Raw genomic sequence first — 72089 nt, forward strand, 5'->3', positions numbered from 1 at the left:
AACCAAACATGATATAGGGAGGTGTATTAATTATTGAGTATTGTAACCTTATAACCTGACTTATAAAAATACAAATTTAAAAATACAAACTTATAAAAATATTTGCTGAATGCTCTATAGTCTTAGTGACTTCCCATATGTGACCTGTAAAAAGCTACTAGGAAAATATTAAAAATACCTATTTTCCCTTTTGCATAGAATGTGGATGCCTAAACCATAAGGGATCAATTTGGAAGCATTCCAAGTCCTTATTCTCCAAAGAAAGTACTGCCTGTTCCTACAACTTGATGGCTGAGATTCCTAGCAAATTTATCATGATTTAAATTTCCGCTACCTTGGATACCAATAGGACCTAGATAAAAAACAAAACATTTTTACTGTGGAAAGAGATGAAGAACTAACCGGGCTCAAGGACAGATTTTCCTCTTCAGGAAATCATCTTCCTCCATAAATGACAGAAACAATGTGGTCTGGTCCCAGTCTTTTTTTTTTTTTTTTAATATATCTTTATTGATTTTCAGAGAGAGGAAGGGAGAGGGAGAAAGAGAGATAGAAACATCAATGATGAGAGAGTCACTGATTGGCTGCATCCCTGCTGGGATGGAGCCCGCAACCCGGGCATGTGCCCTGACCAGGAATCAAACAGCGATCTTCTGGATCCTAGGCCAACGCTCAACCACTGAACCACTCCAGCTGGGCAGGTCCCAGTCCTTATGTTCCACTTAGTGTAGTGCAGAATATCAGGGGAAGGTTAGCTTAGTATATTCTTGGCTAGTAAATTATGGTGTTAAAATAAGTAAAAATGTTGGAATGAGCTGTTTGTCCTTAGGTGGCATACTGATACCAAAGCTAAGCCTCCACTAATACTTTTTTTTAAGTCTGTTCACTATAAAACATCATCTATGGCCTCTTTGGCTTTCAGAGTCAGAAGACAGTGCAGAAGTGGGAAATTATTGTAGAAAATTTTGTTTAATACTTATACAAATCAAAAGTTTCAAAATCTCAAAAATATACAAAATTCTCTTACTCTGGATAAATTGTCCAATATATAAGTTATAATGAATTTCATATGTTATTGATAATAATGTGACATTTAGAAAAATATAAAATGTCAACAGAGACATTTTGAGTAAACATGTCACAGAAACCTGTGTTCATAGCAATAAAAGATAAATAGATTTGGGGAAATAATAGAATTTCAGAGGTTGAAAGAACTTTAAAGGTTATCCAGCTTACTCACCCCAAGATTTAATATACTCTCTAGTATCTTCTCCCAAATCTAGGAGGTTTTATAAGGGTGACTGCAGAATATCACCCAGTAGTTTAGCCTATGTTTCCACTTCTCAGTTTTATCATGAAATTTCTCACATTTATTATGTGTTGATTGTCCTGTCTTCATACTCTCACCTACCAGTAAGTAACTCTTTAAAATATGTTGATATATATACCCAGCCATAAAAACTTAATTTTCAAGGTTCCTAAGAAGAGACATAGAGAAGTAAAGAGAGATACAACATGTAATTTAATGCTGTGGGGACCAAGCATTTTAATTTTTTATGCATTAACTGCACTAAATGTCACTATTGCCAGCCCTTCTGGCATTTGGGACATGTTAATTGAATCTAATTAAAGAGTGACTGAAGCTGACAATACTGTGTGAGAAAGCCTTATTTAAAAACAGTCCTGAATTCTGGTAAAATGTATACTTTTGAAAAATCAATGGATGCCAATTCCCATAAAAAGAGATGGAGGCACCACAATTTACTCACACATGGGCTTGATTTTCTTATGGCATATCTCGTTTCCAAAAACAGAAAATCTCTCTGATTTGGAAGTCATCCATCAGATTGCCCTTCCCTGTGACTGAGGACCTAATAGAAAGAGCAGAGCTTCTCAGATGTGGTAAGAACTCCAAAAATCTCTGCAACATCTTGAGGAACAGTGCTCTGGAATTTGGACTGTCTGGAAAGTTGCTGCAGCCCTAGTAAATTTTTACATATTTAACTATAATCTATTCCATCTGTTTCACTGAGGATTAACTCAACATTTGATAATTATTGAGGAGAGCATTTTGAACTTTTGGTGCATATGTGGCAGAATAATTTTTGAGATATTAATTTTGGGGGCGTTTTCTACAAGAGTTCCATCTTTATTCCAAGCAGTTGGCCATAATTTGGATTTCTATAACTCAGGAAGGGGGAGAGGGACTGTATTGCTTAGCAGGAACCAGGGTGATGGCCATGGGAAGGGAAGGTAGAATGGATGGCCTGGGTCAATTTTTGTCTATGGTTCTTGTCTTTTTACCTTGTTTTCTCAAAGCTTGTTTTAGGAATACATTCTTTCTTTTGGCATACTTTTCCCTTGGGTTCATTCTTCTGTGGCTTTTTAAAGAAATAGAGGACAAATATTAAATTGGGTGCACATAGAAACAGGTCTAAAGAAATATACTGAGTTGTCTTACATTAAAGGTTGTGAAACAAAGTGTTAAAGAAATACACTGTAATTTTGTGCATCCTATGTTTGTGTACATGGCTCCCCAGGCATTTTTGGAAGTGGCTGTAAATACAACTGACTCCTGAACAATGTTGGGGATAGGAACACTGACTCCTGTGCAGTAGTAGAAAATCCAGGTAAAACTTTTGACTCCTCCAAAACTTAATTTCAGTCCTCCCTTGGTACCCATGAGGATTTGGTTCCAGGATGCCTCCCAGATCCCCAAATTCACAAATGCTCAAGTTCCTTTATAAAATGGTATAGAACTGCATACAGTCAGTTCTCCTCCTCTGAAGCATCTCAACCCCTGCAGCCCAGGGATATGGAGGGCCAACTGTATTTTTAATGAAAAAAAAATCCACATATAAGTGGACCCATGTACCCTCTTCTCCCCTCCCCACCAGTGACAACCAAGATGCTGGACAAACAAAACACTGCAAATAAACAAAGACCAAAGAACAACAGGGCCACAGGTATACAGATTAGACATTGCTTCTAGGTGTGTCTGAGAGGATGTTTCTGGATGAGATTAGCAAGAATCAGTGGATTCAGTATGCCTCCTTCCCCAGGGATAGTGGGAATCATCCAATTGATTGAGGGCCTGAATAGAATAAAAGGCAGAGGAGGGAAGAATTCATTCTTTTTCTTGTCTGTCTAAGTGATTGAGATGAGTCAACTCATCTTCTCATGCCTTCAAACCAGGATTTACACCATTGGCTCCACTGGTCCTCAAGCCTTTGGACTTGGACTAAATTGTACCACTGACTTACCTAGGTCTCCACCTTGAAGATGGCAGATCTTGGCCCTTCTCAGCCTCCTTAATCACATGAGCCAATTCCTAATAATATCTACCTCTACTTCTATCTCCCCACCAACCAGAACCCTGACTAATATACCAGTCAAGTCCTTATTGGGCTTCTAGGCCCTCACTTTTCAGACTTTTGCCTAGAAACACCCAAATCTGTCTTTTCCTTGACATGTTTATTCATTAATTTAATTCACAGGGGGTAACTTAATTTTAGATTTGGGGCAGGCATTATCTAATTCTATAAGTTACATTCATAAATTAATATAACATAAACATATTTACACACATTTCATATCAAATATCCCCAAAGAATACTTTTTTCCTAAAAATATCTGTTCTTTTCTCCAAAGAAGAGATTTTAAAAAGGTCATTCCTTTGAAACATAAATTGTGTTTGTATCAATGGCAGGCTTTCTTTAATGAAGCCTTGAAATAAAGACAAGAAACACTTATTGGAGAGGACCAGCATATTTCCTGTCAACAGGTAATAAGTGAAGAATAACTGGACTGGGTTTGATCTTTGGAGGACTGTGTAAAACAGTGCAGAAAGGCTTGGTTTGGTTGCAGCAGTGACACTGTCTAGGAGGAACCAGATTAAGATTGTCCCCAGATGTCCCTAGATAGGGTTAAGAGCCTCTGGCTTCCTTAATGGCATAGTGGCTCAAGGTGAACTCATCCTTCTGCAAATATCAACTATAAGTTCTGGCGAAAATATTAACAACAACAAAATTTGAAGGTAATGAATAGTCCACCAAAGGCAGGAAGAAACCAAAAGGGATTTGACCTTTGATGAAAGAGAACTACCCTGGGTGAGATCTATGATTACATAGCTTTTCCACTGAAGGCAGTCACTGGTCCATACTACACGGTGTGGTGGAATTAAAGCAGAAAGCCACACAGGCTTATGATATCAGAGAAAAAAAGGTCTGGAGTTGCCAAAGAAATTAAAAATTAAGGGAGAAATCCCAGGAGGATTCCTCCAATTCCTTACATAACTGACCCTCAAATCTTTGGCTGCCAAAGAGAGAAACAAAAAGAAACAGCTGGAATGTCAGCTCCTGCCCACCACAGATAAAACAACTTTGGATTTGTGTTCCTCCAAATTAGAGGGGTTTTATAAATACCTCAGGTTTTCTCTTAAAATCAAAGCAGGGCCATACCTCAGAATAATTTCTGTGTCTCAGGCCTAAGAGTCTAGCCATAACACTAGACTAAGTGCAAAGCCAACCTATTCATACTTGCAAAGTGAAAAGGCCATAGAAGTTCACGGTAAAGAGCTGGTAGCTTAACTGCCCACTGCATCAATATGTAACACTCTTCAGAGGAAGACTCCACAACTAGTGCACAATGCCCAATACACTCTTAAGGAAACAAAGCCTAGACACATGAACAAAAGAAAAATGTGACCCATAGTCAAAACAGTAATGAGATCTAGAAACAGATATAAAAATGTAACATTTTGCCTCAAAAAACAGACAAATTCCGCACCCTTTGCCCCTACCCCCAATCATCCAGAAACCGAGAAGTCGAGATACATAACATAAAGCTAAGAATCTCAACATGTAGTATCTAAGGTAAGGCAAAGAAGATTCTAGATTCTGTTGTAGCAGGGCTCTTAAATCTGTCCCCCAAACACCATCCATTCACCCATAATGTAGAGGCTTTATCATAAAATTGATCACTGATATTCCAAAATATGGAACCAAGCAAGCTGAAATGATATCCTTATATATTTTTATTTTCATTTATGTATTTTTTAATCAGGAGAAAGGGGTGAGTGAGGGTGTAAACTGCTTGGAGCTGTGTCATTGTGCATATTGTAGAATACATACTAAATTAGAAAACGACCCAAATTTCAAGGATAGAATACACCTACTCCTTTAGGTGGAATAAATTCTAGCAAGGATATATAGAAAAACCTAAAAAGAAAACAGAACCCAGATATTTTAACATACATCTTTAGCCAAGTTCTGTGCATTGTGTATGACGAATTTTAACAGAATACAATACTGATTCTAAAACTATCTCTCAGAGAATTAAAGAAAATTATGCCAGATAAAGTATCAAAAGCTAAATGAAAAAAAATCATCAAAATTGTGTAAGAAGAAATATGTTATGGTCCTGAAGATTCATACTCAAACATGAGTAACATAAGAAGAAACTGCATATTAAATATACAATGTGAGAGGGTTGTACAGAGGAAGAAAGATGGAAGGGAAGGGAAGGGAAGGGAAGGGAAGGGAAGGGAAGGGAAGGGAAGGGAAGGGAAGGGAAGGGAAGGGAAGGGAAGGGAAGGGAAGGGAAGGGAAGGGAAGGGAAGGGAAGGGAAGGGAAGGGAAGGGAAGGGAAGGGAAGGGAAGGGAAGGGAAGGGAAGGGAAGGGAAGGGAAGGGAAGGGAAGGGAAGGGAAGGGAAGGGAAGGGAAGGGAAGGAACAATGTATGCAAGACATAATAAAGAACCTACTCTGGAAGGAAACCTAACTCAAGAAACAGAAAGAAATTGCTCGTGAGTAGTTTCCATTATGGAATAACTAAAAATGAATTCAATAAAATGAATGCCAAAAACACAGAATTGGATGAAAATAGACATTGCAGAATTAAGTAAACAATTTGGGGACAAAAATATATCATTTCCATGTAAAAATAATAACAATTTGGAAATGACAAAGAATCAAACAGATAAACAACTTGAGATAATCACCATAAATGAAAAAGAAGGGGAGGTGGAATATTTTTAAATTAGAGTAGATAACAGAAATGGACTGCCAACATAGTTAATCCAAATTAAATAGTTTTTCTTTAAATGTAAAAGTTAAAATATGAAACAAAGAAAGTGTTCAGAGATAAAATATAAGAAAACTTTCTTGATCAAAAAAGGAATATTTGAATCTAAATATACAGTGTTCTAAGATATGTTGATGCAGTATAACCAACAGAGATGTTATGATTAGATTTCTGAACTTCAAAGGCAAAGAATAAATTCTTCAAGTATTCAGGCAGGAAAAAAACTTACTGTTTATAAGGAGGAAAAAAATAAGCCAGTCTCAGACTTCTCCACAGTAACATTCAATGCCAGTAGACAATACAGTAATGTCCATAAAGGGCTGAGGAAATAATGTGAAGCAAAAAGACTTTCCCTAGCGAAGCTGTTATTCCAATAGAAAGGCAATAAGATATACATTCTCAAGCAGGAAGAGGGAATGCAAACATCATGAGCCCTCTTAGATGAAACTAATCGATGAAATAGACACAATTAAAAAGAAAATCAAAATTTAAAAAAAAAAAAAAAACATTAAAGGAAAAAACAAAAAAAGAGAAGTCATATATGGCGGATTAAAACTGGCCACATTTTTTGTCATTTTCCCCAATGAAAAATAGACTTTGGTTTGGTTTGGTTTTCTCCTACTGGAATCTGCAGCAGAAATGGCACTGTACTCATTCCAGACCTAGACTTTAAGGGGACTAGAAACCTTGGGGATGCCCTTTCTAAGTGTCATGCTGTGTGAAGCCCTAGCCCATGGAGAGATAATGTATAGTTGCTCCAGTTGGTAGCCCCAGCTGAGCTTCCAGCCAAGGGTCAGCATCAACAGCCAGCATGTGAGTGCGCCATTATTAGATGCTCTAGACAACCCACAGAATCACAGGAGATCATGTCATGGTTATTGTATTAAATCACTAAGCTTTGGGGTATTTTGTTACACAGCATTAGAAAACTAAAACACTAACATGGAATGATTGATAGTAAGCACTAAATCCATTTTAAAAAACTAAACATCTGTGAAAATTATAGTTATGAAGCAGACTGTGAATAGTGTAATGATTGCACTGAGATAAAGAATATTGTAACTCATAATGGCTCCCATTTCACTTTGAGTATAAGCCAAAGTCCCTACAATGGCCTACAGGACTCTACTTGATCAGCTCTGCCATTCCGTAAACTGTCCTCTCCTATTACTTTCCTCTTCACTCGCTCCATTCCAGCAGCCCTGTCCTCCTCACTGGTCCTGGAACTGCCAGACATGCCCTAAGGGAATTAATCTAGCTTTTCAGTGCCTAGAATGGTTATCCCAGACATCTCACCCCACTCACCACTTTTCTTTAATCTTGCCTTCACAATGAATTATTTAAGAATACAACCTTTTTCTCTCACTTCCACACTTGGCACTCCTGCTCTTCCTTACGCTTTGTTTTTCTATTTTTATTTATTTATTTATTTATTAAATTATTATCATGTTTCCCTTCATTATTTATTTTCTATCTCGCCCTGAAAATACAATAAACTCTACAATGGCAAAAATCCAGTTTAGCAGTCCATTTTACTCACTGAGGTATCTCTAACATCTAGAACCATTCCTGGCTCATAGTTGGTGCTCAGCATGTAGAAATCAATACAGTTATGAAGCTGGAAGTCAGGCAGGGGGGAGATGTGAGAATGCTGGTTTTACTATCTTTTATGCTGGGGCATTGCATAAAACTCAAGGTATTTTAAAATGCATGCAACATCTAATGCTTTCCATAATACCCTCTCAATATTTATCAGAAGTTCTATAATTCCTTTATTTGATATTTTTCTGTTAAACTCACATGAAATAGTTTTAACACATCTAATTTTTACAACAGTAGGCATACCTAATCCCATTTTTGTAAGCTTATCTCTTTCTATGCAAACAGAAAGACCTTATCCTTCCCTCTGTTTATCTGCACAGAAACACATCTAGAGTGTCACTCAGAATTAACAGAGGTTATTTCTGGAGTCTGGGATTTCGACATATTTTTACTTCCTTCTTTGAACTTGTTTGCATTCATTAAATCCTTTATAATAAATATGTATCAGTTAAAAATTAAAAAGTCAAATTTCAAATATAAATTACTTACCCCTTAATGAGATATCTCTACCTAAATGTCCCAAATGTCTCATATTCAACAAGTACCCTCCAAAAGAGAAGAAAAAAAATGACTGGCTTTGTTCTATTCCCTCCAAGCTTGCTTTCTTGTGTTTCATCAAGAATGAGGCAGGCTTATCAAACTGCAACTTGAAATTTAAACCTATCTTTGACTCGTTCTGTCTTAACAAGGCAACTATTTCTCAATCATTCTTTGTTTCTAATTTTAATTAGTACCTCAAATCCATTTCTGCTCCTCAGGTCCATTGTCGTGATAGAAGTCCAAATTCTTTCACACACCACTCAAATATCTGAGAATCTGTTCTCACCCTCATTTCCTACCTCAGTCACTAACTGTCCCCAGTCTCGGCACCCCTGTTACATCCTTAAAAGCCTTTTCCTTTGCTGCCAGGACATGGGAATTTTGTCTGGAGACGTGTGAGGAAAATGGAGGTGCACACAATTGTCAAGACAGTGTGATATGAATCACTTAGTGTTGGTTTAAATACCAACTCTGTCCCCAAATTTGATCCAAGGCTCTGAGGAAAATTTGCCCCCTACCCCTGCAAAAAAAAATAAAAATTAAAAAAAAATGGAGATGATACTCCCAGGTCTTTCACATACTGCTTGTGTGATCTTGGACAAATGACTCAATCCCTCCTAGCTTCAATTCCTTCATCTGTAAAATAGGTGTGCTAATACCTTCCTCACCATATCACAGACTATTCTTCCATCTTTTACTGGCTGTGGCAGCTGTTTCTCTGTTCCATGTGTCTTCTCATTCCAGAAACAGATGAAGGATCAGCTCTTACCTAGGACTAGCCATTCCCATGGCAAAAAGAAAAGGGGGGAGGGGGAATGGAGCACAAACATACAATGGCCCTTAAGAGTGTCTGCCCAGAACCATACCCATCGCTGTCACTAACAGTTACTTGGCCAAAGCAATTCTCATGGCCCTGACACCCATGCTTAAGGAATGATCCTTCCACAGGGAAGCACTGCAAGCCAATTTCAACAGGTGTGGTTTTATAGTCCCATCACAGGGGTAGGAAGCCGCTAAGTTGAGAGCAATACTACAGTCTACCACAAGGTATGTCAGGGATTCCTAGAGCTCTAGTACTCATCAAGGTTCTAAATGTAAACTCAAAAATGTAAGTAACTAACGTTTTATCAAGTTCACAACAGACCGCAGGGGATGCTAACAAAACATATAAATCAATTTTCCACTTTAAGTTCATGAGTTACTAATGAGCCAAAAAGGACACAAACATTGGCTTCTTTAAGGATTCACTTGAATGTTTACCTAAAAATGATTAACCAAAATGTGCCTTATTAAAGATTTACAGGGATTAATGCTTTTAGACATTTACAAATGTTTGATTTTCAACAAAATTACTAAGCTACAGGGTGAGTAATAGAGCCAATCTTTGTTAAAATGATGGTGTCAAAACATCCACCTCCCACATCCCTCTGGTTCTTCTCCCCCGATAACTCCCACTTCTACCTCCTGCTATTTCTTCCAGGACATCTCCTCAAGTCTAATGTTATCTCTCTGTCTCTTGCCTTTCCTAGGCCAGGATATATATCTTTGCTCTTTCTGTTCTTACCAGAACAGAAGTGGGTTTTTTAAAAAGAACTTTATATTGAAATATGGCATACTTGTGACCCTTTCAGTCTCTGCTCTCCTATACTCCAAGAATAAAGACCATCCCGACTTCCAATGCCATAGATTAACTTTGCCTGTTTTTGTATGTGCTCTTGTGTGTCTGGCTTCTTTCACTCAACATTAACTTTGTCGTCATAGATCATTCATCCTAACTGATGTATAGAATTACACTGTGTGACTAGTTCACAATATATTTATCCATTCTATTCTTGATGGACATTTGGATAGTTTCCAGTTTAGCCCTATTATTAATGGGGTTACTATTGATATAGTAGGCAATTAGACAGACATAAGTAGAACAGAAAGGATAAGCCAGGTACAGAAGGTCAACAGGGTGGAAAGCCCCAGGTTCCTAGGAATGGGCAGAACTGGGAGAACAAGTATTGTAGGGTGGGATCTCACTTCCAGGGACCTTTCCTCCCCTAGCATATCACTGGTCACTCGGTTTAGAGCCCCTGACTTTTCATATCTCTGGTCATGTGGTTCACACCCTCCTCAAACCTTTCTTCCCCTGGGATGTCACTAGTCATTCAGTAGAGGAGGAACAAGGGGCCAGGGAAAAGCCGTATATTACTCCCATACAAGCCCTTGCACAACCACTCCCTTATGCATTAAGCCCTCAAGACAACGAGGCTCTGACCCACATTAAATAATTTTAGGAACAAAGCCTTGGGTCTGTTGACCACAAAAACAGAGTTTTTGTCAAACAAGAGATAACATCTAGGCCTCAATTTTGTTTCAGCTACAGGCCCAGAATTGCAGCAAGGCCAGGCCAGGCAACACCTTGGCTGACAACAGGACCAGCTACATGACTAATGACCCCCTGCCCTGGTGTCAACCAGTCAGTGGAGACCATGACTGAGGAGGCACATCTAGAAGCTGATGAATGTTCTATTGAGATCCTCCCCAGAGACCTCCAGAGAAAAGCCCTTAAGACAAAGGACCCCATGCACACTCACTCTTTCTCTAGAGCAAGGGTGGAGAACATCTGGGCCACAGGCTGAAATCATTTGGTCTGGCCCTGTCGAGGCCTCAATAAAGAGAAACAGTTCCAGCCATCACATTAGGGGTGAGTTAATTAAATGTTTGACCAAATATAGCAGGCTAATTTTTAAGTAGATAATTTTATATGGCCTTCGAATGTTATAAATACCTAAATGGCCCTTGGAAGATAAGAGGTTCCCCACCCCTGCTCTAGAGGCTGCCTGCGCCTTTCCCCAGGCTAATACCTGGTCCCGTTCCCACTGCCTACAACAAATGGACAGCTAGTTAGTTATTCATGGGCTCTTCTCCCCAGGTATTTTTGTCTCAAAGAGGGTCAGTGGAGACTTCAAATAACTCTAATTGTGGTACTTTCAGGTTCCATAAAACTTCAGTCCATAGAAAGGAATGGGAAAGAAGAGGAGATCATTTTAGTCACAGGGAACTGTTCAGCAGAATCACACAAATCCCAAATGACTACTGATTTGAATATAATGATCCCCAGTGACACACACTAGGAAATAGAAAGCTCTTCTTTTATCCTGTGAGCTTCAGGGCAAACACTTTGGAAAGCTATTAAACCCTTACTTCCCCAAAGCCATACACAAAAGCCAAATGGAAGCCTGAGAGGTCAAATTGACCCACAACCTGCTGTGTCTCCACCCAGGAGACCAGGAGCAGGAATTTGCCGCGGGCTCCTTGAAGATAGCCTGTACCTGAGTCCAGTGTGTGACAAAACTGAGCAGAAAAGATTGAGAAAGATGACAATGGAAATCAAGCCCCAACCTTCTGCCCACTCAGGTGTGCATCTGTTCCCCGATTCTGTGTTGTAATTAAAGAGGATGGTTTTAACATTCAGATATTTTCCATTTATCCTGGTCTGATGCCTGAATTTTCATGTAGTTGAAGTTAAGGGTACTAGTTAATTGTGAATCACTCCAATACTTGAATATAAGGCCTCTCGTGCCTAATGTGCAAATTTATGTAAAAACAATGTGAAAATTAGAAATGCATTGGCACCTTTTTTAAGCAGAACTATAGCGCTCTGTCTAGTCAAACAGACTGCTCATTTACAAGTTGTCTATATGCAAAGCATTCTGCTCCTGGGAGCCCCAAATCTCCTTAGCAAGTCTTCTGAAATCTGAGAAGAGCTTTGTTCTGAACCCTATCTGCTCTCTTCACTTTCTCCTCTCTGCCTCCAGCCTTGTGGACAAATGGCTAAGTATGGATTTCACCTGGAAACCCCAAGCATGGCCAGAACCTGAAGCCCACCCTGGGGAAAATTCAAATTGTTCCCTGTAACCTACAAGACTCAAATTTCCCTTTGCAGACTGGACCTGGCCTGTTTGTGGGTAGGTCCTGGGTCAGCTTTTGGACTCTCAGTTATGTCTGAGGTTAGAGCAGGGCAGCTGCTTTGAAAGCTGATCAATACTACAGATGTGTAGGGCTCCGGGTTCTGCAGTTCTGCACTTGTCCTCACCCAGGCTTTGGGGAGAAAAGCCAGCACTGGTCCAGATGTCCAGGTGCAGCAGCAGGGGGCGCTTTTGGCTTGTTGACCCAAGGCCCGCTGGCACTTGAGCCAAGAAGTGGGTCAGAGGTCAGTCCCAGGAGATACTGGGAGGGGGCCAGCAAGACAGGGCCAAGCCATTCCACACCCCAAAGTGGGAGGGGAGGCCTTCTGGGAATTACCTACCTAATCATATAGCTGTGGGAGTGGAAAAGAGTGATGGGAGAGACAGGAGGATCTCCCAGGAACTGGCAGCCAGCCAGGCAGAGCTAATGGCCGCCCACCCAGGCAAGATAAAGCAGGAGGTAGAGCCTGACAGCTGAGAAAGAACACTCCTGGGGCAGGAACTGCACCAGCAATGAGTGTGAATCACTGTTACCTCTAAGAGGATGGATGGCTCAGGGTTTTCGCAGCAGCTCAATTCCAGATTGGAGGGACATCATCCCTAGGCGCCCAGCAGCTCGGGCATTTGACTCCATCCATGCCTCTGCTTGGTGGCCCACTTCACTGCTAACAGCTCATGTCTACTCAAGTTATGCAAAAGGTTAATTTTCCATATGGAGTTGTTCTATAAATGCTGCTTTCACTGTGAGCAGTAAATACAATTGTCACCAGTCTGGATAGCTGTCTTCACCCTCACATTGGTATTCTAAAGCCTGGATACTCAAAGTGTGGCCCCTGAATTAGCACTCTCACCCTCAACTCTGTACTTGTCAGAAATGCAGACATCTGGGGCCCAACCCAGACTTCCAGGATCAAAATCTGCATTTTAACAAGACCCCCAGGGGATTCATGAGCACACTGAGTTTCGAGAAACTCTATTCTAAGCTATTTCCCTAAATCTCCACCAAGCCACAGAGTTTCAGTATTTCCAGTCATCAGCTGGATAACCTTGAATAAAATACTGCATTTCTTCAACCCTCAAGTCCTCGGGTTTACAAGTCCACTTGTAAAATGAAGATGCTAAATCCACTTAATTTAAGATGATTAAATTGGGTAATAAATTAGAATTTGTCCTATAAGTTGTGAATCATGATCAAAATATTCAATTTTATTCTTATGTTGCATCCTCACTAACTGGTTATATCAAAAACTCCTGAGAACAGGAGCAATTCCTCCCCTACCTCTTTTTTATCTTTCCTATACACCAAATGCAGTGTTCTGCCCATAGTGAGGTTGACTATTTGACATTTACAAAAATCAACTTCCCCTGAAACCTCCAACTGTCTCCCTCTTAAAAAAAAAAAAATGTAATTTCAATTCCTGACTCCAAAGAGCTACTGTCACTTTGACCTAATCCTCTGAGGTTCATCCCTCTAAATAATTGCGTTGTCACGATCTCTAAAGCACTTTGTTACTATGGCAACGCATACATAATTGGACGTGTGAGTAATTGAGGGTGGCTCTCCTGGTCCGCTGTCCTCCCATCAGACAATACAGAAAACATTCTCTCCTCCCACAGGTTACCCTCCCATAGGTTTGCATCAAGGCCCTATAAGTTTCTTGAACTTACATGCTCTTTATAAACATTTCCGACCAATAGGAACAGACAGATTGATACAGTGAGAAAACTATTGGGGGAGGAAATTGGAGGTCTCTGTTTCAGTTCCATTTCAGACACTATTTTATAATTTAACTTGGCACAGGGTACTCAACTTCTTAGGACCCACCCCCATCCCCCTTTACTAAAAGGAGATGAGTAAATAACATGCTTTCCTATGGCTTAAGCCTTCCAATGTTCTGTAATATCTGAGTGTCACTTAACTGAAATTATTTAACAAACCTTCCCAGCATTAAACATTAACACAGCTCTCTTTATATAGCACGGTTCATTACCATGCCAATAAATGATTAATTACAATTCTCTGTCTGGACCAATAATTTGGCAGGACTTTTATGATTCATAGTATGTCCTGTGTTGTAATGTTACCTCTCGAAACTGACATACTGGCATTTATTGTTTTTTATTGCCTCTCTGAGGCGGCTTTTGAAAGAGACACCAAATGACACGTTTAGAAAGGGTTTAAAAGTTTGGCGTGATTGCAGCAGGCATTACTTACCCAGCGAGGAGCGGAGGATTGGTGTTTCTGTGGATGTCTGTGACCATCCGAGCCAGGCCCCAGCAATGAATAATTCGACAAGCTGTTTGGCCACCGCAACAGTTTGCAACGGTTCATCCTGCGTGGTACCTGTCAGCAATTTCAATGCCGTTCTAAGTGTGGTCCTGAGCACCGTCCTGACCATTCTATTGGCTTTGGTGATGTTCTCCATGGGATGCAATGTGGAAATCAAGAAATTCCTGGGGCACATAAAGCGGCCGTGGGGCATATGTATTGGCTTCCTCTGTCAGTTTGGAATCATGCCCCTCGTGGGATTCATCTTGTCAGTGGCCTTTGACATCCTCCCCATCCAGGCGGTCGTGGTGCTGATCATGGGATGCTGTCCCGGAGGAACTGCCTCCAATATTTTGGCCTATTGGGTCGATGGCGACATGGACCTGAGGTAAGATATCTAAACTTCTGTATACTGCAATCACTTTGAATCAATCTTCCAGAAGCTTATGGCAGTGGGAATATCCATCTGTTCTGTCACTAAACTCGGGTACAACTGGGGAATTAAACAGAAGAGAATAAATGCATTTACTCACCTTCCTGCACAGCTGAGATTACAGAGTGGAATTTGTAGGTTATATTTGTGTTTGTGCTTTTTTAATCTAACTCAGTTAACAGGGCATTGGATAATTGATATTTATCTTTGGGAAAAGAGTCAAAGTTTTTCAAAAAAAAAGAAATCTTTTCCAAGCCCCACAAGCTGCAGCTGAGAAAGTTTTCCTTGTCGGTATCAGAAAGAAAAGAAAAAAGAAAAAACGTTCTTTGGGGTGATGAGGAGCTCTGAGTGCCATTATGAAATCAAATTGTTCATTAAACATTACAACCTATGATGAGACAATAGTTAACTTCACCAAATACACCTAGTTCTTTGGACACACTTTTTCTTGGCATAAAGACTAAGAAATAATTTGTACATTTGTTTTACTTCTGCTGGTATTAAAAGAAAAAAAAAAACCCTACAGCAGCTTCTTTTTTAAAAAAATTATGCTTACCTTACTATAAAATAAACAGAAAAAGGTTTCTCTGTTTCCCAGAGAGTAATCTACATTGTAATGTTTTCCCAGTTCATCCTGCGCCAGTCTGAACTAGCAGTAGGAAAGAAAAAAAAGCTAATAGAAATAAGACGAAACATTAATGTGATGAGACTGAGAATTTTAATGCTGCAAGTCGAATAGACAAATGTCTTTTTCCTTACCTCACAATCCCTTATTTCCTGTGAAAGGTATGCATTTCTGAAAAACAGCCAGGTGTTAATGTAATGTGTGCTTATTAAACACCATACAACAGGCAATCAGCTCTGTTCATCACCAGATACTATACTCAGAAGAAAGAAGCTCAACGTGTAGAAATATAACTGTTGCAAAATGTAAAACTATCCCAGGTTGATCCAGTGCCTAGTGAGCAACTGGGAGCCAGGCCACATCTCAGCTGGTGTCCATTTCACCATGAGCTTTAGAAAAACCATACAAACTATATACCTTCACAGTATATACTTTTCACATAAGGAAATACTGTATCTTCCTTGCAAAAGATTTGTTTTTAAAAGAAAAGTCCTGTAAAAAACAAAAGATGGCAAGTGCTGCTTGGATTTAGTTAATTTACGAACCACCGAATAGCAATAAGGTCTTTTTAGACTTCAACTTGGTTTGACGTGGACATAGGCACTCAGAGGAGAGAATTTTAAAAGCTGGTTGAAGAGAGTGAACTAAATTGAATATGGGGCTTTAACTTCCACTAAACAGCTTTGACATAACACTTGTTGACCCTTGAATAACTTGCACTTGAACTGTGAGGCTACTTACATGTGGATTTTTTTCAGTAAGTACTATAAATATATTTTCTCTTCTTTATGATTTTCTTAATAACATTTTTCTTTAGCTTACTTTATTGTAATAATACAGTATGTAATACATATAACATACAAAATAGGTGTTAATCAACTGTTTGTGCTATCGGTGAGGCTTCCAGTCAACAGTAGTTAGCTTCTGGCCATTAGAAGTTAAGTTTTTGGGGAGTCAAAAGCTATAGGTGGATTTTCTACTGTACAGTTGTTCAAGGGTCAGCTATATTTGTAACTTTTTAACAAAAGAGAAGAGTCTTGTACCTCAACACAATGCCACACAGGCAATCATTTTTGTAAGATAGAAAGGTAATCATTTTGTAAGATAGAGAGGATATGTGACGCTGGGTTTGTTTGGCTGTTGAAACAGATTCTCTTCTACTGGCTAAAAGAGTAAAACCCTAAACTAAAAGCTCTAAGTTACACTTTTCTTTGCTTTTAAGGAAATCTTCTTTCTATTGATAGAGGAGATGATTTATAATCTAGTCTACACTGTATAACAATTCCTGTAAGAAACAATAATATTAAGAAAAAAGAACCAAAAAAAAAAAAAAAAGCAGAATTTGAAAACTTATCCTTCAGCAAGTCAGAATAATCCCTATATTGGGAGGGATGGCATTGAAAATTTTAATTTTCATTCTAGAAAGTGTGCACTCCATAGATCCCCTTTGTTTTCAAAACAACGCCAACATCTCTCCAGTCCCGTAACCTCTCCAGCAATTTCACCTCAAACAAGACCCAGGAAAAGACTTTGCACGCCCAAAATAAATCCTACTTAATCTCATAAACATTCCTCACATAGGACCTACTTACTGTCAAAATTCTAACGCTCCAGTGTGCCATTTCCCAGCCCAAGGGAGGAGAAACGAGAAGTGGGGAGGCAGGGTAGAGAGGCAGGACTGAGTCTCACAGCAGCAAGTGGCCCCGAAAGTTTGACCTCAAGAGAAAAAAACGATCATGCCTCCAAAGTAAAGGCGATAACTCACCAAGCACAGCAGCCTCTGCTTTGCTTATTTTAGGGACAAACACAATCACCCACAAGACATGTATTTCAGAGTAGCAAATAATGTTTATCACAGTGACCCATAATGACTGCAGGAGGTTAAGTTATGTTGCTGTGTAAGGTGGTGACATTACACATTGCATACGTTAGGGGAAGTCTCTTCAGATATTTCTTTAAGGCCAATTAAGAGAGCGATACGTCAGCTATCGGGGAACAGTTTTCCAACACTTTTCATTCTTCTGAAGTGAGCCCTGGATCACTAAAGTCTCCTGGTAATTTATTTAGATACATTCCTATCTGCCATGTACATGTCTGATTCTGTCCTCTGGGAACTTCACCTTCCCCACGCCCACCTGAACCCTGGCAGCGGCAGTCCTGTGAAGGTTGACGCCAACAGGTCTCTGCACTGGTCGGACAAGTACCACACGGGGCCAGCCAGACTTTCCTGGCTGTGGTTCCTGGGAGAAGAAACCAGGTCGTCTTTCCCTCACCCTATCATCTCTTCCAAACCTGGGAAACCATCGCGTTTTGAAATCTCCAGTGACGAAAAGAAAGAAAAACCACACACACAGTAACAACAAAATATGCACACACACAAACTAACCAAAATAACAGACCTTCCTCATTAAATCCTTGGCAGCTCAGCTCCTCCTCTCACTCCTTCACCTCCGCTCCAGCCGAGAAAGTGCGGGAACCTGACCAGTGCGCAGGTATTTTCACCTGTTCTACCCGGGCAGTGGGTGTATTAGGCACAAATTGTTTCAGGGAGAACCAAGGTGACGTTTTCAGGTGTATCTGCCGAGCCCCAGGGCCACAGTTCAGGGCCCACCGAGACATCCCACCTTCTGTGTCTGTTCTAGCCCCCGAGATGCCCTGTTTTCGAATCTCCCCTTTCTTAGCAACGGCCTCAGCTGTATCATGCGAGGCCTTTTCCTTCTCGCTTTCCTTTTACATCCTTTCTTCAGTTTCCCCCATTTTTTCCCACTACTGTGTACTTTCTACACTCCCTTATATTATTTTCTAGGTTTAAAAGTTTCTAGACTTTCCTACCACATCCTTTGTTCTGTGGCCAAAACACTGTCACACTGTTCATCTTCCTGTTGTTGTAGTTGTTCAAGATCCCTGTCCCTTCAGTTTATCATAAATTTAACGCAATCCCCCCCATTTCAACCACATAAACATCCAGCCTTTCTCTAAGAACCAACCCAACACTATTCCTTTTGTCTTTTCTTTTTCCTCAAAGTAACCAAGCTTTGTTTCTCTCATGCAGCATCTATTTTTACTTTACTAGCTAATATTTGTTAGGCACACACAGTTCAGGTACTCTAAATGCATTGGTGTATTTAATCCTCAAAATAATCTTCCAAGGTCAGTACTATATTATCCTCTGCATCTGATAGATGATAAAGTTAAGGCTCATAACCTTGACCAAGGTCAGGAAGACACTATATGTCAGAGTCAGAATTCGAATCCAGATCCATCCACTTATCCCTGTCCAGACTCTAATCCTTTGCTGAACATTATTTATAAAACTTATCATGTCTCCACTCTCTAGCATCATTTATACATACTCCTTTTGATCTTTAAAACTTGGTGTTTCACTTCTAATATAACTACAATCTTTTGCATTTCTTATCACCTACTTCACCAATTCCTCAACATTCACTGAATTTTCATTTATTGCTTTTATTTTCATAAAGAAAAATAATTCTCCCTGGTGGTGAATAGAGCTAAAGCCAAGAATTAAAGACTAGAGACTTTTTTTTTTTCTTACATTTTCTCTCATTCCAATATAAATTCATGGCAGTATTTCTACTGTTGACAACTATGCTCTTTATAGGACTTCATTTTCTTTCTTGTAAAGTATTTTTCTTTTACTAATGAATTTCCCTACATTGCCTCTTAAAATTATCTGTGAATTGTTTTTCACCTCATTTTGAGTGGTTTGATGGTGTTCTCATATTAGTTCCTATGGCATCAACTTCCAGCCACCTCTCTCTCCTCTTGTCTCCTGGCAGCACCTCCCTGTCTAGATGCCCCACTAAAGCTAAATCATTTCCTTCCCCAGCTCCCATCTTATCCCCCCTGTGGCCTTTAAGAAACTGCTCTTGCCAAATTCAAAACCATCATACAACTTCATAAATTGTCTTAGCAATAACTCAGCATTAAAGCTTTCACAAGGAAATTTAAAAGAAAAACAAGGAGAGAAACAGACTTCCTTCTAAAAGCTGTTCTCATAGTTTAAAACAAACACTTCTCGGGCTTCTCTCCTGTGATCCAGGTAACGAACACCGCCTTCCTCCACCACCGCCTGCCGCCTCTCGTCCTCTCTGCTCGAGAAAGCACATGGGATGCACTGGAATCGAAGCAATTTAATTATGGGATAACCTTAAATCCATTCTAATTTAGTTTTTAAAAAGAAGATAAAAAAAGAGAATGGCATAGAAAGTGAGAAGGGTAGGGAGTGAGGGGAAAAATCTTTAACAAACCCCATAACTTCAACTTTAAGTAGAAAAAGTACAGTTTATAACGAACTAATTTATTGTTCTTTAGGACACTGCCTTAGCAACCTGTTTTGTATCTAAATTAACATGTCACTATATTCAATTTAACTTCTTAGAAGTAGTTTACATACACTCTAGCATTGATTACTGTTACACTATTTTAACTTTACTAAGACAAGTATTTTTCCTAAATTCTTTCAAGAAAATTTTAAATGGGGTCATTCCTGGGTTTTTTAATAATGGTTATTAGGGAAGTTAAGCCCCCTGACAAACATTGCCCCCACACTTTATTTTACCAAAACTGTGGTAAGTTAGAAGCATTGAAACAAAATTCTTCACCTCCAACTGTTTCCTTAGCATTGTATAAGGTGGTTGTATTTGTTGTTCTTTTTTGTGGGGAGGCAGGTGGTGTAAATAATTTAGCATCTTCCTCTGAGTCTACATATAATGCTTTTAAGAAATTATTACTCTGATAGGCTCAGTGCTACAGCTACTGGAGAAAGGGCCTTTCAGAGAAATATCTCTGATTTTCTGATTTGGAATTATGCTGCAACAGAGCACACACTAGGGCTGAATATATAATAACACCAACTAGCTTCCAATGAGCACCTTGCATTATTCTAAGTTCCGGGCTCCTGGCTCAGTCAGTCCCCGTAGTCTGTGACGTGGCAGTGATTATGATCTTCATATTAGAGATAAGGAAATGGGCAAAGAGGAGTACAGTAAATTACCCACAGTCACGTAGTACTGGCCATGCCTGCTTCCAGCCCGGGCAGTGTCTGGCTTTAGTGTCTGGCCCAGCTATTTACAGCTCTGGTCCCTGAGCAGGACACTTTGGTGGGAGCAGGAAGACCCATTACCCAAAGGCCTCTTTTCCACCCACTGTCACAGTGCTGAAAATAACATCATTCCATATTAATCCTTACATGTCAAAAGTCAAAATCCACTCACTTAGCCAATTCCACCCACTAAAACACAGATGCTCTCAGGAGGCATGTACTAGACCCTGGTTCTTCTGAACACACATTTGGCAATTTCTTAGCAGAAATAGAATCTAGGCCTACCCTGTCTGCTTGTATGTTTTGTTTGTTTGGTGGGGGGGTCAGCTTCTCTTCTTTCCTTAAGATGTGAGCCCTCGGGGTTATAATTTTTCTCTTTAAAGAAATACTCTTGGACATGCATTCTCCTCTAAGGGCCCAGGGAGGCCCAAGGAGGCCCATCTCATCCCAACACAGGCAGACATGGTGAAGACCCTGATGTCTCTTCTGAATAAATATGTTTGCTGTTCTCTGATTGAAAGTTCAAGGGTAGCATGTCCAAGCACCTCAGATCTTGTTTAATAATGAGTTTAAATGGCTATTAAATATCTTATCTGATTCTTGAGAACCAACAGGGAGGGAGGGACGGTGCAAGACAAAGTAGGAAGACACCAAATACCGATCTCATAATTTTGCCCAAGGCTGGACCCTGCACAACCTGGGGTGCATGTATATCTCTGTCCATCACACTAGATGGTGCTGCTGGTTGAGACAGTCTCTTGTAGGTTTATCTAATCATGAATTGGAAAATGAAAGAACCTCTCCCCTAGAAAATTCAGGTGGATGTATCAACCTGCCCGTTTCCTTTCAGCGTCAGCATGACCACATGCTCCACGCTGCTGGCCCTGGGAATGATGCCGCTGTGCCTCTTAATCTATACCAAAATGTGGGTCGACTCGGGGACGATCATAATTCCCTATGATAACATAGGTAAGTCATTCCTCTACAAGATTTCTGAATATTATTTTCCTACTCTCTGCTCATCCGGGCTAGATTCTCAGGCCAGGCTCAGACCCAGCTAGTATATACCTCTTGCACCAGCTGCAATTTGTGCCAAATTAGGATTTCATTAAAAGCCACCCCTGCTTTTGAATTAGAGTTGGCAGAATCTAAATTCCAAACCTTGACACCTTGGGAGAACCTGTTTTTTCCTCCATTGAAATCACCAGGGAGAGGGGCCAACTGAAAGGGTCCCCTGGCACAGCTATCTAGACCTGAGAAGGACAAGTTGCTATACTTTCCTTAACCCACAGTGCAACTAGTTCATAACAAGGGTTTGCTCCCAGACACTTAGGTTGAAGAAATACAAAAAACAGTTCACTAATGATTTAAAAATAGGGCATCCAGTAAGCAATCACGAGTGTGGCAATAGGAAACTACCAGATAAGACACATTGTTTATAACACTTAACTGTGAGCCACATCTTGATTCAAAAGTTGATTTACTGGCACAATCCGTGTTACGTGCCGCAGAAGTCAAAGTTGCTGTCTCTCCTCATTTCAACTCCCAGATACTCACCCTCATCTCAGAGGAGATTTTTTCTGTTTCTGGGACAATATATGATGGTGGAAGACTAAGTTGTTGATGTAGCATGGTGTCAAGAACAAGGTGGTTCCAGGTCTATCAACACCAGGCATTTCTCATAGAACTATCATCATAAAAGATGAAATGTAGGTGAAATAGTACCTCAGTACCAGTCACCAAGTACATTACATGCTAAATAGTCAATTTTCAGCTGACCTAGGAGACAAATTTCTCCATGATGGGCTGCCTCAAAGAGGTATGTAGGTGTCCCATTGAAGGCAGCATGTAAGCAAAGACCAAATTGTGACGCAGCAGGATGTTTGTAGGAGTTCCTGTTGTCATGGGAAGCTGGACTGGATGGCACCTAAAATTCCTTCCGTTTCTAAGGAAGGTTGCTTTCTGTGATAAAAAATGATTCAGGGTCTACACAACTGATTTAGAACAAATTTTGGAAATACTAATTGGAGACAATCTGTATTGCAATATTTTCAAGTAATCTCTTCTCTCTCCCCATTTCTACCATGGCCATTAGACCAAAAAAAATTTTTTTTAATTTTTAAGTGGTCCTCCTTGACACACCATGTTCAGTATGGGATTTTGGTGTGCAGGTCCTTCTACTGACCCCTTGGGGACTCTTCCATATCAGACATAATCTCCTGCTACAAACATGTTTTAGAATGACCCTCCATAGCCACCCACCTATGCTCATGCCACTGAGCTCTCAGCCTGCTTCCTTGGAGGACACCTTCCTTAGAGTTAAAGAATGAAGTTTGCTTGAGTGGTATACATTGTAGTCCTCTCAAAGGACCTGTCTGTAGAATGAAGAGCTTTCATTCTGTATTACTCATTATTTAAGAAAAAATTTAAGCCTTACAATATTCTCTTGGTTGCATTTCCTCCTGGGAAATGCCAGAGAGCAATATGAGTAATTCTGACTATGGTGTGAATGACTCATATCACATCCTTTAATGTAAGTAAATTTTGAAAGGAAGAGAAAGTGAGAAAGGGTAATTGGGAGTGGAGGAAAGGGTCATCAAAGAAGAAGTAAAACACAGAAAATGGAAGAATATAGAAAATAAGAGAAAAGATAGAAAAACTTAAATGAGAGTTTGAAAAACACAGATATTAACTCTGCTTACTCTCCATTCTGCTAAGCCTATTTCCAACCTAACCTTCTTGCTACTGGTTTTTCTAATCCTTTAATGTAGAAAACAAACAACCTAGCTACTTGAAAAGATGTTATGACTACTTTTTAGATGAGCAAGTTAAGGCTCAGGGTAACCGTTTCACTTGTCCAAGATGACCAGGGATCTGGAAATAGCCCCCCAGTCCGCTCTCCACTCTGCTCTGTGGGCAAGACTGTTCTGCAGGTTCCACACATGCTCGCCATGCTCTGAGGGTTCAAAAACCACCCGCCATCGAGCCCCTTCAGACGATGACATCCGTATGGGAGGAGGAGCTCTAAGCTGACACCACTGGAAACACCGCAGCAGGCCCTTCTGCTCCTCTCTACCCTGCATTTGAGAGTACCCAGTAACCGCACACTGTGTATCTATTTCACCACCTGATTCTCACAACAACACTGAGATGGACCGAATTTTACCCATTGCACAAACCTGGAAAGCCAGGCTCGTGGTGCTTCACCGAGTGGCACAGTTCCCACAAGTTTGTGAGTGAGGTTGAGCTCCCAGGCTCTCCGGCTCCAGGTTCCACCACACTCCACCACTCTCTGCCATTCTCCTTTCCTCCCTCCTGCACCCGCTGTGCAAACCTGATGAAAGACCAAGTTATGGTTCAGAGCGTGACTGTAAGCAGATGAAGTGACAGGCACTTGACAGAAGGCACAGGCCTGTGAGGAAGCAGGAAACCAGACGGAGCCTGGGAGAGGACGGGGCCTGGCGCGCTGAGGAGCAGAGTTCCAACGGCCCACCTTCCAGGTGGGAGCCGCGCTCGGAGTGAAGGGCGAAGGGTGCCTTTCCCAGTCAACCGCACGCCCTGGGAAACCTTCGTCCGGCTTCCCGCGGCCAGGAGGGGAGCTCGGCGGGTGGCCCTGCTCGCCCACTTCCTCTGTAGCTTTGGCCTCGGCTGGCCGGGTCAGGCACAGGAGTGGGCTGCCTTTCACAGGCCAACAGGAAGAAATGTTTACCAAACCCTGACCACACACGTGCTGAGCACGGTGTTTGCACCTAGATTTAAGCTACCACAGTACAATCAGTTCATATTCAGATGTTTCCATCAAGGCCTACAAACTTGACACAATTTAGGGAACAGTCTGGGGACTCAGGGGTGGAAGTCTCCTCCCGAAGTCGCAGGATGTCAGGACACCCAATGGGGATTTTTCTGACCCTGTTACATATCCATTGTTCCATTTTCTCCTTAGTCTACTTGCCATCTTTTTCATCTTCATCTCCCCCCTCCCTGCTTTTGGTACCCTTAGCCGCCAGAAGGCTACAAAAAACTATGTTTTTATCATTATTATATTCATTTTAAGTTCATATTTACAGACCTGCAATCTAGAATCTGTCTTCCAGTCCTCGTTCAATCTACTTTAATACTAAGCAACATCTGCTTTCAGAATTTCATTACTCAATTCCACTTTCTCTTACTGATTTAAAAGGATGTTTGAAAAAGAAACAGCCCATGAGAAGTTAGAAGTTGTTGATGCTATATTATATAAAAGCAGCTGCTGAATAAATGACTGTTAAATAATACGGAGAAACAAACCACATGTCCAGGAACGGCAGTAAATTTAACTAGTGAAAGTGAAGTAGACTCTTTTATTTGGCTGGGTGAGCATGTTCCTGCAAAGAATTATAATTATCTGAGAGGTTACCAAGCATATTATCTCACAGAAAGTTTAAAATATGCTTTTCGACCTATTCTCTCACCTCTCGTCTATAGATTTGAATAAGTGAAGTCAGTCTTAATCAGAAGTCATTAGCCCACCCAAAGCCTGGAGAAGTTCGAACTTTTCCTTTTATTTTTAGTGCCATGAAGTAACAGACAGATGTAAAATATCATCTATGTCTCTCCAAGAAAATACACACACACACTTTGAAAAGGTATTTTCCCAGAATATAAAGATCCAAACACCAAGTAAGGCAAGATTCTGACAACTTGAAACTAAAAATACAGTGTTTGGCAGTAAAAGGAACTCTAAAATATTAACCTAGGACTTAGGGAAAGGATTTATATCAGTATTATCAATACTTTCCAGTAATATGAAATTATTTACTGAAATGGATAAAGAAGAAAAGTGGGAGTTTTTCTGGTTGTGTACTCAAGAAGGGAGACTGATATATTACCTAAATCTTTCTCAGGCTGTTTACTCTTTTGTTTTCTTCTTTCCCAGTGCGGTGTCCTATTGATCAAATTGCTCTTCTGTCATTTTTAGGTACATCTTTGGTGGCTCTCGTTGTCCCTGTTTCCCTTGGAATGTTTGTTAATCACAAATGGCCCCAGAAAGCCAAGATCATACTTAAGGTAAGTGGCCCATGCTGCAGGCTGCACAGTCAAATGCTCAACAATGCGAGTTGAAATGACAGGAGGTCTTTCCAGCTACTGCATTGGTTTTCTCATTACAATATAAACCTAATTCGGGGGGGGGGTGCTTAAAGTTATTAGACATGCAGTCCACTCTTCTAGAATGCCCTTCCCCACGCCCTCCACAGGGCAAATTTCTATTCACCCTTTGACATCCTCAACTCAAACATTACTTCTTGGTTCTGCACTACTGTGTGCTCCCACAGCACTCTGCTTTTATGTCTCTTATGTGGGTTTGTATTATAAAATATATCTACACAGTGGTCTTAAGATATAGATTATATCTTTCTTATCTCTGTATCGATTTGGCTAATTCAATGGCCTGGTAATTAGTAGGTGATATATATGAATCTGTAACCATTCATTCCCCTTCACCAACTATATTCTGGCTAGATTATATGGATAAAGATGCTATAGATACAGACATAGATGACATAGATCTATACACACAGATATAGACATAGGCATGTTCCACTGATTGGGAGGCAAAATGAAACAGCTCTAAAATCCACTTCTTTAATGTGAAAAGGAGAGAACAATAGCAATAGCGGCTTTTGATTGCAGATGCCTTTCACTTTTATAGTGTTTCGTATCCATTTTCTTATTATTGTAACAATCATAAAAGGTAACTAGGGCAAGATCTTATCCTCAATCACAGATGAAGAAACTGACTCAGAGATGTTTCATGATTAATCAAAACAAGGAGAGCAGAAGGAGTGGAGTCTGGGAGCCAGGTCTTCTAGCATTTATTGAAGGGGTTTTCTTCCCCTCTGGCAGGGATGGTTTGCAAGCTAGAACACCATTTTCAGGCTAATCAGGCACAGACACTATATGTTCTGTTATTTTCCTAAAAATTAAAATGTGGGACAAGCACCAGCATTTCTGGTGGGCTGACCACAGCCATCAGGTGAGGAACACACTGACTGTCATGATTGTCGGGTCTGCTTGTGTCTTCCTTCCAGATTGGGTCCATCACAGGTGCAGTCCTTATCGTGCTCATCGCTGTGGTGGGAGGAATACTGTACCAAGCTGCCTGGATCATCGCCCCCAAGCTGTGGATTATAGGAACACTATTTCCTGTGGCTGGTTACTCTCTAGGGTTTCTTATGGCTAGGATAGCTGGTCAGCCCTGGCACAGGTACGGTATTTTGGTAGAGCTGACTGGGAATGCTTTTCTGTAAGAGCTGTTTTTAGTTTGCTAGTGCCGCTGTAACAAAGTACCCCAGACGGGCCTGCCTAAATCACAGAAATGTATTGCCTCATAGTTCTGGAGGCCAGATGCGCAGCAGCATTGGTTCCTTCTGAGGGATGTGAGGGGGAGTCAGTCCCAAGCCTTTCTCCTTGGCTTGTAGACTACCATCTTCTCCCATTTTTCTTCACATTGTCTTCCTTCAGTGTGTGTCTCTGTGTCCAAATTTCCCCAGTCATATTGGGTTAGGGTGCACCCTAATCACCTTATCTTAACTAATTATATCTGCAATGACCCTTTTTCCAAATAAGGTCACATTCAGGAGGATACAGTTCAACCCATAGCAGCTGTAAATACTGATGACAAGTTCAAAACCTTTCACCTGTAATAACATTTATCCTATTTCTAAATTTGTCATTCTAAATTGACTCATTCATTCCTAAATTATGTAAGTCTCCCTGAAAGAAAATACTGACTACCTCTGTTTTGCTGAAATTCTTCTGGGCCATTCCCTATACAGTGCAGGTTGAGCTCTTCCACTGTCTTGCATTTTACTCTCCAAGCAAAGTACCTTCCACAAAAGCACTGAGGTCAGCCTCGTAATATGAGAGGGTTTCTCTAGCCAACAGCAGGGTGAACTCATCACCCAAAGGTGCCGACTGGGGTTTAGCATGTACAGCTTTGATACTGAAAGAAAACATTTCCTCTCCTGCTAGCCCGTCTGAATCAATGGCAGAGAACAACACTGGTAGTATGTGAAGCTGGGAAAGAGATGAGCAGCCCTGAACAGCGGGGAGTGTGCGACATGAGTCTGGGTGGCCTGGGTTTGCACTCCTACCCACCACTTACCAGCTATGGGACCTCAGGCCAGGCACTTATTCTTTCTCTGATTTTTCTCATCTGTAGAATGGGGATAGGAACGCCTGCCTTGAAGATTTATTTTTTTTAATCAAGGTTAAATGATTAAAAACAAAATGAATTTAACAATAAAACAACTATAACAAATATTCTACCTTGACTGTTTCCTCAGCTCCCGCTCTGTGCTCTGCTCTGTTACCATGCACGTTTGGGATAGAGCAGTGATTTCAGGCTTTTTCATCTCATGGCACATATAAACTAACTACTAAAATTCTGCAGCACACCAAAAAATACGTAATATGTTTTGCCAGTCTGACACAAAAAGAGGTATAATTTTGATTCATTCACACAAGACCACTACTGTTGTGTTGGCTGTTGTCATTTTTTAATTGGACAATCTAAGGAAAAGGAGGTCAGGGCCCCTGACTGCACAGTCAGGTGCTGCATGGTTTAAAAATTCTTGGGGCACACCTGGAATAGAGTGAAATGACCCCGCTCTGCCTTTTATGGAACACTAATATAAATGAGTTGCTCTCTTTATATATATATTTTTTTATTTATATGTACCTGCCTTTAATGTAATATATTTATTCAATATATACTTTTATTTATATTAAATACAAATTACTTGTTAATAATTATCTGTTAAATATATAAATATTCTCTATGTGTGTGTGAGTGTATATATACATATACACACTCACACACACACACACAGATGTAGATGATATATAGATATAGATAGATTTCATTGCTCAGGAAGCAAAATAAGCTATTTGGTATTATTTGTTTCCTGGACAAAAAGATGTTATAATCTCTGTGTTTTTTTAATGTGAAAAGGAAAAAAAACACACCACCACGGCTTTTACTTGCATATGACTTTTTAACTTTTGTAGAGTTTTATATCCATTTTATACTTATCACAACAATCATAAAAGATGACTGGGGCAAGATTTTATCTATGTAAATATATGTATATGGAGAGAAAATGTTTATTTATATAATATAACAATATATGTTGAATACAATTATATATTGAATAAATATATATATTAAAAGCAGACATATATATGTGTACTTTTTCTCATTACATTTGCTTTTAATGTAATACCATAACAAAGCAAAGCAAAACAAATGATCAATAAAAACGTATATTCTCTTAACATTTCTTGTAGGTGCCGCACAGTTGCTTTGGAAACAGGAATGCAGAACACTCAGCTGTGTTCCACCGTAGTCCAGCTCTCCTTCACCTTTGAGGAGCTCAATCAGGTGTTTACCTTCCCACTCATCTACAGCATCTTCCAGCTCGCTTTCGCGGCAATATTCTTAGGAGGTAAGCAATCATGCTAATCACTTTTCATTATGATGTTCTTTGACAAATCCTGGAGTTACTAATATGGCATTTTTAAAAATAACCTTTTACTGGCAATGAATTATATAAATTAAATTAAATGCCTTTTTTTCTGGCAGTGTAAAAAAAAAAAAAAGAGTGGGAAAGCCAGCCATAATATTATCATGACTTCCCAACTACTGATGAAATGATTGTAATTTTACCAAAAGGTTCTAGTAAAGATTATTTTTAAGTGTAAAGTAATGGATATTGATTCTCTCCGTAGGCTTTCTTTTCCTCAGTAATTAGGGAGGCATATTAAACTGTTAGAATGATTTTATTGTGTTCCTTCCTACATGCTTCCAGGAACCCTGAACCAGCCATTTTATCAAAACATTGTCTTTATATGCTTCATAAATATAGGATGTTTATCAGAAAAATGACATAAAAATATATTTATCAGGCTAATATTGCAAGACAGATATGTGTGTGTCTGTATGTATATATACATATCTTTTTAAATATCCATATAATTGAAATAGTTAAAGCAAATGTGCTTTTTATTTCAAGTACTAGGGATAGCTAACCTGATATTTAATTTTACTTTGATGCAGCATATAGCTTTGACCTGTTAGCCCCTGCCACCTGCTGTCCTTCACCTAGTTGAAACTTTTTTCCACATTTTGTTTTCCAAGGACTGATGATGTTTAAGCCCTATTTTTAAAAATTTTTTTTAAATACAGAAACTGCTGTTTTAAGCTTCACGGCATTTTAACTGGGATTGTATAGTGAAGGTGAATGACAAAAATGATGGGAATGTTCAGTTATAAAATGCCCAGAGGGTACAGTTTTGTTTGGGTTTGGCTTTATATTTTTACTCTAATAGGTATTCAACTTGCCTGTGGGTGCTAATCATTTTCTGCACCACTATCTTGAATGTCATTCTAGAAGCAGAGTTCACATTTTTAGTCTAGGACTCTCTGAAGCCATTAGAAACCTTCCACAAATGTATCACTGATGCAGGAGATAGGAGTCCATGGCCTAATTACCTTATTTTCTTGTATGATACAGACATACCCAATTCGGTACACCTTGAGATTTTTCCAAACATAGCTAGTGATGTTTACTAGATATGCCAGAGAAAGTAGACTGGTCAATAGAGCAACTAAGTAAATTTACTAGTTGAATAACTAACTCAAAAAAGGAATTAATAGATAAGCTGAATAAATGATGGAAAAGCAGGCACTAGCATTGGTCTCATACTTTCCCACAGTTTTAGCAGTAAAATTTAAATTCCAGTTGAATCCATATATTGGATTGAAAGAAAGGAAGGCATCTTTATTAAGTATATCCAATGCTTGGAGACATATTTTGGTGAAAGGATTAGAAGTCTAAATATATTTTGGGACAAAAAAAGAAAGGGAGGGAAGGAGGGAGGGAGGGAGGGAGGGAGGGAGGGAGGGAGGGAGGGAGGGAGGGAGGGAGGGAGGGAGGGAAAGAAAGGAATAAACTTTGGTTAAATAAAATCAGTGACATAAGTATAAGTTGAGGACATCCTAGCTCAAGTGTTTATAATACAAGTGTTGGTATATTTTAATTAACCACAAGCTCAATTCAATAGGTTCAATAGCTCAGTGGCTTCAAATCTGATATATTACTTAAGTGCAGGGACCAACCTAAGGAGATATTGATCTTGACATATTAAGATCTTCTAGCAGGACAATGCCTTTCTCAGCTGTGTATCATAATGATAGTTAATATTTACTGAGCACTTACTATTCTCCTAGGGCCAGGCTAGGTACTTTACTATTTTATCCCAAATTATGTTCACAACTACCCTATGAGGTAGACAATGTTATTTTACCAATTTTAAGTATGAGGTACTGGAATCTGAAAGTAAATAAGACCTTCTCTTCCCCTGTGGACTTTGGAACCAATTAAGAGGTAGAAAAAAATCAGATATGTAGATAGCAAAATAGCACTTTTATTACAGATAAAACAATTAGAAAACATGGCTCGAAACTGACCTAATGGGCTTGTTAATACCACCCCTTTCCACTGCCTCACACATGTGCACATAACACACATATACACACATAAACTGCAGGTGTCCCCTTGAAGGGAAGTCTGTTCAGGTGAGCTGATCTTAGAAATATGCTGAGAAATTGCTGCCACCAGAGACTAGCAGCTCCATGGAAGAGAGGAAGGCTGACCACCAATCAGTCAACCTCTCCTCCTCATGAGAACTAATGAATGAAGGCTGGAAGGGATGGGTGGTTATTCCAGCTCAAGTCCTCCCACACAGACCATTAGGCCAAGGTCCTGGACATCACCCGCATGTAATGTAATTATTGAGGACTAGCACATTACCTGGGAGGTGGTAGGCATGGAATAAATACATGCTACTCTTGCTATTGGTGAGTACCACCTGCATAAGTCATGGGAGCAAATATCCTATATGGTTGTATGCTAGGTCTTCCTGAAGGTCAGTCGTCCCTCTTACCCTGGGTGTTCATGGAGCTAGGAATGGTGATTGCTCTAAGTAGCCTCCAGCCTACAGAATGTGCAAACTGCTTTGTGAGCCATAGCTTACAATCACTGTCCAAAGTAAATTTGTAGATAATTATTATAAAATTTGCTTAACCTCCCATGTCTTTTTTCTAGTTTATTTGTCATATAAGAAATGTTATGGAAAAAACAATAAGGAATTTTCAGAAAGCAAAAACAACGAAACAATTCCCGAGTCATCACTCTATAAGGTGAATGAAGGATTTCAACCGCATGAAGAGTAGACACAAAGTGGACAAAAAGAAGAATTCTAAAGAACATTCCTCAGCTGTAACAATATTTAATTATTTGTTTTTATGGGATACTTGCCAGGAAAAAAGTTAAAGTGAAAACTTAAATTCCAATTGAATCCATATATTTATTGGTTTTGGTACCAAGTGACTAGTGGTCCAAATATTTAATGTGACAAATATTTATGTGTATATAAATATTTTTGTGTCTTCGAAATATGCCAAAAACAATATCCTCAAACCTCAACTAACCCTGATAACACTGAGAACCTGAACTGAATTCTTACCCAGAATCTCATAACTCAGAGATGAGCACCTGACTTTTTGTGTGTTAAAATAGATCCACTGGATTATTCTTATGGTGATTAAGATTTTTCTCCAGTATTTATGATTGTAAAAAGACTGAAACGAATGTCTTCTACTGACATATTATTATTTTGAAAATGTTGCAACCTATTTGTATAACTTTGTAGTATAACATGGGCAAATATCTGACCTCTTGTGTTTAAAAATACAGAAATTGTCACTTCTCTAAGTGACAATACAAAAGCAAAAATAAGAAAAAAGCGTCACTAATAAGAATTGAGTAACCAAATTAGAATCACGACCATACTCATTAATGATATTGTACACTCACTAGACTTTTTCCTTTAAAAGAAGAGTTGAATTTAGCAAAGCATTCTGTAAGCCCTGGAGAGGGACTTCCCCAAGGTTTGCCTGCATGAGGCAGGTCCACATTGGCTAATATCACAGCTGTTCAGTTCCTACGAAGCCCCAAGTAGGCATCATGGAGTGGGGAGGTGGCAAGAGGCACAAAGACAGTAGAAGTATTGGGAGAAACATCGCTACTGCACTGGGTGAATTCAATTCAATGGGAGACAATGGCGAAGACGTGGAAAAGCACAAATGACAGAAACCCAAATGAATGCATGGCTAGAGTCAAGTAGATAAGTAGAAGTAAATAGCAATAAGAAGAATGAAGTCAGAGAGCCATGGAGGAAGTGAGTATTAAACGGTACTTGAGGAAAAAGAGAACAGGCCCAGGGCCCGGAGGTAGGAAGGGCATTGCCGCATGAGTTCTTGAGTGCTGTAAGTAGGTAAACAGGAGGAAGCAAGGGGGATTTGCTCAATGGTAGCAGGCTGTTAGGGCAGGAGGGAAACAACTGGCTGAGTGTTGGGTTCTCAATGATAGCGTCTAATTTCATTCCCCTCATTTCCCAGCAAGATGCAGGCACATTCTGAACTCAGCTCACAGTAGTTTAGTTCCATTTTCCATTTGGACATTTTTGCTGCTTCATTGACTCCCTTTCAAATGTTTTGGCTCCAAAGGGCCTTGTGCTTTTAGATAATGTGAGTTCAGATCTGCTGGTGTACCTAGGAGTTATGGAAACATGAATATCAAAGCTTAATTTAGCTTTCAATGGGGGGGAGGGATTCTGCTATGCAGTGCCTTAATATTTATACCTTTTTATACAAGATGCACATTTACAATTGAATAAGGCCTGTATTTTTTCCATCATTAGGCAAATATATTACAAGGGACAAGGGACTTTTATTAAAGGATAGTTAGGGAAATGGTGGCACAGATTTTCTTATCAGGGAATGTCAAAGAATATGCTTCCAACAGTGCAAAAGGAAGACTTTCCATCTATCTGTGAAGTACCTCCCACACTTTCCTCATCAAACAGACAACAGGCAGGTGCACTAAAGACACGCTGTGAATTCATATCGTAATTCCCACACACATAAAGTCAAGGGCCTGGATGCCAGCAGCTGCAGCAAGCAGGTTTTTTCTCCCTGTTGATCAAGATATGTGAATGTGACAGAACTTGGCTTTCTTACATGATGTGGTGTCTTGAGTTGTGTGTGTGTGTTTTTTTCCCTAATGTGCTAGAGGGAAGAAAAATAGCTGAGCTTTTTAAAATGACAGCTCTCTATTTTTAAATGACTTTGAAAAGCTGAATAAATTATGTATTTTATTGCCTCTGTGAGTATCATATTAAATGAATATTTTATTTGAAAGGCTTGAATAAATGAAAATAATTTTTGTAATGTTTGGTCTATTTGAGTCTTTGTGACAACTGTCAAGATTTCTTCACTATTAATTTCTAGAGATACAAATAAGGTAAAGTTTCTCAAATATTAAATTGTTCTTTGAAAAGTACCTAAAAGAAACTCTTAATTAAATACTCTAATAATTAGGTCTCCCATTGATACAGATTGAGGTTGTCCCCAAGAAAACCATATGAGGGGGAATTAATCAAAGACTTAAATATGGTGTGATGATGATAGCTGATTCACAGTAATAAGAAAAGTATTATGTGTACTTATAAATAAGACTACCAGCAGCCCCTCTAAAAAAGTGGAGAGTGAGTCCTGGCCAGTATGGCTCAGTGGTTAGAGCATTGGCCAGTATATCAAAGGGTTGCAGGCTCGATCCCCAGCCCTGGGCATGGTGTCAGGGCATTAAAATTTCTCATTAACAAGAGTTGAAGAAATTCAGGTTATGAACCTCATTTGACTAAAAACATCACTGTTTTCCATCTAGAAAACTCTCTCTTCCAGTAGAAAACAACTTCTCTTCTTTGGAATATGTGACATCCTATTGCCTCTCAAGCCTTTACCCCTTTAAAATCCACATTTATTTAGAACAAAACTGTGGTATGGATATCACTGGGAGTTCCTGAAGTTGTCCAAGGGCTATGTTGTCCATTTCTTTAACTTCCATTTGTATGATTTCCCGAAAATTGACCTGCTTAAAAGGCTTGAGCTGCCCTGAGTTCTGCTTTCTCACATACTCTTTATAGCAGGATTCTCCCCTTAATAAAGGAATACCTTACTCTCATCATCCCTAATCTTATTATGGTTCATTGGCTCAGGATGGAAAGACTTTGAACGCCAATTAAAGGAACAACCCAAAATATTGGCGTTTGAGAAAGGCTTCTTATCTTTCTCAGTTGTATATGTACCTCTTTAAGAATTTTAAAATGGGGTATTTTCACCTGTGTTGGAATATTTTGAATATAGAAATACTATAAAGTGAATGAGAGTGAAGACAATTTTCCATTAATATTTTTATTTCTAATAACAATTTTCCACACTCACCTATTTACACCAAAAAAGTATCTTAAGTATATTACTCTTGAACATAATCCTGTGAGAGCCAACAAAGGAGCATTGGTTTGAAATACTGAAAGAACATACTTTTTTTTTTTCAACCAAGGGATGACAAATTTGTGGCAAATGCCTAAGCATTTACTTACTTATCTTGGAATTGGAATTGGAATTGGAATTGGAATTGGAATTGGAATTGGAATTGGAATTGGAATTGGAATTGGAATTGGAATTCAGATGTGAGGGGACTGACACAAAGACTCATATTGATATATTGGTTAGAGTAGAACAATGAAGTCAGATTTTTTTTCCTGATTTGACTGACTGGTTTGAAAGGAGCCTTCGCTTGGCCAGTTAGGAAATATGAAGGACATTTTCCATAAATTAGATGAGCTAAATCTGTGGCTCCAAGTTTTTAAAAATATATATGAAAAACGTGATAATATCAAAATCACATTATACAAATAATTGATCTAGAATATATAAAGACCCAATAATAAGAAGGTAAGTAACTCATTTTTTTTAAATGAGCAAAAAAATTTAACAAACTTCAGCAAAGAATGGCAACTGAAGCAAATTAAGCACATGGCAATGGCTTTTCATAAATATATGAAAAGACACTCAACAATATTAATAGTTAGATAAGTACAAATTAAAACCATAATGCATACCACAACACATGCCCAATAAAATAGCTAAAATAAAAAATTACTGATGATAGCAAGTTTTGATGAGGCTCTCAACCCTAACTCATAGGTTACTGGTAGTACAGTTACTTTCAAAAACAGTTTGCAGTTTCTTATAAAGTGAAGCACACACTAACAATCTCAGTCCTAGGTATTTACCCAGCTACCAGAAGTAAAGCGTAATAACAGAAAGATCAGGGACCTGAAACCTGCCAAAGGAATTGGCTACAGCAGGCATGAGGAAACATTTTGGGGTGATGGGAATGTTCCATATCCTGACTTTGGTGGTGGTTGTGCAATTTTAAGCATTTGTCAAAATGCATAGAACTGTAGGCTTAAAAGTGGTGAATTTTATTCTATGTAAATTATACTCTTAATAAAACTGATTTAAAATTTCATTGGTCAAAGTGTAACAAGGACATTATCCCATCTTTCCCAACCATCTCCAAGAATATTGAGGTAAAGTGAGGTATTTGACAAGCCCAGTAAAGCCTTTTGAAACATTCTTCCTAAAAACTAAATAGCTCGTTTCAGAAACATTTTGAAAAATAGGTATTTCCAATTTTTTGTTTTCAACAAAACTGAGATTCCCATCAAGTTGCCAACCTTTGCATTAAAAAGAAAAATGTTTTAAGATATACCACTGATAAGTCATAAACACAGAAGTTGCATACATAGGGAATAGAATTTTCTTTTTAATTTCCAAATTGTTACTGCCGGGCTATGTGTTGGAATATTTCACTTTATACACAGCACAATTATGATTTTTATTAATTTTCCCCAGACCATGTAGTATAAAAGTATAGGATAATTATGCTATTCATTTGTTGTAATGAAAACAAAGTCCTGCCATATAGTGATCAGGTGAGTTTAAAAGGACAGACAATAAAAATAAAAATTATATAATTCTAATGTTTAGTAAGAATTTTTAAAGCTTTCAAATACATCTTTATAGATATGGGGTTTCCAACTACACATAGAGTCATCACTCAGACTATTCTTTGAGTATTGAGTAAATATGCATTAGCACTCACCATTAACTCAGCCATACAGAGCAAACCCACTAATAGTGAGTTTATCTAGTGTATCAAGTGAATCTAGACTAGGTTCTCAGGAATGCACTTAAATGTTGTATTTATTCATTAGACCTCTACAGAATCCCAAAGTTATATATTTATTATGCCAGGGGTTCTTAATGTACTATGTCAATGATCTCCAAAATGCTGAAGTGATATAATATGGTTAATTTTATAAGCCAAATGTTAATTCTCATAACATAAAGGGCCATGAATGAATCACCACCGTTATAAAGAGTTTTGCTACCTTTGGTCCCTAAACGCCCCATACACTGCCTTCCCATGCTTCCTGCCCTCACCTCCGTGGTCACACCAGGAACCAGATCTCTTTCTTCTCCATCTGGAGCTTCTACTGTTGAACCTGAGAAATTCCCTCAGACCAAACACTGATGCCTCCCCCAGGCCATGAGACAAGGGCCGCTGCTTGAAGCTGCTCCTAATCCAACCTCCCTTAGAAAACCCTCCCTGTGCTTGGAGCCCGAGGAGGGGAGGGGAGAATCCCTTGTCCAGCATCAACTGGTATCTCTCAAGAAGTCATTTTATCTTACAGAACACGCAGCACACTGGCCAAGATGCTGAAGATTGTGTGATTTTCAGATTTGGTCAGCTCCCACTCCGCTGCCGCAGTTTTCGTTATCCTCACCATCATTTAGCACTTGCTAAAGGCTTCCTTGGTTAGGTTCCCTCTTTTTTATTCAAGCCTTATACACTTAGGGTTTGATGAGTATTTGGCGATGAACAGATAGACGGTCATGTACCACATAGCAACATTTCGGTCAACGCCAGACTGCATATACGACAGTGGTCCCGTAAGATTAAAAGGGAGCTGAAAAATTCCTATTGCCCAGTGACATCGTCACTGTCACAGTCTCGTAGTCCAACGTATTGCTCACATGTTTGTGGTGATGCGGGTGTAAACAAACCTACCTCGCTGCCAGTCGTATAAGAGTATAGCACATGTAATTCTGCACAGTGCATAATACTCGATAATGATATTAAGTGACTATGTTGATGGTTTATGTATTTACTATACTATACCCTTTATCATTTTAAGATGTATTCTTTCTACATATATAAAAAAAGTTTTTTGTTAAAGAATAGGCCATGTTACACCAGCAGCGGCCTCATGTGTCTTGTGGTTACCACATTTAATTGCATCATTTTCTCTTATGCTTGATTTAATCTCATGCTGTTTTATAAATTTAGTGTAACCTAAGTGTAACAACGTTTACAAAGTCTACAGTAGAGCATAATAATGCCCTAGGTCTTCACATTCACTCACCGCTCATTCATTGACTCACCCAAAGCAACCTTGAGTCCTGCAAGTTCCATTCATGGCAAGTGCCCTATGCAGGTGTACCATTTTTAACCTTTTATACTGTACTTTTATTGTACCTTTTCTATGTTTAGATACACAGATTCTTAGCATTGAGTTACAATTGCCTACAGTATGCAGTACAGTAACATGCTGTACTGGTTTATAGCCTAGGGGCAATAGACTACATCATATAGCCTGCATGTGAAGTAGGAGGCTATACCAGGTAGGTTTGTATAAATACACTTTATGATGCTCACACAGTGGCAAAACCTCCTAAGGACTGATTTCTCAGAATGCATCCCCTTCGTTAAACAGTGTGTGACTGTATAAAAGTATTGTAGATCTTTAAAAGACTCAAAGTGTCTTTATTCTTTTTCCACGCCACCTGGCCAAAGGTTTCTTATACTTATGTTTCAAAAATTTATTAGTCCCATAACATAGTTCATAACAAACAAAATATGCAATGGCTGCACACATGAGTACCAACAGCCCACTTACAATCATATTTTCTTATTTATACCAAAAGCTTCCTGGAGAAATGAACAAGCATTTATCTAGGGCTCATACAATCCTTGGAAAGACCTACAACTGATGACAGCAGTTACCAAAGGGAGCATTGTATAATGATGCCTCTGTGTGTGTGTGTGTGCCCATGCCTGTGTCTAATTACTACAAGAAGAATCCTGATATTTATGGGAAAAATGTTGCCATGAGAAACAACACTATCCTTGCAAAGGCAAGCTGCAAAGAAGAGGGCTTCTGATTATGACTTTAGTATGAGTTGTCTGTCTTACTGAAGCTTGCTTGCCTTTGTTTATTACACCTCACTTCTGACAACTCAGAGAAAGGCCATGTGCAGTAGTTAAAATCTACTCAGCAGCTTCATTTCCCAAGGCAATCTACCTTAAGTACCTAGTCCCTGCCCCACCTCTTCTACAACTCCCTTTTTCAAGGACTTGAGCATTTTATAGACTTGTAAAGAAACTGTATTATATCTGATGATGACGATGATGACATCAGTCATACACCTAAAGTTCTGTTCATTCCACACTCCATCTTATCTCTTTTTTTTTATGACTCTTGTTTTATTGTCACTGGGATTACTGAATCATATAACTAAGGAAAAATAATCCCATTTAAAAATATCTTTTATACTATTGGGAGGTTAAACCCATATTTTGAATCTTCAGAACATATTGGATATCCATTTATTAAAATATTTGTGTGTTGTATCGCATGGCATTAGAGTATTTTAACCTCTCTTACATTCCCCCCACCAGCAAATAAACTCCATGAGGTCAGGGACTTTTCTACTCAATCCAATAACCTTGGCATCTAAAGTAGTGCCTAGCTCATAATAGGTGCTCAACAATATTTGTTAAATAAAAATCTATGAAAGCCTATTGTTGAAAATAACATGTGAAACATTTTGCCTCTCTCATTTTCCTTCACTTACTTTGCTCCTTATAAGTTTTTTCTTCATCTTTCTATGACCCCCTGTACCAGCTGTGATCATCTCCAATATATATTTCTTGACTCTACGATCTTCAACTAGAGTAAATAATTTGTCTTATTAAATTATATTTAATGGCTTTACCTTTATACTATTAATGATTCTAATGTCTATATTTCCAATCTTGATCTCTTATTTAAGCTCTAGTCCTATATTGCTAACGGCATATAGGACACTACTACTATCTGTCCTCTTTATACCAAAGTTGTATCCGTTTACCTAATTCTTTCTATCAACAGCATTCTCCAAGTCCACTCAGTTTGAAAATCTGGAGGCATCTCTTACTCTTCCCTTTTTTTCATTCCCTATAACCAACCAGCTAAAATTACCAGTTTAGCATTAATTCAAAAGCCTCCTAAATCCAGCCTTTCCTGTTTGCATCTAGCATCATATTCCAGTACTGGCCCTCATTTTCTCATATCCTAGCAACTACAGTAGCCTATTGGTTTCCCTTCTTCCAGTTTATCTTCCTTCCCAAATCCTGTACACCCAACACTTGACAACATATCCAAAAAATATTAGGAATCAAAAATTATTTGTTTGATTAATGAATGAATGAGTGAGTGAATTAAAACGTTATTATAGCCCAGCCAGGCGTGGCTCAGCAGTTGAGCGTTGACCTAGGATCCAGGAGATCTGGGTTCGATTCCCGGTCAGGGCACATGCCCAGGTTGCGGGCTGCAGCCGATCAATGACTCTCATCATTGATGTTTCTGTCTCTCTCTCTTCCTCTCCCTTCCTCTCTCTGAAGTCAATAAAGATACATTTAAAACAAAAACAAAAACAAAAACAAATGTTATTATAATATGTCTTAGATAGTTCATAATAGTTACTCCTGTCCCAATATGTCTCAACTCTGTCTACAATTTGATTCCAACTTTTTCCACTCTTTCCAAACCACCCCACTATCCCAGGTAGCTTTTTCTAAGAGGGCGAAAACAAAGTTTCTCTAGTTCTGAAAAGCAACAACCACCCCCAGCTTCTCACACATGCAAAATGTGCCTTTTACCTCCGTGAATAAACATCTAGAATGGCTTGTGCCCCTCATCAGCCATCCATCTCCCCTGAATTCCTACAACATTTCCTATACAACAGGCATTCTAAGCTGCAGTGTCACTCCACTTTTTCCTGCACCCACATCTTCTTCCCTACGTCGGAAAGTCTTTGCTTGACTGCCTACAACAATGTAAAGGACTAGATATTTCTTTAATTTTCTACATACTTAATTTTACTTTTATATACTTCCTGTGAAGAATAAAAAGTAAACAAATTTAAAATAGAACAAAGCTACACTTAATGGGCTCCTGAGGGAAAACCCATGTTCTACACCAACTGATGAACATGAGGCATATGACTCAAGAAGACCTTTATAAGTGCAGCTTCCTAAATGCTTATGTTTATAGGCATGAAATAGGCAAAAGAATCAAAACAGATCAGAATTAGAAACAGGATATTTTACTTTTTTAATTATTGCTTCCTGAAATGACAAAAATGACTTACTAACTCTGTTTATATATATAAAATTACTCCTGTTCTTATATAATAAATATCTAGAGAGATTTATTCAATTTGATGGTTTCCTTTATACTTAAGAATACAAAATCTGCACAACCTGTGTTTAAAAAGAATCCAGTAATAGTGATATCAAAAGAAAGACAATAAAGAGATAAAAATCAGATATTAAAGAAAGTACCATATAACTTTATTAAGGATAATTGTTTCTGAAACTCAAAAGTTGGACATGCTCTTATCAGATACACTTCAAAGATTAGAAGAATTACTAAAGAGTTTTTATTTAATTTTATTTATTTATTTATTTATTTATTTATTTATTTTATGGGGGGTAATTTATTTTTTCTTATTTTTGTTCAAAATATTGCAGATGTCCCTTTTTCTCCCCATTGACCCATTCCACCATAGTGGGCATTTAGTAAAGTATTAAAAGTCATAAAGGAAATAACTAACATATTTTTAGCCTCAGGAAATAGCCTACTGTTTATGAAAATAATTCTCCAATCTTTATCCCATTTTGTTTTTTTGATAATTATTTCAGCATTAATTTGGCCTTGGTGCTTAATAATAAAATATGAGTTTTTAAGAAACAATCCCAGACAAAAACACAAATATGTGAACAGAGCTACCCCAGATCATCCTGTGAGGTGAACTGTGTATCTTCTTCCCCTGAAGGCTGGTGCCCTCATCCTGTCAGGCGCTCGCTATGGATTGTGACAAATTTCTAGTCTTATATCACTTCCCCAGAAAACTGATTCTCCAAAAAAGGCCAATCCACTTAATATTTTACAGTAACTCCACAAATGTACTTTGACTCCACACCTTAATGGGAATCTTTCCGTAGCCTCCAACATCTTCGTTTTACCTCTCCAAATTTCACCCGTCCTTTAAGGTCCCACTCAAGTTCCCCCTTTCTGTGGAGCCCTCCCTGATTACATCAGAGCCTTTGGAATCACTGCAGAGCTGTAACATTCATGCAAATGCTATGTCTTCTCTCCTCAAGTATGTCTGCCTACTTTCTATCATTCTTGTTAGAATGATACCATATTCTATATTTCAAAAGATAATTGACTTGGGCCAAAAACATGAGCTTACCTTGTTTAAAATGCCTACCTATTTCTTTAACTCTCTCCTCCACTTTTTTGTGTGGAGTTTCTGTTCAGTTTTCACATCTTGTTTTCTGTCTTCTATTTTAATTAGTTTTTGTTTAAACACTTCTTATCTCCCTGACAAGAACATAAGCTTCTTAAGAGCAGGGTTTTGTCTTATATTGTATGACTCAGCCACCAAGATGAGCAGTTTCATACATGTGCTAGTAAATATTGGGAACTCAGTAAACATCTGCTTAACAAGTGCAATATAGTGGTCTAGAGCTAGAGGACGTGGGATCAAAGTACGGCTTTGTCACTTACTAGCAGTAGCAGTGTGACCTTGGCTTGGTTGTTTATCTTCCACTAGCCTCAATCACTACATCTGTAAAATGTGAGCCCTATCAGCTATTTTCAGTATTGTTTTTGGTATCATCAGGGTTGTGCTGTTGTTAGTGGTCTCCTTCCATCCATAACTGAAAGAACAGCCACATCTGTGGTAAGAAACAATTCTTTCAGAAATCTTAACTGTCCCATTAAACTCTCTGTGGAAAATTTACTGACTCTTATCACTGTATTTTTCGGAAGTTTTTCTTCCAAACTCATAAAAGAAAAGTATGGGAAGGCAGTAAAAACAAAAGAAAGGAAACATTTATAATATGTATGTTCAGTCTTAAAGACCCAAACAAATGATACTGCAAAAGTCTTCACTGTCAAATATCACTTCGTAATCCTTGATGGGTATCCAGCCCCAGTTATGAACAATCTGCTGGGTTCTGGAGATGATTTAATGGTTCACTGCAGTCTTGGTTGAAGTCTTTAACCCATGACATGGGTTTCAGTGAAAAAGTTCAAAACCACTTTTAGTCATTTCAAACATAACAGCATTTGCTTGCTTTGTGCCTTTGGAGTCTTTTCTGCAGTGTGGAGGTATACCATAAAGGGATCTGAACAACCAAGTGGCAGCCTTCTGGGGATGCTAAAATTTGCATGCCTGAGTGCCTCTCTGATTCTCATATGCCAAAATAATTAAAGAAGCAGGAGTGGGTTAAAAATTGTCATTTTTTTCCTTTCTAAGTCAATGCGCACAGTTCCTATGCATAATTTGTTTTCCATTATGCAGATTCTAACATCTTGTTTACCACGTTCAGATGGAGTGTTTCTATTAAGAAAAGTTTCTGAGTTTCTATAAATTGATTGAGTGAGATCTCAAAATATGAAGATTAGTAATTATTCAGTGAATGAGGAATAGCTGATCAACTACAAATATATGCAAAAAATTCTCATGCCCAGGAGGTAAACTTTCTCTAGACTTCTCATTCTTCTGACATTACTTTTTTATTGATCAAACATTATATTCTAGGATTGTGCTGGGCATTGGGATTATATCAGTTGCCTTTCTTTAGAATACTGTAGATTGTCTTTTATATTTGCAGTTCTTATTTAAGATGATCTGACTAGCAAATCAAAGAGAGAAACAATTGCCATGCCAAAAGATTGATCTGAGCATGAGGTTAGACCAATCTCAGAGCTCTGGCTGGGTAGCTCAGTTGGTTAGAGTGTCATCCAGGTGCTCCAACGTTGTGGTTCTCTCCCTGGTCAGGACACATGCAAGAATCAACCAATGAATGCATAAATAAGTGGAACAACAAATTTCTCTCTCTCTCTCTCAAATCAATAAATGAATAACCTCTCAACCTCTCAACAATTTGATATGGTCAAATTAACTTCCCTAGCCATGGTCTTTAAAGGTATTCCATCAGAGCAACTCTCCAACATCATTATCTAACTCTCCCCATTTTTTAAGACATCAAATATATTATCTTACCTAAATCAATTAGTTATAACTTCTATGCCAAAAATGCATACTTGATTTGGCCCTTTTAAATTTCTACTTCACTATTTGTTGCCATGCTGGCCATCCTTAGAAAATATTCTTTCCATTGTCTCTAAATCAAAACTTCTTTTCTCAAATTCAAGCAAGAGAATCATCTCTCTTAGGAAATCCTTTTACACATATATTCAATCACAATGTTCACTCAAATAAAAGACATTCTAATCAATCATATATGAGATTATTCCAAGATATAAATGTAAATATGCATCTACTATGTACTTTACACAGAGCAGCTGTATAATTAATATCTGATGACTGCATAAAATTTCCTTTAGCTTCTTATCTCTCTACATGAAGAGTCTTTCCAATATACTCTAATTCTCTATCAGTGTACATTTTGGCATACCACCAGTTTTATTATAAAGAGAAAACAATTACAAAGTTATAAAGACCATTAGTAATACTAGAAAATTTGTGGGAAAAGATAAAAATTTGGTGAAAGAGAAAAGTAAAGGTTAGTAATTTAATAGAATGAGCCATTTCAAAGGAGCCTTTGATTTTTAGAAGTGAGTCCTGGAAAGTTTGAACAAAGACTAAGAGAACAGATTCTTAGCAAAACTAGCCCCAGTTTTCAAAGAAAAATAAAACACCCCCAAAAAACAATGACTGGTCAAGTCATAAAATGGAGTCTTTGTCTAGGAATTTCAGTAATAGGTGTATCCAGGAAATTTGCAGGGAGAGAAATAGATTGCCAAGTTAGTCATCCAATGAATGTGGGTTTAGCAGAGTTCTAAGCTGGCCTCCCAGAGGCCTCCTTGACCAGAAATGGTGGAGACCAGCAGGAACGTCTCAGATTATGCAAGAATCCTGGGATTGACCTGGAACAGAACCATGGAGAAACTGGAACAGAAGATGTTTGTTCATTCGCCAACATTTACCTCAGCACTAAACTGCCAAAAAATAGTGCCAACAAATTTTAAAGAGAAATACCCTTAGCTGCACAACAGTCAGAGGGCTGAGTAGGAATTAAAATGCACATTTATATAATGCCCTCTCCTGAGCTCAGTGCATTGAAATCTTGCCTAATGTCTGATAGTAGAAAATATCACTTTACCAGTTTTGAGTCAGAATCAACCCCAGGATAAGACCTTAAATCAGTCCATGAAAAGTAATTGAGGTTACTTCTCACATAGGCACAGCAATGCTGAGAAATATAAGTGCTAAAAGAGAAAATAGCATTTTGTAGGACTTAAATCCAGAAAGCATAAGCATACACGCGCACACACACACACGCGCACACACACACACATATATATATCTTAACTTATTAAACTTTATGTTTCTTTCAACTGAATTCTTTGTTAAAGGAATGATAAAGTATCATTACTTGGTTATTGACCCCAAAATAAAGTATAGTTTTCTATATAAATGTATCTCAATATGAGGTCGCTTGGGATAGTGGCTCAGAATTGGGTGCTTAAGGGATTTCAGTAGAGATGCCTTCTCTATTGCACTGCAATAAAAATTTACACGTTAATCAAATGCTGTGAATTTTTCCCTGATAATCTATGCAGTCAGCACTGTATTGGCGAGTAGCTGTTTAAATTTACAGCTTCAAAGCAGGAGAAGATTGCTGACAGGTACAGCACAGAGAATCTTAGCAGGAAAACACTCTTGAAAGCAGTTTTTTCATAATGTTCTAGAGATCCTCTTTCCCACCTATGCACAGCCCCAGGAGCTGCCAGCTCTTCACTAATAACACACTATATATTAGCTACAAACACCAAAGAATTTGGACAGGAGCCATCTTTGGACTTAGCTACATTTATCTGTCTTCTGTGTGACTCTCAACACATGCTTTCTTATGCCCACATACTCAGTTCTCTCTTTTAAGCATGCCTGCTTCTGAGTATATAGGCAGTGAGTCAGTGAAGTTGGGTTTAAGAATTCCCCCAAGTAGCTTCATTGTTGATCTTAACCAGTACCACACAACTCAGCCCTGAATTGTGAAGTAGACCAGAAAGAAAGCAGTGTGTCCTTAGTAGTCTAATTACATTGTTATTTCAACACATTCTGTTCTTTTCCATATTTTGTTTTTATCTTTCACTTTTATTAAACCTAACAATGTAACACCATATCTGATTTTTTAAATTCTATATATACTCAAAAAAAGGAGAGTTGAGGAGGGAGGTCAGACACATAAAAGTGTGATATCTCCAGTCAGAGCCAAATTCCTAAAGGGTTAGGCCATTAAATGGCCAAGCAAAATAAGACACAATCGGTGCTAACTTCATTTTCAAAAGTTCCCACGTGTAGGTTTATAGGTGCCTAGAGGGATGAGTTACTCTCAATTGTGTCTTGTTTAATTTGGCCATTTTAAGGGCTAACCCTTTTCTAACTTGGCTCTCATTGTAGATATCACACCTCTACAAGTCTGAATTTGATTCTTAACTTGGCTTTTTCAGTGCACATTAAGTGTTTCTGATTTGGTATCACTCTAAAAGAATTTGTAAGTGGTTTCTTTGCACTTATGTCTGGACAGATTGGGGTCAGGTGTGATTGGTGGGTTTCCACTATTAAATTATTTCACACTCCCTCACCCCCGCCTAATGACTATAACCTCAGAGTTCATCTTCTGTGTGGGAGGCCAAAATACACTGAGATCTGGCACTGGAGGAATTAGGTCTATGCATTGCAATTAAACAAAATAAAAATATGGTGTTTTTAAAAAATAAATATGTTATCTTTGCCAAGAGCTTCTTGTTAACATTTTTTACTTGGGAAAAAAAATAATAATTATCTAATCCAGTAGATAGAATGCAGAAATTAAGTCCTTGTTTCTATCCGTTTCTTCATTTATTAGATGGAGACACTAAGACTTATCACAGAGTTGCCTAGCTTATAATTTAATGGGAAGAAACTCAATTGAAATAAACATTGAACTTCTTCAAGAAAATTCATTGTATTTGTTCTCCCCCAAAAAAGAATTAAATTTATTTTATATTGATACATAAAACACAAGATGACCTAATTTAGAATAATAGAGAAGAAAACTTGTGTAAAGGTTCATAAAATGCAGGAGGAAGGAGTAGACAGACCATGAATCTTAGAATCAGAAACCAACATTGGAACCTGACTTACTAGCTTTATAACCATGGTAAGTCATTTAACTTCATTGAGGCTGGTAAAATAGATATTATAATTATTTCTACATCACAGGGTTTTTGAGAGAATCACATAAGACTATAGTTATGAAAGTACTATGTAGACTATAAATTCCAATAAGATATTTCAGTTAATTACAAAGAATTAGAGAATAATTAAGTGCTAAATTATGGTGTAACTATAGTACAAGGTCATAAAAAGAGGATATTAGTATAAATTGAAGAAGATTAGAAAGTGTTTTTTGGAACAGGTACAATTTGAGGTGGACCTTGAAGGGTATGTCCAATTTGAGAAAGTATAAGGGAAGAAGAAAGTGTTCTGGATGAGAAGAGTAGGAAAGGATTGGAGGGAGAAAGAGGGATGGCGGGCATCAGATGCAAAAGCATAAAGGTAAAAAAAGATCATGGGGGAGGGTACTGGTAGTGAGAAAACTGGAGATGGGGGTACACACCCAGGAGCAACAGGAATGAGACTCAGGACACTGAAGGAGCCCTGTTATAGACTAACTTTTGTGTCTTCCCAAAAATTATATGTTGAATCCCTAACTTCCAATGTAATGGTATTTGGAGATGGAGTCTTTGGGACATAAATAGGGTTAAATGAGGTCATGAAGGTGGGGCCCTGGTCTAATAGGATGAGTGCCTTTATAAGAAGAGACCTTGGAGCTTGCTGTCTCCCTACAAAGAGGTCATGTGAGCACTCAGACAGTGCAACCTACAAGCCAAGAAGAGACTTCAGAATGAACCCTACCATGCTTGCACCTTGATCTTAGTCTTCCCAGCCTCCAGAACTGTAAGGAATAAATTTCTGTTGCTTAAGCCACCCAGTCTATGGCATTTTGTTATGGCAAGCTGGGCTAACTAAAACAAGCTCCAAACATGGGAAGCCTCAAAAATCAAGCAGAAGGATTAGGCTGAACTTCTTGAGGGGAGTGACCAAATGAAAGGAGTGTCTTTGGAATATTATCTTGGTAATGGCTTGCAGGGTAAAATGCAGAGGAATAAGGCTGAAAGCAGAGATGAAAACTAGGAAGCTGTTTCTACAATCCATGTATAGTGTGATGAAAATAATGACTGGAAACATAGCAATGAGAGAGAGTGAATCTAATAAGCATTTCTAAGGCTTATACAACAGTATCCAGTGATTGGGAGTAAAGGGGGAGGGGGAGTCGGCCTGACTCCTGAATTAGGCTCTCATTTGTATCTTTCTAAAAAATGGATGAGGAACTTGGAGTGAGCAGGATAAACTGATCAAAGTAAGAAACTCAAGCATTACTTTCATAATCATCATCTTCTTCAGTATTAATACAGAGCACTAAGTCTTTACTCATGAGTTAGCCAATGAAAAATTAGAAAGCTAGAAGAGCTATGCTGTTTGGCTTAATACCAAGTCCTATCTCTAACTTCAAAGTTTCCCAGAGAGTTGCTACTACATACCCCTGCTTCCACATCTAGCAAAATAGAAAAGGCCAAATACTCCCTTCTTTGTCTCATAAGTTTATTTGCAAATGAGTGAGAGAGCATCCGTAAATAATTAGAGTCCTGCAAAAGTATTGCCGCACAAATGAAAATTAGGATGCTGAGACACACAGCCTTTATTACAAGTACTTATGGTCAGCCAAAAAGTAACCTTCAGGAATTATAATTCAGAATTTTATTATCAAGCCATATATTTGTTAGTGAAAGAATTAATTTATCATTTAGATCCATAAACCCTAAAAATTCCCTGCTTAATTAAGTCATCTTAATTGAGGGCAAAGAAGACAAGCTTTTCTTAGCTCCCAATTTATACCTTCTCAGAAAAGCAGGACAAAGGGGAAGGTAGGAGGAAACAGGCTATGTATTTGTTAGGGACTTCAGTTTCACATCTGGCTTTGAGCTCAACTCGGTAGCTGCACAAGGAATCTGATTTGAGAAGACCTGCTTTAGGGATGAGATTGGATCTTCTCCAAATCAACTGGCCCTTCTGGAGAGCCGATCGGCCTTCTTTCCTTTTGAGAGTCTGTATTTTTGTTACACTTATTCAAAATGTACCTGAGATGTAAACAGAAGCAAATATTATATTCACCAGAGAAAATAAATTATTTTAGACATTTCTTCATTACTAAAATATTACTTGATGAACTATTTATTTATATGTGTATATACATATATATGCACATGTACATATGCTATATACATACATGTAGGTAGATATAGATACAGATATAGATGATATGGGGATATAAAATCTAACTCAGAACATTTGACCTAGAAACAATTTTGCAGGTCATCTAGTGTAAGGCTTTTATTTAACAGATAAAACTTTGAGACCTAGCTTATATATTCACATTTCACCTAAGAAAAGAACTGAAGCAAGAGAGTTAAAGTAATTTAGTAAGGTCATCTCTTGGGTAAGTGGCAGAGCTCAGACTAAACATGTGTCTGGGATTCAGAGCCTGTCCTTTCTGAGGCCCAAACTTATTATCTTTTCTTTATGTCATGCCATTTGCCTGTCTTCTTCCCAGCCTACAATCCCAGAGACCACATTAGTATCCCAAAGCCATCACAGGAGAATGGGGTGAGACCACCCTGGGCCTATGGAAAACAAAGAAACTTAAGGCCAATCAGATATGAAACTGAAGTCCCTAACAAATATGTAGCCTATTTCCTCCTACCTTTCCTTTTCTCTGGCTTTTCTAAGAAAGTTTAAGTTGGGAGCTAAGAAAAGCTTGTCTTCTTTGCCCTCTGAGCTGTCCTACGTGCCCCCTCCCAAGTAGCCGGTGCCTATTGCTGTAGATGCATTCAGGTCTACCCTCTGCAACCCCCCATGTGTGCAGCCCTGACCTCACTCAAAATCACCCCCACCTCTGCCTGGCCGGGCGTGGCTCAGCCATTGAGCGTCGACCTGGGATCCAGGCGATTGGGGTTCGATTCCCGGTCAGGGCACATGCCCAGGTTGCGGGCTCGATCAATGACTCTCTCATCATTGATGTTTCTGTCTCTCTCTCTCTCTCCCTCTCCTTTCCTCTCTCTGAGATCAATAAAGATATATTTAAAAAAAAAAAAAAAATCACCCCCACCTCACTCGAAGTCAAACATTAGTTTCCCACATCTCCCAAGTATGACAACCTAATTGCTACAAAGACAGGATTTTCTAAACTATGTTTCTCTGAACACACAAATAAAGAGCTTTCAAGTTCAAATAAGTTTCAAAAACTGTTGGTTATGTTCCCTTCTCAGAAATTCATTCCACACATGCTGAAGCCTTTGGGAAAGTCATAGCTAAAGAATAATGACCCAGAGATGGAGGAGGAAGGGTAAAGGAGGAGGAGCGTTTGTTTCTGTTCAGCCCAGTGTTTGCCAAGCTTATCTTACCATAGACCACTTAATTTAAATATAATTCTCAGAAATAATATTCTGTAAAATGCATTTTAGGAAAATTTGCAGTAAGGCCTTTATGCCTGTGGTTGGATTAATGCACTGCTTGTCCCTGTTAATGTTTTATAATTTACCCTGAACTTCCTAGAAATAAACCTTAACCCAAAGGAACAATTTCTGGAGGGAGATTCTTAGGTAACTGGTAGACCCTTGAGGGAGCAGGGAGTGGCAGAGCCTTTCCAGCCCCAGGAAATGTCATCAGAAAATTGCCGCCAGCCTAGCACAGGTCCCCTGCAGCTCCACCATGCCCAGTCCCACTGTAAACACCTACCAGGGATTCAGTAGTCATAGTGGCAGAGCTTTTTTTAAATCACATTTTCCTATATAAAAGCATATGGATATAAAATCTCTGAGGAGAAAATTGAAACAATATGGTTTATCACACAGTTTTCTTTCTGCAGCGTTTATTGAAAAAGACATCATCCCATGGATTCCTCTTGAATTGCGTTTTGACTTTGTAATTTTATTTATTCGTCGTTCTCTGATGTCAAGGTGTTCTGAGAGCTTAAAATGCTATTTAAGATCCACCTAATTGTGTTTGAAAAGATCTATGAAAACAGTTCCTACCATGTGAATTATCTGTGTTGTCTATGCTCAGGGTAAGGGCTCCCACAGCTCCCTGCAGGCTCAGCCCAACAGGCAGCCTTTTCTCTCACCATCAAAGTCCTCTCCATAATTTGCTCCAACTGAGCCCAGTAAAGCCTGAGTGACACACCTCAGGAAGACCTGTCTCCCTTTATTTATGCTCAGCCACTTCTTTGGAAATGATATTTCTTCAAATGTTTTCTTTATAATCACCGCTGGATTAGCCAAGTCTATACTAGCCTATACTTCTGCTTCTCCTCTTCCTGTGTATATTGTCTACCACTTTAGTCCATCAGTTACTCCATCTACTACTACATCTACTTCTGCAGCTTCAGCAGTAGATGAGCTGGAGAATAAATAGAGATAAAATTCCTTCGCAGGTAGCCTGATCTGCAGCATCAATGGGGGAGGAGACTGTATACAATAGCTCATTGAAGCTTCAGACTAGCTCCTGACATTGTCTACTTGCATCCTTCTCAGTCACCTAATGTTCATTTAGTCATTCATGTAAAAAAATGAGGGTCTGATCTGCTGATAACGAAAGCATATGAAGAATCACAACCCAAAGTATTTCTCACATGAAATCCTGATGTAGTTGAGCATATAACCTTAACACAAACAAAATGTTAATAACAACACAGCTGCAAAACAACAATGCAAGCAATGTCTCGGGATGATATTTTATTAAATAAATTTACTTTTTCCAAAAGCATTATTTAGCTCCTACTATGTGCCAGGCCATTGTTTGGGCCAGGGATGAACAGATAAAAGAAGAGTCTCTGCTGGCCACAGACAGAGCATTTGCTGTGCACAGTGGAGTCAGGAACAATGATAAGACAGGAGGCAGCAGTCCAGCTAAGGAGGGTCTGGCATGTCCTACAAAGAAATCTGGACTTTATCCTTAGGGTAGTGCAGAGCCAAGCAGCATTTCAGACAAATAAATTATATCATTTCATTTGAATTTTGCAAAAGCGACTGCAGCAGCAATACAGAGGGAAGTTGGGTAAGAGCTAGGATGGAAACAGAGGTAGCCTGAACCAGGAGGGAGCAGTGAGGAATGTATGGGGATCTCCAAACTTCTAGCTTCAAGGAATGAAATAGTTCCATTCACTAAAAGAGACCATGTTTCAAGAAGATTGAGTTTAGTGATTGAGTTTGGACAAAATGAATTTAGATTTCCTCTGAGATATGCAAGTGGAGATGTCCAGTAGGACATCAAGATAAAATTGAGTATTTTCTGGATGAAGGTGGCAGTGAGAGCCATGGAAAGGCTGAGTTTGTCAAATGGTGTCAGATTGTTCAAAGGAGAGCATGTAGAGGTGGGGGAGGGGCATGCAAAAAGAAGCAGGAGGAACTCCAGGTAATGACATCCACTAGGCAGGTAGCAAAGAGAAACTACAAAGCAGTTGAGAAGCAGTCCAAAAAGGAGCTAGAGAACCAAGTAAGAACAGGGTTACAGAAGTGACCCCTCACACTGCCAGCCTAAGTGGCACAATCACCCTAGTTAACTGGGACCTCGAGTGTTCCTGGGGAACCAGGGCACGCATCGGAGATCCAGTTCCTCCGTTTCGTGTCATGAATACATCACGTACAGCCTTACCCTGCTTTTTGGCTGGTTTGGTAGCAAGCCAACGTGAAAACAATCTGATGCATCACCCTCACCAGTTCGCAAACTAGAAAACATTTCTGTGGTCTTTCTGGTTCCTTTCATTGTCCCTGCATTTTACAGATAAGAAAAAGGAGACTCAGAGAGGTCAAGACTTGGCTACGTGCACAGGTTATAAAAGCACTAGGATTAAACTCTTCCTTGGCTTCTAATCCAATCATTTCCCACTACAGCCCACTCCTTCTGATAATATTCCCCATTTGTACTCCTTTTGTTCTTTCAAATGCTTTCTTTCGAATGAGCTAGAGGCTGTTTTCAAAATTTGACCTTGCAGCCTTCACATAAATGAGCATCACTGTGCATTCTGAGAAATAGTTTATTAAAAAAAAAACAAAAAACACAAATCAGTAATGATTTTTAACTGTTCTTACTGTGTGAATGCTCAGTGTTTCTGTCCTATTTCTGCCTCTGCTACTAGGAGAAGACAAAAATAAAATTAAAATGAATAAGTGAATGAAAACTTCACCAAGTTACAGTCAGGAAATAATAGTCTTAAGAATACCGTTGATTACACTTTAACTTGAAAGTAACCTGGGGCGTGGGGATCAATCTAGGTGAACATATATAAATTCCAAGCAAATAATATGCAAATAGAATTTTCATGAGTATGAAACATATCCAAGAATAAGCCCTAGAAAAACCCTAAACCACAGTTGATCTAAAGGTTAATATTTTGTGGGCCAAGACTACCGTAATCACGAGTAAACCGTGCTGTGAGAATGGGATGCTGTGCAAGATTAGGTCAGATTACGGAGGCCATTTTTGTTTAATCAAGGAGCATAACTTTTTTTAAAGGTTTCAGAATGTGTCCCCAGTGATTGAAGTTATTATGCTGCCATAAGGAAAGAAATTGGGTCAAAACTCATTATCAAGTGGCATTTCCACAAGTAGCAAGGGAATATACTGTTTCCTATCAGACATTACATCCAGAGTCTGGGTAGGTTTCTTTCCTGAATCTGAGCCTAAAAAACTACTTCATTTCCTCACCTTTTCCCAGCATTTGTAAGTATCCAAGTTTCAACAATGATCATGAGCAGTAGGCAAAGTACTCCAATTCCCTGGGCTGTAAAACTTATATTTTATTATTTTTTATTTTTATTGAATTTATTGGTGTCACATTGGTTAATAAAATTATATAGGCTTCAGGTGTACAATTCTCTAATACATCATCTGTATATTGTTTTGCATGTTCACCACCCCAAGTCAAGTTTCCTTCCATCACCAAGTAAAACTTTTATTTTTTAAGGCAACTTGTAAATTCAGCAGCTTCTTTCAGTTTCTCTCTGTCGATCCGTAATGGCCAACCATTCTCATTCTTAGGACAGACAGAGGAAAATTATCACATCCAAAAATAATTTTCTTTTTTTTTTGTTTAGACTAGATCATTTTGGGCACAACTTTGCTTTCATTTCTTCCTCTCTGGAGGATCATTATGAAATTTGAGTACTCTGGACTTGAATAATCAGCTTTGGTTTTTGCTTTAGGGCCATAATTGTAAGTTGCTGAGAGCATTAATTGTGATGTTTGTTCCACTGGCATCTTTTATCTCCTGAATCTTCACAGAAGCCTTGGAAAATAAAAATAGCACTATGATTAATCTATTTTTTAAAAGATGTGCATCATTCTAACCAGTGAAATAAGATGTCTACTTATTCATTACCTAATAACCAAATGAGAGTCATAATCTATGCTTGATATTTAGGGTTTATGAGGGCAGATATTTTTTTTTTTTTTTCTGGATGGATGAATATATATCGTACATCATGATATGTATATATACCATTAGCTTGGTATATCTTATCATTTCTTCCAAGTGTTTTATATCTGACAAAAACTGATGAATGGATGGATTGGTAAAGTGGTGAGTGAATGGATGTAGGCTATATAAATGGAAGGATGAAATGATGGATAGACAGACAGTGAATGAGTGGAAAAATGGGTGGTAGATAGGTGAGTAGATGTATAAATGGGTGGATGGCACTGCTGTTACCTAAGATGTCATTTTATACCACAAAGGAGTCTACAAAGTGGAAGAATCTCCAATGACATCCAGTAGGAGCTGGACAAACAGAAAATCCATAGAGACCAAGAAGAACAAAGTTGGATTAGAAATGAGTAGTGTTTAATGGAAGAAATCTTCAGGCAAGCAAAGCATACTTATTTCAACAAGTTTGGGATCAATCAGAATGCAGGGTTAAGTGTTGCTCTAGTTCTACAAAGGTGCCCCAAGGGTGGCTGCAGGATGGTAAAGAGGAAGCTGAGAAGAGCCAAGGGAGGTCAGCTCCAGCCCACCACTCAACCCGCCAATTGAACCCAATAGCTCCACTGGCATTACTTTTATGTATTGTGGTCCCTGTGAAAAGTTATTGGAATGGAGGCTCCCATTGCTTAAAATAATCTTTAAAGCCAATCGCTATACTAGGAGGAATAACACTTGCTTACTTCACAGGATTGTTTAAAGAATTAAATGATCTATTGTAAGTAAAAAAGGTTTTGAAAAGTAGGAAACATTACCAAAATTATAAAAAATAATAAAGGATCTGAGATTTAAGAGAGAGCTAATTCATTTTAATTATGCTTTTCCTTTTTCCTTTCTTCCTTTCTCACCAATCCATTCAGCCCTAGGTCTTAGCAGGTTTTACTGTTTTTACAAAATCATAATTTTGGTATTTCTTATCCTTTCCTCTATTCATCTTACTTCTGACAAAGACTAAACTATGACTATTAGGACAAGTTAAGAAGAATTTGATTGCAAGTATGAGGGCTGGGGAACACAAAACAGTGCTGGGAAGAATTTTTATTTCTGAGGCTAACTTTCTGTGGAGGTGAGAGCAGAATCTCTGAAAACATCCTTTATGTCTGAACTACACGGGTCATCTTGGGGTTCTTAGGACCCTTGCAACTAAGTTGTTGAATCTTTTCAATATAAGGTTCCAACATTCTTAGCCTGCCCAACAGCCATTTGAACCCTCTTAGAAACCAAGGACCAATCATTTACTAATGTACAATTTTATACCAGCGATTTCGTGACGAGATTTTGATATTTTTATACTATTTGGTTATTTATTGTTATAGAACAAATTGCTCTGATGGTTTCTCTGTGAATATTTTATGAGATTGTAATCAGGTGTTGGCTGGGGCTGAAGTCATCTGAAGGCTTAACTGGCATGTTAGGAGACTGAGCCCCTCCCCTCTCCTTACAGGTTTAGGTCCTCTCCACATGGTTTCTTCAGCAAGATAGCCAGATTTCTTACATGGTGGTTCAGGAGATGCAAAAAGTGAGTGTTCTAAGGGGGCAAAAACAGAAGCTGTCAGTCTCTTAAAAGCTAGGCCTGGAACTAGCACAGTGTTACTCTCATAGTATTCCAAGGTAAATATGATCAGCCCAGACTTTCTGAGGGAGAAGGCTACACAGAGGTGAATACCCCGAGGTATAGTTCATTGGGGCCATCTTTGAAGACTTAATGCCATGTAGAAAAATGCTTCTGTTTCAAAAACATAGAAAGAGGGAGGACTTTAAATATCACATACATTATCATTTTGCATAAAAATAAGGATCAGAATCATTTCGCTGGAGAACACAGCTCCACTGACATACTTTATATGCATACTATATATACAGTGGCTACGGTCACTAAGGATTTGATTGAGGATATATCTCTGCTTATAAACTAAGATTGTAAGAGTATGCTCTTTGTAACCTCAAATTACTTTCTTGATCTTGAAAGGCTGCTAAGAAATAAGAAGTGAAACTGTGAACATTCATGTGTGATTCAATGTGCTATGGTCTAAATGTTTATGTTCCTTCCAAAATTCATATGTTGAAATCCTAATACCCAATGTGATGGTATTAGGAGGTGAGGCCTTTGGCTGCTTAGGTCATGAGGGCAGAGCCCTTATAAATGGGATTTGTGCTCTTATGAAAGAGATCCCAAAGAGTTCCCTAGTCCCTTCTACCATGTGAGGATACAAGAAGTCTGCAACGCAGAACAGACTTGCGCCTGACCAGGCTGGCACCTGATCTTGGACTTTCACCCTCCGGAACTGTGAGAAATAAATTTCTGTTGTTTATAAGCCAACCAGCCTGTGGTATTTGTTACAGCAGCCTAAACAGACTAAGACACAATGCCATTCCTGAACACAAAAATTAAATACCTTCTTTAATTTGATTTCAGGTATTTCACTTAACTTAGATCATTTGCTTTTTTCAACAATCCTTTGAAGTAGACAGGTTTCATGTATGTTTGTGAGTCCTAGACAGTTCTATAGATATGCCCCATCCTTGATGACTTTACTATTTTCATTTAAGATTGCCCGGTTCAAACGGGCAAGTGCTCAAAATGGTCCTCCAAACAGTTCTCTCACCCATAATCTAAGAGAGAGAAAGAAAAAGAACAGGACTTAAGAAACTCATTTGATCAGCCTGACTGATAAGATCCTAACTTTGCAGTTTCATATAAACAAGAGCTGCAATAGCCTCTATCATTAATAACTGAAACTATAGAGAGAGTCATAGACTCAGACTCTTGGCCTTCATCCACAGCTCTGGCCTCCTATTTATTCTGCTTTCTCGGTTGTGATAATGTAACCTGTAACAGTCAGTGAGTTCAGAATTACCTTAGAAAAACTGAGAAAAATTAGTTAACGACAAAGATACATCCTTACCAAGGACAACAAAGTGAAGTAATACTTTGGGTAAAATAAGCCATATTATTTATATGACGCTATATCTGCTACATCTTTATCACTCCTACTCTATCTCAACCTCTAATGAAGCCACTTAATTGATAATTAGTGAGCATATTATGATTTGTTATAATTTAGTGTTTTGTAAGGACATTTACCGTCCTTTATCTTTATTTTCCTAATGGCATTTCATCAAAATGTGGCTTCTAGTAAACTTCAAAAACACAGTCACATCACTTTTTAAGAATTGTTTTATTCAAGATTGTAATTTTCAACATGAATATATTCTGTAACTTAAAGAGAAAAGTACAGAAACATGAGAAATTTTCATGTATCAGAGAGTACAAAAATACAAGTCCTGGAAGAGAGGGAAGTACAAGTGGCAGAAGATGAAAAGAGACAAAGGGATTGGGGTCAGACGATGAAAAGCCTTGTTTGCCTTGCAAGGAAACTTGGATTTGATTCCATAGGCTAAGAATTGTGGGACGAGATGCATTGTTACTATACTTGCTCATGAGGAGCTGTTGAGAGGCCTAGCTCAGGCCCCTGACTCCAAAAACTGCAACCAAGTCATCGGAACCTGCAGAACATGTGGTTTTTCTCCATAGAGATGCCAACTAACCATTATTTCAATAGCCATATTATTAGCATGGTCATCTTAACTACAAATGAATGAAGACCCAAACAATCTAAGGAAAAATCTATCCCAATACTACTCTAATATTGTTAGCACGGGCCACTTGTAGAATATAAAAAGGAAATTATTCGTGTTTGAGCAAATACAATGGGCCAAATCTAAGTTTCTCAAATTAGGATACACAGTTGCATATAAGTATGATATGTATATTCCTAATGTGTCAATTTCACTCAAAATTGTGTGAGAAAAATAAGCATAGATTATTTTTCAAAATCAGTATGATATTTTAAGATTAAAAACATGTGACTTCAAAACATTATTTTGTAACTTGCAAGTCAAAATCTTCTTCCAAACACCCTTCCCAACCTCAACTCCCAGGGGACAAAGTCTTTTTTCCATACAGTTATGAGTGAATCAGTGGAAATGTCTGAGAATCCAGTGCCCTACTAATTATGTAAGAAAAGGGATAATCTCTTAGGAAGAAACATATTCCAGAGGGTCACACATCTTTTATACCTTGCTATAATTCAATGTTAGTCCATATATAAGTTAACACCAAACATTTAAAAACAGGAATAGTAGCATATTGGATTTTCTCCTCAACTGTTTAACCTCTTTCAACAGCCCTGCCTATTTCACAAGGTTATTTTAAGGATTAAATGAGGAAATGAAAGCACTTTGTAAACTGTAAAGTGCTACCCTGATGTAATGTTTCATTAACAAATTAATTTACAAATGGCTAGGACAAGGTGCCTTTTGAATGATGGTTTTCACTCCTGCATGAATTAGAAAATAAATGCTCTAGTGTGGTCTACTGGGCAAAATAAAGGGCTGCGGCATTCCGCGATGTCATGGCACAGATGTGCAGAATTCCGATTGTCTGCATCAGACAGTAGCAATCAGGCAGCGTGTGGAAACCCATCTGGTTCTCATATTGTCTGAACGAGGTGCTGAAGTGGAGGATTTTTACTTAGCTGAATTGGAACAAATCCTCCTGAGCTTTCACCAAATGATTAAAGACAGTGCAAACTGTCCCCGACCTGGTCCCCATTCTTTGATGTACTCTGTCAGCAAACCCTAAGCTATCACGTGAGACAAAAGCTAAAGTGGTGGATGTCAGAAAACTAACTCCAGAGCCCTTGAGTGATTTTGCTGAATTGTCACTGGTTCATTCAACTGAGAAGTTATATGTGAAACATTCGGAGGTGAACCAAACATAAACCAGACCTACCCAATTTTTAATGTTCTCAGCTGTGTATTAGTGGGAAATATATTTCTTGGAGGCTTGCCACCTCTTTGTTGAGTGCGGTGGCTAGGGTTTCTGCTTAATAGTGGTGGTGGGGCTGCTGGTGACAGAAATGCTAAAGCCAAACACAGAAGCCTGGCTAAAGAAAACAAACTTTCTCTCAAGAAGACGCACAATTAGCTCCATGTGTTAAAAGAAGAAAGTTATTAAATTATGGAGTCAGGCATTTATGTCAAGGGCAAAATATTTTACTTTAACCCCTCCTAAGACCATGGTATGTTCTTGTTAATAGCTTAGTCTATGGAAGTAAAAAAAAAAAAGGGAAGCTAATGGCCAATGATGGAAGTAAATGATACATTGACATTTTAAAAAATTAATCTTGGTCCTTGGGTGTTTCTCACCAAGGTTATTCAAATTGAATCCAGAGATGTAAAAATAAATTCTTATGCTGACTCTAAAATCTACCTGGTCATTTGTATGCGTACCAAGACCTTGTATACATGAAAAATGGGGTGTTCTTTATTTATCTTATTTACTAAAAGATGGATCCCCACCAGTACCTGAGGAAGCTGATATGGTCCTTATAAACATGAAATATAGTTGGGGGTATCTAATGACATTGAAAATGTTTCTTGTTTAAGTAAACTAGGTGTACTGCATGAAAACTGATGTTGTAAAACCCAATTATTGAAATACCATATCGTCCAATTCACCTAAAACTTCAAACTAGTGCCAAGCACCTGAGGACTCATCCAAACCAGGTAGAGATCCTCTTGCCTTAGAATTATCTATACTTGGGAACAGCTCTGGGGCTTGTTTCACCCCGTAATTTATCTGGACATTATATTAGATATATGAGCTTCCAAACTGAGGATATTTTTAAATTCCTATAACTGATTTGTTTTGGTTTTCATGTGCATATTTTTATCTGCTGCTGATCAAGATAAATACTTGTGGTTATACTATGGTTGCCTTAAAACCCTACTCTTGGGCTCATTGCACACAACTAGTATGCCATCAATATTAAAATGAGCTTTGCACAAGGTTGACAAACGGGGGAGATTAAACTTCTCAAGAAATGAAAGCCTGTGTTTATATTTGCTCTGAACAAAATACAGCCTAAGAGAACAGACCTTTCTGTTGCTCAACAAGACTAGGTCCATCTCAAAGACTCTCTTGGTCAGGTTTTATCATCGTTGTTATTATTAAAAATAAGAAGAACTAAGATTTTAGAGAACACTCCATTTTATAAAGAACTGCGCACATATATTTAATGCTTATAAAAATCTTATGAAATGAATGCTACTGATATCTTCATTTCACAGAAAAGAAAACTGAGGCTAATAAGGTGATGTGACTTGCTCAAAAATATACAATCAGTAAGTGACAAAAGTGAGATAAAACCCAGATTTTTTTTTATTCCCAATCTTAAGGTTTTTCCACTACACCCATCATTCTCTTTCTATGTAACCATGTATAATTCTTCTATAGGTAGCAGGGTAATAATGGAATACAAGAATAGTCTTTTAAACTCTGAAACTTCAATGAAGACCTTCAATTGCATGAAGTGTTTCCTTGCTGTAAGGCAGTTGCTGACTCTGGTATTTCTCATCAGTCAGATCAATTCTAGTTTAGCTACTTTCCACTGACAAAATCATCCAACCCCTTTCTTATCACTCTCAAGAGACTGTGGGCAGGAGAGCAGCAGGAAGAGGAAGAGGTAAGTATTGTGTGTGGTTTCTGGTCCACAGATTTTGACACCATCATTTAAGTCACTTCCCACACATTTCATCCCATAGGCACATTCCTTCTTAGAAAAGAACACTAGTTGGTGATTTGCTCCCATGATCATAAATATGAAACAGGAAGTCCAAACTGAACAATTAGTTACATGCTTATCGAGTATCATCTTTTCGACTAAAGAGCAATGGCCAACATGACTCATGTAATAAGAACCTCTCTCTAGCCTATCATTTCATAAGGAAAGGTGAAGAAACCAGATGCTTCCTGTCATTCTATGGGCTTATCTCTAAGACAGATAAGTAAGGAGATATAAGGAGAGTGAGAACCTACTCCCAAAGTCTTCACCTAGCTCTGCCCCCTTAAGATTTTCTGCAAGCTGGGAACTTCCCAGAACTCTTCAGTGAGAATAAAGAATGAACCTTGCTGGATGGGATGTCTTTAGACCAAAGAGTTTCTGAGACCAGTCTACAGCAGGCAGAAAAGGCTAAGAAAATGTCTCTCATATAATCTGGGTGCTCCCATGGCCCATATCCTGTGCATATCCAAGATCTGTCACTATCTCCTCCTCATAAGGAGACTTCCAGACAATTACAGAATAGACATGAACAAATCAACCAGTGACTTCTTCAGCAATATTTAATCACGACACCTAGCTTAAAGCAGAGTGTCTCCATGTGCCCCCCCCCCCCATAAATTACATGCTCACAGTGCACTTATTATAGATTAAAATACTTGTGACTTTTCACACACCTTAAAACATGCTTCAGGAAATGTCCACCACAGTACTAAAGAGATATTGACCACTGGCTCCTTTGGGAAGTGTTGGGTATATTAGTCCAGGATCAATTGTTTTGCCTCTGTTTGATCCAATGTTATTTCTTTGGTGTATATTAACAGTTAAATTATTCATGCACTTCACCTGAGGATTTTGAACAAAGTGACCATTTGATACTTAATGACCCTTTATCCCAGATTTGGTAATTCAGTTATAAACATCTGCACTATTTTGACACTCACTTTATATCTTCCCAAGAATTACAATGAGGAAAAGGCCTTGATTAGGAAATTATCAATTGCAGTAAGCCTGAACTGCTGTAATGACTCAAATATTGTTGAGTAAAAGTAAAATGGACTTATCAGGCAGGATTTAGATCCTAGGAATGATGGGTAAGAGGCACAAAGTCTGTCACTAATCCCAAGTGCTATGTCACTAACCCCTGCTTCACAGAGTAGAGAGGGGCTGCTGAACACAGACCGAGACGAGGCGATGGTTCTGCAAGAACACTCAGCGGACAAACAATGCTTTCCTTCACCTCAAAACTTCACATTTAATTATCTCTCCGCGGTAAGGCACGTCTTTTGGAGAAGTATTTACAAAATCTTTTCTCAATCAGAGGCCTCCTTCAGTTATTTGCTTTCCTAACAGAAAGTTTACCCAAGGGAACACCCATATTTTCTTTTCTGTTGAAAGACTGGGAAAGTACATGCCCTTTATTAAAAAGAAAAAAAATCTCATTTAGGGGAAGGTTGAGGCAGCAGGCTGGGTGTTCTCACCCTCTCACCAAGAAAGATCCTTGCTATTCTTTCCCTTTTTCTTTTTGGGTTTAAAGTCCTGTGATATTATGAGAAACAACAAAAAGCATTTACATAAATCAGCCAAGTGCTAGGGTAACAGACGTACTGAGGAGAACAGAACTCATGTTTTTGGCTCTCATACTTCAACAGAAGGAAGCCTTTGTTAACTTTCAGTGAGGATTCTTCTGTAAGTCATCATCTTACTCTTAAGTGCTCTTCTCCAGAAAAATAAATTAACTAGCACAATTTAGACTCTAGATTCAGACCAAAACCAAAGCAAAAATCATGCTTGATGAATACTTTCCAGTGCAATTTATTTGGGTATGCTTGAGGGCCCCTAGAGCATTTCCTCTTAACTGAGGGAAGACCTGGGACTCTAGCCCAGGCTGAGGTCTCAGCAGCTGTATCTGTCTTCACAGAGGGGAAGGAGAAAAGTAAATCTGGATAAAGTAGCCTCAGAAAGTAAGAAATTGTTCAAATATGTCTAATTCATGAGAAAGAGATTAAGGCAACATTTATATTTTTTACTTATGCTCCCTCATGACCTGGAAAAGTGCCTGGTGCATAATAGGCATCAGATCCGAAATGTGGTGATTTGCACAATAGCAGCATTGCATGTGTTCAGAATATGAAATAAAACAAAATCACCCTTGAGTAACATGCCCTCAATGAAGACGAGTAAGAGAAGCTGCTGTTAGGGACTACTGGTTCAAATATCACCACCACCACCCATCCCACTGCACGATTACATAAAACATGGTCTGGGTTTCTGTAAACCACTTGAGGGTGAACCTTGCAGACTCCTAATCCCTTCAAGAAGAAGCACTCTTCTTGGTGGACTACCCATGCTACAGTCTCCTTCATATGCCTTACATATTGTCTCCATAAAGTCAATCATCAGAGTCAAAGTGAATGGCAGGAACTTGGTGCATCAGGAAAGCAGGACTGAGTCAACAACAAGAACAGCAGTTGAAATCTACAGGCCACAGAGATGACCTCCTTTCACCTTGAAGGGTCCCAAAGAACATTCTAAAATGACTGGCATAAGCAGGTGGAGTTGATTTACTGAAGAGAGAACCAGACATGGTTCTATGACTTTGTCTACTTTGTATATTGGGTCTTTCCTTTATGAAGTGCAGGATCCTTCTAAGACACTCAGACCCTGGCTGTCCTCCAGAAGGACTGGGGTGTAATGCCAAAGCAGCATTCTATGTGGATGAGATGCAGCTAAAATGTTATTTTGTGGTAGACAGTTTAAGTGGTTACAAGGTATAGCCATAGCAGGGATTTGTCAAGTGCCCATTTTATGTGCTTTTTTTGGCCATTGGTTTGTGGGTGGTAGGTGGTGAACAATAAATACAAGTATGGGAGGTCTCAAGGAGTGCCCTTCAACATCAAGAGACCAATGGCATCCGCTGTTGAAAACCTGGTGATACTGTCTAGGGATGTGGAAGAGCTCATAGAAAAACAGATCTGCTATGACTAATAAATACTGCAAAAAAAGTGTGCCTTCTTGGTAGGGATCTTCTACTAGAAAAAAATACCTTATAGGGACATGAATTTCAGTCCACAACTTCAAATGTGCAAGAAATGGCACATATCTACTTTCTACAAATCAATTTAGTTACAAATGTGAGCCTACCTTCTTCCTTACTTTCAGGAAACCCCAGTCATTCCTAAGCCCTGCCCCCTGGCCAATCCAGGGCTAGGAATAGTTTCGTGCTTTCCACAGGAGTCCAGCTAAGAAGTTCCCTTCATTTCTGCATGATTCTCCAACAGACTTCTGCAGGTCCTCTGCCTGCCTAGAGCAGGGACATGCTTGAGGAAGCTGTTTATCAGTTCTCTCTGCCAGGATGCACTGGGCAGCCATTCCTTTTAGGAGACTAACCACATCCTCTGGGTGCTACTCTGGGAAATCAAAAAAAGTGCCTGCTGCTTTTCTCACCCTTCTCATTCAGCAGCTTTGGGAACTTCTTTTGATCTGGGGAAAACTCTTCTCTGGTATATACGTGCCAAGCCACTCTGCTAATTTCTGTAAGACATTCCCTCATTCCCTCCCCTTGGGGCTTCAGCTTTTGGAAACAAAAAATCAGGAAGTTTTGCAGGCAGGTTCTGCTTTCCACCCTGCCACAAAATCCCTGGGGCAAGAAATACAAAGGTAGGCAAGCTCTATGTTAGGGTGTGTGGCAAGGAAAGGGAAAACTTCTGAAGGAAAATAAACTAATAATCAGCTGCTATACATATTAAAGGGATAGACCAGAGAAAAAGTCCAGATTAGTAATACTTCAGAGGTACTTAGGAAGTCAATTTCCTCATGAGAGACCCTTAACTTGGACACAAGTATCATAGGAGGTCTATAATGCAACATCCCTGACTGGCCCTAATATGAGGCCAACAGAACTCCATGTGACCATGAACATCCAATGTCCTTGAATGGTGCACAGAAACTGACCAGGTTTTAATTACAAAGCTCACCCAACAGGACTTGCCAGCATTCTGCCCTCCTCTTGGGGCTACCTGTGTGACCCTAGAGCTTGTGCCAACCACACAAATGGTATTTACTATCTGCAGTTGAACTAAAACACCATATTTTTCCAGATGAGTATCCATTGAGGGAGACTATATTCATTTCCTAGGGCTGCCATAACAAATTTCCACAAACTGAGTGGCTTTATAAGACAGAAATTTATTCTTCACAGTTCTAGAGGCCAAAAATCTGAAGTCAAGCTGTCAGGGTGACCACACTCCCTCAAAAGTTTCTAGAAAAGAATCTTTCCCTGCCTCTTCCAGGTTCTGGTGGTTCCCAGCCATCTTTGGTGTTCATTAGCTTGTAGATGCATCACTTCCAATCCCTCCCTTCATTGCATGTGGCATTTTCCCCTAATCCAGTATGACCCCATCTTACCTTGATTACATCTGCAAAGACTCTATTTCCAAATAGAGTCACATTCATAGGTTCCAGAGAGACATGAGTTGGGGGGAACATTATTCAACCAATATAGAGGTTGGAAACTCAAAGCCAGGGGACAAGTTCCTCCTTTTGTTATGAACTGTGTTGTCCAGCTTGCTGTAGCTGCCCAGGGCTGCAATAGTCTGTGTGCACTGCCACTGAATGACAGATGTCCTTGTACTGCCTCTATATCTCAAAAGCAGCCTTGACAGTAAGCAATTCTCTACTGTTTATGGAGCTTCATTTTGGGAGAAATTAATACAGGGTTTAGGATTTCCAGACTGGGATTGACAAGCCACTAATCCTCCCTTTCAGCGTGGCCTGATGGGAAAATTAAAAGCCCCCCAAGAAGTGTGTGTTGACAGCCACAACTCTTTCCTCCAGTGGTTGGAAGGTGGGATAAGGTTTGGATTCAGCAATTCAAACTTTCAGTTACACAATGAATAAGTTCTGGGGATCTAATGTACTTCATAGTGATTATAGTTAATAAAACTGTATTGTGTATTCGAAATTTGTTAAGAGAGTAAATCATGTGGTCACACCACCAAAAAGAAAATGGTAACTATGTGAGATGATGGGCGTGTTCATTAACTTGATTGTGATCATCCTTACATAACATTATATGTATATCAAATCATCACATTGTGTATCTTAACAACAATCACGTTGTACAACCTAAATATATACAATTCTTATTTGACAATTATATCTCAATAAAGCTGAAAAAGAAAATAAGTAGAATTTTTTAAAACTCAAAAAGAGGCTCACATCCATTTATTTCACAGAATGGCCCGTAGTAATTCCTGGGACTAATCCCACAGAGCTGATCATTTTATTCCAGCCCCAGCTACTTCCTAGCTCCCCACATCCCAGATCTCCTCTGAAGTTCCAGTTCAAAAAAATAACCCTAACTGCAGCTCATCACACTGCAAATGTGGTCCATCATACGGGCTGACACAAACTCATTTTCAAGAGAAGAGGTGAAAGGTTTGCTGTCTGTCTGTCAATGCAAATCCTACCGGGTTCTGATTGATAGCAGCTCTTTCAGCTGAAGATGGATGGCATTCCCAGTGGTAAGGCATTTGCAATGAAGAAGCAAGAAAGCGGCCAAGATCAGGTCTGCATTAGAAGCTACCCCTATTTGCAACTAGCCACTGTAGGACACCAGAGCAAAGGGCAGGTGGACAACCTCTGATGAAAAAATCCAAGATGTTTCCTTTGCCCTTGAAAGATTTGTATCTAGCCCCCAACTGGGAATGAGAGTCAGAGTTACAGGACATAAGAGCAGAGGCTTCCTACGGGCACTGTCTCTGAGGCTCAAGGACAATTGTAAGGCATTGAGAAAACCCTGCCTCCCTTCCCTGTGGCCTTGAATACTGAGACTCAAACAAGAGGTAAGGTCTGAATGGGGAGTTGGCAGAATGTCCCTGAGGCTGCAAAGAAAAACTAAAGGCCAGATCCCAGTTAGGGTGGCCTCTGGAAGCACAAAGTTATTCAAAAGCTAGGAAAAGTGTAAGGACAAAATTCATATTGTAAGGCACTTGTAGGAATTAACACCATTGGGGCAACAAACTATGTGGAAGAAGATGCCTTTTCTCACAATAGCATTGGCCTAGAATGAGGAGCTGATAGGAAGCACAGGATCAGACATCTATGGAGAAAACAAGGGCAAGACTTAAGAGCTTCTCTTAGTTTTATGGTGGAGTCATTTCTCAAACTTAGATGTTACTGTGATCAATTAATCGGCAGTAGGGGAAATGATGTATTGATTCTGCCATCTATACATATTTATCAAAATACGCATGTTGTCTGCCTACATTCCTTATTAAGACGTGGCAAGAGGTAGTGACCCTGATTTCTGTAAACCGGCCATTCTTCCCATTTAACTAGTACCCTGAAGTGAGGAAAAGGAACAGTGATCTGGTTTTTATTGCAAACTACTTCTCCGCTCTACTTCTGGAATCTTGGTGATGGGATCCTTCCTGCCCCACGACTACCCAGTGAGTCATAATTCTTCTGTTAAGACTTGACTTTTTGCCCGGCCAGGCGTGGCTCAGCGGTTGAGTGATCGGGTTTCGATTCCCGGTCAGGGCACATGCCCGGGTTGCAGGCTCGATCAATGACTCTCTCATCATTGATGTTTCTATCTCTCTCTCCCTCTCCTTTCCTCTCTCTGAAGTCAATAAAGATATATTTTTTAAAAAAAAGACTTGACTTTTCTTTCTAACTTTAGGATTTCTCTCTTCCCCAGGAGTTAGTCTTCTGGGACCCCAAATGTAGCACTAACTGGCTCAACAATATCACAGTCATGCACAAGAAATTGATAGAAATCTATTCACTAGATATCAAACCATGTTACAGTTCAATCCTTTCCCATCTTCCTGGCAGGTGCTTCCATAGTGAAGCCGGACTCAAGAACCTCAACATGAGTGAGATGTGTGATTTCTGGTAAACCAGGAAAATGGAAAGATGTAATAAGAGTTCTCCCTCTATTCAACCAAAAATATTGACAAGGCAACAGTCTTCTACTAATGTTTCCCAAAAGCATGACTTTATTTATCTCCAAGTGTCCAAAAGGAAATGATGATGTAAATGAATACTGCATGTTTCGATTAAAAATCTGCGATGTAACGTTGCAGGAAATGTAAACTCCACAGATCAACCAAGTATAATTTATCAATATATCAACAAATATTTGTTGTGCATTTTTGTGCCCTCAGCACTATACTAGGCCTGTGTATGGAACAAATATAATAAAAATTATGTACCACCATATCCAAACCCTCAAGGAGTAAGTGTTTTTTAAATTTGCATGAAAAGATAACATAAAAGCAATGGAATAAATCACAAAGGAAAAGATAGATTAATTTGACTGCATAAAAATGTAAACCTATTTCTCAAAATATAAGCTTATCAAATGATAAGCAACAAAGTGAAAAATATGTAGAATTATGTTTCACCAAGGATAAGCTCCTTCATATATGGTGAGATTATGTAATGTGGTAAGACATTAAGATCCCAATAGATAAACTGTCCACAAACATGACATTCACAAATGAGAACATGTAAATATGTTTATAAAAATTTTGGGGGAAAAATACTTCAGGAATTAATCAAAGAAATAAAAATTGAAACAACAAAAACATTTCATTTACCAATATAGTCAAGACATTTTTAATTATAACTGAGAAAATATAATCTTTCTTAGATGATTCTTAGAAGTGAGGAAAAGAAAAAAAATTGCCCCTCTGCCTCCCAAGTACAGAAAACAAAATGGATGGGGAAAAAAACCTACATCAATAAGTAGTGGAAGAGAGAATCTCTAAGGAAAACAATTTTTAAGTTAATAGATTTAGAGGACTGGGGGTGCTTAGAAGAGGCCAGATTGTAGCCTGGAATCTTCCATCTCATGAGAAATTAGGGAACATTTTTGACAGCAGAGAGCTGGAAAGATCTTAGGAGATATGAAAAGGCTTTGTGGTATATTAAGCAAGATATTCAACTACATTCTTACAGTTGACATAATTGTAAGTTTCAAATGGTTCTCTTTTTATTTTGGACATTGCTATAGGCTAAGATTATCATACCAAAATTATAGTAAAGCAATTCTGCAGATGGCTAGTGTACTAGGAGGTCTGGGCTCCCAGCTCTCTTCTGATGTGACTTAACCTGGTGGATTTTTAGAATATCAGAAGGAACAGATGGACTGCATAGTCTTCAAATATCCCCCCAACTGAGTTTCTAAAAAATACTGTATAACACCTATTTCAGGGCAGTCAGTCTGTGTTGTTCATTAGGCACAAACCTATGTGCCTTACCAATCACATGGGGGTGGGGGGTAAAGCTGACAGCTCTTCTGAAAACTGTGCAGCTTAACAAGGACTCACGCTTGATGGGAAAACCATTACTTCTTTCTGAGAAGATGAGCCAAAGCATAATTGCAGGCAGGACCAAAAGTCTCCTTAAAGTATTATTAAGAATCATAAAAATAAATGAGCGTACCAGAACTGAAAGTTGTACTCCTCTCTCATGTTCGCAACATTTCAGTGTAGGAAACTGTAAAAGTGGATGTAAATATAATTCACCATGCTCAAAGACAAACGTCAACCATGCAGCCATGCAGCACCTTCCCCAGAGCAACAAGAAGCACCCTCCTAAACAAGCTATAAAGTGAACAGTCCAGTGCATGAGATTCTTGTTGAATTTTTGTGTGTGTGTGTGAACCAATTAAATGTTGGAGACAAGTACTCAAAATAGTAACTGTGGTTGTAGAATATGGATCTGTGGCCCTTCTTTTGTTAATAATTAATTCTTAGGGTCATTATGTATCTTTTTCGGGCACTCTCATTTCAAGATGATAAAGCCTAACACCATGAAAGGCTTTCTGTCTTCTAAAGGAGAAAGAAGTTAACCAACCCACTCCAAGTAGTATAAGTATATGCTCCTTAAGAAACTAATTTTAAAGACACCAGAAGCATCTTTATTTAACACACATTAAATAATTTTTATATTTCCATCTGGCAGGATTCCTTAGCCTGTTTGAACATAACTATGGGTTTATATTCATGCAGCTCATGCAAGCTTAGTCCAACGCCAAAACCTACAAAATCAAAGCCTGAAAAAAAATAAAAAGTAAAAGCCTGAGGAAAAATCAATAAAATCCACATATATCTGTCATCAATTCCAGATTATTGTTTTCCAAAGGAGTGAAGAGGATCATGATAGATTAAGACAGAATCAACATATCTCAAGTCTACATATTCCTCATGAAAAGCACTGACCCAAGAAAATCAGAGTTGTAGCTTTTAAACAAGCAGCTAGCATACTATTAAAGTGAAATGTCCAATAACAAAAGAGTCTGTAACTTGACAGGATAAGAAGTGTGCTAACTTGTATACTAGGATAAACTACATTTTTGATAAGCAATGTATTGAGAATAAAATCCAAACATTGAGCAATTCCTCAAAAGCTCTATATGTAAAACATGGCTCCTCCTGAGTACATTATTAAACTTGATTTATTTCATCAGGAGATGATCAGGATCTCAAACTTTGCACATTCAAAACAGAGTTTCTTAACTCTATACCTTTACCTCAAAGTATGCCCCTCCTTGGTCTTTTATCTCAGGAGATGATAACATCACTCCCACAGTTGCTCAGGTCAAAACCTACTATATTATTCTCACACCTCACGTCCAACCCCTCAGCAAATCCTGTTGGCTCTCCCTTCAAGATCTAACCAAAATCCAATCTTTTGTTATCACTTCTTGATCTTGGTTCCTATCATGGACCAAGATACCAACTCCCCTCACTTGAAACATGAAATAGCGTCTCAACTAGATTTCCTTTCCCCTCTTTCATCCACCTTCAGACAAAATGATATACAGTGCTGGGAGCAATTATTTAAAGCTCAGTGAGATTATGTCACTCTTTAGCTATAGATTCAGGACAATCCCTATTAAAATTCCAATAATGTTTTTCAAAGAAACAGAAAAAAATTCATGTGGAACCACAAAAGATCCCAAATAGCCAAAGCAATCTTGAACAAAAAGAACAATGCTGGAGGCATCCTGCTTCCTGGTTTCAAAATATATTACAAAGCTACAGTAATCAAACAGGATGGCACTGGCATGCTCTCCCTCTCTGGAACATGCTCGCACCTTTCCCTTCCCCTTTTCCTTCCCCCCAAGCAGGTTACCTTTGCCTTTCTCTCTCCTAAGTTTCAAAGACCCTTCTTCTGTCTCTGTACCTTGTTTCCTGAGCCTAAGCATCCTAGTTGGCTCACTTCTACTACCTTTATAACTTTCTAAATAAACTTCCTCTTCTAATTTGAGTTTAAAAAAAACAAAAACACAGTATGGTACAGGCATTTAAAGAAAGAAGAAAAAAAAAGACATACAGACAAATAGAACAGAATAGAGAGCCCAGAATTAAATCCATGTGTTTATAGTCTACTGATCTTCAACAATGGAGAAAGGACAGTCTCTTCAGTACATGATGCTGGGAAAACTGGATATCTACATGCAGGAGAATGAAATTAGACCCTTATCTCACACCATATATAAGCACCAACTCAAAAGTGATTAAAGGCTTAAATGTAAGAGCTAAAACTATAAAGTTACTAGAAGAAAACAGCAGGGAAAAGCACAGGCCACAAAAATGAAAATAGACAAGTGTGATTTCATCAAACTTAAAAGCTTCTGCACAGCAAAGGAAACAGTCAATAAAGACAAGAGATAACCTACCTTACAGAATGGGGAAAAATATTTACAAATCATACATTTGATAAGGACGTAATGTCCAAAATATATAAAAAATACAACTTAATAGCAAAAAAAACCCAAAAAACAACAACAAATAACCTAGTTTTTAAAATGGGCAAAGAACCTGAATAGATATTTCTCAAAAGAAGACATGCA

The 72089-nt window shown here is 38.7% G+C and overlaps 1 protein-coding gene across 1 annotated transcript; it reads left to right on the plus strand.

Annotated features, from left to right (window-relative positions):
- Positions 1 to 14271: 14271 nt before the first annotated feature.
- On the plus strand, positions 14272 to 33905 carry SLC10A2 (solute carrier family 10 member 2). Its single transcript, XM_081128227.1, has 6 exons — positions 14272 to 14839; positions 21425 to 21543; positions 25532 to 25620; positions 26643 to 26818; positions 28903 to 29060; positions 31722 to 33905. The coding sequence occupies exons 1-6, from the start codon at positions 14463 to 14465 to the stop codon at positions 31847 to 31849; spliced, it is 1047 nt and encodes a 348-aa protein (XP_080984353.1). The 5' UTR covers positions 14272 to 14462; the 3' UTR covers positions 31850 to 33905.
- The last annotated feature ends 38184 nt before the right edge of the window (positions 33906 to 72089 follow it).

This window comes from Miniopterus schreibersii (assembly GCF_964146895.1).
Source record: "Miniopterus schreibersii genome assembly, chromosome: 2".
Lineage (NCBI taxonomy): Eukaryota > Metazoa > Chordata > Mammalia > Chiroptera > Miniopteridae > Miniopterus > Miniopterus schreibersii.

What these genes read in the sequence shown, in the direction of transcription:
- SLC10A2 (XM_081128227.1), top strand. Translation starts at nt 14,463, where the DNA reads ATGAATAATTCGACAAGCTGTTTGGCCACCGCAACAGTTTGCAACGGT. An exon ending in GATGGCGACATGGACCTGAG is followed by an intron (nt 14,840 to 21,424) that starts GTAAGATATCTA and finishes GTTTCCTTTCAG; the next exon opens with CGTCAGCATGACCACATGCT. An exon ending in GCTGGTCAGCCCTGGCACAG is followed by an intron (nt 26,819 to 28,902) that starts GTACGGTATTTT and finishes CATTTCTTGTAG; the next exon opens with GTGCCGCACAGTTGCTTTGG.